The 72089-nt window shown below is 45.3% G+C and overlaps 1 long non-coding RNA gene and 1 other non-coding gene across 2 annotated transcripts; one reads left to right on the top strand and one right to left on the bottom strand.

The window, feature by feature from the left end:
* Window positions 1–30091: 30091 nt before the first annotated feature.
* On the bottom strand, window positions 30092–30229 carry LOC114809523. Its single transcript, XR_003757302.1, has one exon. It is a non-coding gene; the product is annotated as a small nucleolar RNA SNORA7 (small nucleolar RNA).
* A 15368-nt stretch (window positions 30230–45597) lies between these two features.
* LOC103165552 lies at window positions 45598–66396 on the top strand. Its single transcript, XR_484586.3, has 3 exons — window positions 45598–45869; window positions 65429–65519; window positions 66307–66396. It is a non-coding gene; the product is annotated as an uncharacterized LOC103165552 (long non-coding RNA).
* Window positions 66397–72089: the final 5693 nt, after the last annotated feature.

Raw genomic sequence — 72089 nt, 5'->3', positions numbered from 1 at the left:
CAGTCTTTTCACGCTCTGTCTTTCTAGTTCGTTTTCGGGTTTAAGTCACTTTTGAAGATAAACTGCTCTCCACAGTCTACTCTTGATTCATTAAGTTTAAGGGACCGTATTTGAGTCTGTCTACATTCATGTCTTTCTGAATTTCTTTTTTTGCTTCTGGCCCTGTTCATTTTAGCATATGTACTGTGCCCGCAGAGTGGTTGGCCTTAGGCAGAATGTTGGGGTGGGGGAGCTCAGAATAGTAATAATGTTGGTATTTGTTAAGCGCTTCCTATGTGCAGAGCACCGTTCTAAGCGCTGGGGTAGATACAGGGGAATCAGGTCGTCCCACCTGAGGCTCATAGTTAAGCCCCATTTGACAGATGAGGTACATGAGGCACAGAGAAGTGAAGTGAATTGCCCACAGTCGCACAGCTGACAAGTGGCAGAGCTGGGATTCGAACTCATGACCTCTGACTCCCAAGCCCGGGCTCTTTCCACTGAGCGACGCCGCTTTTCTAAGCAGCGTGGCCTTATGAGAAGAGCATACAGGAATGGTAGTCAGGAGACTAGAGTCTGCTGTGTGCCTCAGTTTCCTCATTTGTGAAAGGGATATTATAATAATAATGATAATAATAATGGTGTTGGTATTTGTTAAGCGCTTCCTATGTGCAGAGCACTGTTCTAAGCGCTGGGAGAGAGATAGGGTCATCAGGTCACCCCACATGAGGCCTACAGTTAATTCCCCTTTTACAGATGAGGTAACTGAGGCCCAGAGAAGTTTAAGTGACTTGTCCACAGTCACACAGCTGACAAATGGCAGAGCCGGGAGTCGAACCCATGACCTCTGACTCCCAAGACCGGGCTCTTTCCACTGAGCCACGCTGCTTCTATCAAATGAATGAATGGCTTTTAAATGGCCAAATGGATATTAAATGGCTGCCTCCCTTCCCCATAGATTCTGAGCCCTACATGATTGGGACTAGGTAGGATCTGATCAGAATGTGGAAAGAGCACGGGCTTTGGAGTCAGAGGTCATGAGTTCGAATCCCAGCTCTGCCACCTGTCAGCTGCGTGACTGTGGGCAAGTCACTTCACTTCTCGGGGCCTCAGTTCCCTCATCTGTCAAATGGGGATGAAGACTGTGAGCCCCACGGGGGCCAACCTGATTCCCCAGTGTCTACCCCAGCGCTTAGAACAGTGCTCTGCACATAGTAAGCGCTTAACAAATACCAACATCACTATTATTATTATTATTATTACCTCCAATGCTTAGCCCAAGGTTTGGCACATAGTGAGCACTTAGCAGATTTCACCGGAAGGGACTTAGTCACCAGACCAGAGTACCGATGGTGATGATGGTATCTGTTAAGTACTTACTACGTGCCAAGCACTGTACTGTACTAAACGCTGTACTACTGGGGTAGGTATAAGATGATCAGATTGGACACAGTCCCTGTCCCGTGTGGGGCTCCCAGTCTACGTGAACGTCGGTCATTAAACGATGCGGATGTTCCCAACCTCAGTGATGCCCATCCTGGATTCCGGAGTGGATTACCATTAGCCCTGACTCCTTGGTCTAAGGATCAGCGTTAAAGGAGAGGATGTGAAAGTTCTTATTTCAGAGAAGCCGTGTGGCTCAGTGGAAAGAGCCCGGGCTTCCGAGTCAGAGGTCATGGGTTCGACTCCCGGCTCTGCCACTCGGCAGCTGTGTGACTGTGGGCGAGTCACTTCACTTCTCTGGGCCTCAGTTACCTCATCTGGAAAATGGGGATTGACTGTGAGCCTCACGTGGGAGGACCTGATTGCCCTGTATCTCCCCCGGCGCTTAGAACAGTGCTCTGCACATAGTAAGCGCTTAACAAATACCAACATTGTTATGATGGAATTCAGTTACTGTAGGGAAGGGATTGTACCGTACTCTCCCCAACACTTAGTACAGTGCTCTGCACATAGTAAGCGCTTAACAGATACCAACATTATTATGATGGAATTCAATTACTGTAGGGAAGGGATTGTACCGTACTCTCCCCAACACTTAGTACAGTGCTCTGCACACGGTAAGCTTTCGGGAAATATGATTTGCTGACCGACAGTCCAGTTTGTCTGTCGTAGGGGGGTTGCATGTCCTTTCAAAGTAACATTTTGTTTTCGGCGGAACCATCCATTCATTCACTAGTATTTATTGAGCGCTTACTATGTGCAGAGCACTGTACTGAGCGCTTGGAATTTACAAATCGGCAACAGATAGAGACAATCCCTGCTCATTGATGGGCTTACAGTCTAATCGACGGGCTTACAGTCTAATCGGACCACAAATCAATCGGTTATCCCATCCAGGCTGAAATTGTCACCTGCTCAGCCAGCTCGAATGACTTTCTTTCCCATCCTTGCAGTTGCAGAAGCTTGATTCTCCCAAGGGCTCTTTCCCTTTTTTTTATGGTCTTTGTTAAGTGCGTACTACATGCCAGGCACTATACTAAGCGCTGGGGTAGATACAGGCTAATCAGGTTGGACGCACTCCACGTCCTACATGCGGCTCAGGGGCTTCATTCCCATTTTACAGATGAGATAACCGAGGCCCAGAAAAGCAAAGTGACGGTTCCCTCATCAGTAAAATGGGATGAAGACCATGAGCCCCACGTGGGACAACCTGATGACCCTGTATCTACCCCAGGGCTTAGAACAGTGCTCAGCACATAGTAAGCGCTTTAATACCGACGTTATTATTATTATTTTTATTATTTGCTCAAGATCACACAGCACCCGAGTGGCGGAACTGGGGATAGGACCGTGTCCTTCTGACTCTCAGGCCCTTGCTAATAATAATGTTGGTATTTGTTAAGCGCTTACTATGTGCAGAGCACTGTTCTAAGCGCTTGATCTATCCACTAGGCCATGCTGCTTTCCTTGAATGGCTTTCCTAGTCCTTAGGTTAAGCTTATGTTAAGCTCGAAGTAAAGGCTGTAGTCACTAAGACGTCATGAATAAAAATGAAGCAATAAATGAATAAAATGACTAAAATGAGGCAATGAATAAAAATGAAGCAATGGTCATTGCTTCACCCACCACTACCATTTCTGTGACAAAGATTGGCCAGGGGAATGTATTTTTATCATATTCGCTCATTTTGTTTGGATTTTTGTGGTACTTGTTAAATGCTTATTATGTGCCAGCCACTGTCCTAAGTGTCAGAGTGGCTACAAGCTAATCAGCGTGGCTCAGTGGAAACAGCCCGGGCTTGGGAGTCAGGGGTCATGGATTCGAACTCCGGCTCCGTCATGCATTTTTAGAAATCACTCTGTAGCCATTTGCTTTTTCGCGGTTCCCTTTCTTCCTCTGAAACCCGCAGAGCCCGGGCCTAACTTGATCAACGAAATTCCATCTCAGTGTGTGCTAGCCATGGACAGGAGGAGAACTGTCAGGTGGCATTAAACCTTCAATGAACAGGGCCACTCATGCAGTGATATCCTAACAGGGAACCGTCCCGTAATCTTTCCCTCCTGGGGAGAAGATTGCATAGGCTGTCGATTAATTTCTACCCTCTCTTTTTGCACTGGCAAGGCAAACGATTGAATTAGATGCACGAAATTTGCCATTTGCCACCACGGAGATTTACCGTCGCCTTTGTTCAGCTCTCCGCGTTCTCTCCGGCAGCTTGGATGGCCTGCTGGATTAAGTGGTGTTTGGCTAAACACGGTGAGAAGATGAGAAGCGGCAAGGCCTGGTGGAGAGAGAGCACGGGTCTGGGAGTCCGAAGGACCTGGGTTCTAATCCCGGCCCTGCCACCTGTCTGCTCCGTGATCGTGGACAAGTCGCTTCACTCTGGAAAGAGCCCGGGCTTGGGAGTCAGAGGTCATCGGTTTTAATCCCGACTCCGCCGCTTGTCAGCTGTGTGACTTTGGGCAAGTCACTTCACTTTTCTGAGCCTCAGCGACCTCATCTGTAAAATGGGGATCAATGTGAGCCCCACGTGGGACAAGCTGATCACCTTGTATCCCCCCAGCGCTTAGAACAGAGCTTTGCACATAGTAAGCGCTTAACAAATTCCATCATTATTATTATTATTCACTTCTCTGGGCCTCAGTTACCACACCTGTAAAATGGGAATTAAGACTGTGAGCCCCATGTGAGACGGGGACTGTGTTCAAACCGATTAATAATAATAATACCGTTGGTATTTGTCAAGTGCTTACTACGTGCGGTCCACTGCTCTAAGCGCTGGGGGAGATACAGGGGAATCAGATGGTCCCATGTGAGGCTCACAGTCTTCATCCCCATTTTCCATATGAGGTAAATGAGGCACAGATAAGTGACTTGCCCACAGTCACACAGCTGCCAAGTGGCAGGGCCGGGATTCGAACCCATGACCTCTGACTCCCAAGCCCGGGCCCTTTCCACTGAGCCACGCTGATCAGCTTGCATCTACTCCGGCACTTAGGACAGTGACTGGCACGTAATAAGCATTAAACAAGTACCATAAAAATCAAAACAGAATGAACAAATATGATAAAAAAAAGTAGAAAATAAAAACATCGTGGAGAGCTAAATTACATCACCTTCCCTTTGGGTCAAGAACAGAGTCACCGCCAACCGTTTCCTGCGAGCTCTTGTTTTTTCTGAGTCCTCGTCTGGGACCGGGGAGTGGATGCTAGGTGCTGAGGCAGATTTCCTTGCTGGGCGTCGTGAGGATTCAACCCTTGTCTCGGTGGAGATCCCTGAGCAGGAAGGGGGACATTCATTCAATAGTATTTTATTCATTCAATAGTATTTATTGAGCGCTTACTGTGTGCAGAGCACTGTACTAAGCGCTTGGAATGTAGCGCCTAGCTCCTGGGAACCCCATCCCAGAGGCAGAAGAGTTGGGGACTAGGGAATGTTCCTTATCACTGATAGACAAAGGCAGAAGGGGGATTCAGGGAAGAGGGTGATTAGGGGTTGACAGTCAGGCCCAACTCTCTGCACACCCATGAATGATAATAACAATAACGGCAATAACAACTGTGGGATTTTTCAAGCACTTACTTTGTGACAAACACTGGGTGGATAAGACAGAGAAACGGCGCAGCTCGGTGGAAAGAGCACGGGCTCGGGAGACAGAGGTCACGGGTTCTAATGCCGACTCTGCCGCTTGGCAGCTGTGGGCAAGTCACTTAACATCTCTGGGCCTCAGTTACCTCATCTGTACAATGGGGATGGAGACTGTGAGCCTTACGTGGGACAACCTGACGACCCTGTACCTACCCCGGCGCTTAGAACGGTGCTCTGCACATAGTAAGCGCTTAACAAATACCAACATTGTTATTATTATCGGGCAAAGTCCCCGTCTGTTACGGGGCTCACTCGTGGTCTAAGAGGGAGGGAAGTTTTTTATCCATTTTCCAGATGAGAAAAGGGAAACAGAGAAGTTGAGTGACTTGCTTAAGGTCATACAGCAGGCAAGTGGTAGAACCAGGATTAGAACCTGGGTCTCCTGACACTCCTAGGTTATTTCCACTAGGCCATGCTGCTTCTCAGGCTTAGTGTATGCACAGATCTATTTTTCTCTGGCCTGAGCAGGCTGAGCAAAAGGGGGCCATCTCAAACGCAGCACCTGGCCGAACGTCGTCCGCTGGATTGGCGCGTCTGGTTTGCGTGGTTGCATGGCGTCTGCAGGGCCTTGGCCCTCTGTCTGGGTCACGGGACCTTTGAAGAACCTGTTAATGTCCGATTCATCTGCCACCGAGATTTCCACGGTGTGTGATCTCCCGCCACCAGGGCAGAGAAGCAGTGTGGCTTAATAGTGCTTAGAACAGGGCTCTGCACACCGTATAAGTGCTTAATAATAATAATAATAATGGTGGTTTTTGTTAAGCGCTTACTACGTGCAGAGCCCTGTTCTAAGCGCTGGGGTAGGTACAGGGTCATCGGGTTGTCCCACATGAGGCTCACGGTTAATCCCCCTGTGACAGATGAGGTCACTGAGGCCCAGAGAAGTGAAGTGACTTGCCCACAGTCACACAGCCGACAAGTGGCAGAGCCGGGAGTCGAACCCGTGACCTCTGACTCCGAAGCCCAGGCTCTTTCCACTGAGCCGCGCTGCTTCCCTTCATAAATACGCTGGAATGAATGGAGGAATAGATTACAGGCTCGGGAGTCAGAAGGACCTAAATTCTAATCCCAGCTCCTCCATGTGTCTGCTATGTGACCTCGGGCAAGTCACTTCGCTTCTCCGGGCCTCAGTCACCTCAACTGGAAAATGGGGATTTAGACTGTGAGCCCGGTGTGGAACAGGGACTCTGTCCAACTCAGTGATCTTGGATCTACACCAGCATGTAGCACAGTGCCAGGCACATAGCAAGAGCTTTACAAATACAACATTTATTAGTAGAAGCAGCGTTTAGAAGCAGCGTGGCTCAGTGGAAAGAACATGGAGTCTCTTTGGGGTCAGAGGTCATGAGTTTGACTCCCAGCTCTGCCACTTGGCAGCTGTGTGACTGTGGGCAAGTCACTTAACTTCTCTGGGCCTCGTTTCCCTCATCTGTAAAATGGGGATGAAGACTGTGAGCCCCACGTGGGACAACCTGATTCCCCTGCGTCTACCCCAGCGCTTAGAACAGCGCTCTGCACAGAGTAAGTGCTTAACAAATACCAACATTATTAGTATTATTGTTATTCTATGAAACGTTGTACCCCTATTCCTGACCAAGGAATTACATTTCTGATTGACCTTATGTCCAGGAAAACTCAAACTATAGTATTGCCTCATGCTTGGACATGACCATCTGTCCCGACATTGCGTCACTATCGCGTTCTGTCTAAAAATCCATCGTCACATCTATCATCCCTACCAAAATACTGAATGAAAGCCTGTCTTGGGGAGAATCGAGTTGCATCTCACACATCATTTGTTAAAAAGGCACCCAGAGAAAGAGTTATTGGAAGGAAGAAAGCATTCCCTATAGTTGGATCAACACCAGTTGATGAAATAGAGAGCTTTCATTCTGCATTTCACTACAACCCAAGAGTCTGGAGTATGATGTTCTTTATTACAGTCATGGGTGGGTTAAAGTAGTTGGTCTCTCTTTAGTTATTTCCCACAATTGTCTTAAAATAATTCCAGGATAATTATGCTTAAAAAAATATAGGAGGTTAATTGGAAACAGTGCGGCCTGGTAGATGGAACATGATGTCTGGGTGTCAGAAGGACATGGGTTCTAATCCTGCTCTGCCACGTCCACTGTGTGACCTCTGGCAAGTCACTTAACTTCTCTACGCCTCAGTTGCTTAATCTGTAAAATGAGGATTAAGATAGTGAGCCCCAAGTGGGAAATGGACTGTGTCCAACCCGATTAGCTCGTATCTACCCCGGAGCTTAGCACTGTGCCTGGCGCATAAGAAACAGTTAGCAATTATCATAAAAAAAGAGAAGGATGCAAAAGTGAGCAGCCTTATTTTCAAGAAACAAGGGGGAGGAATTTGAAGTTGATCATGATGTGTCACCAGAGGGGGATAGGTTAATATAATCATTCATCCTATCGCTCCGGGATTACTGCATCAGCCTCCATGCTGACCTTCCAGCTTCCTGTCTCTCCCCGCTCCAGTCCAAATTTCACTCTGCTGCCCTGATCGTTTTTGTCCAAAAACGTTTAGGACGTGCCACCCCCCTTTCTCCAAAAGAATCCAGGGATTGCCCATCCACCTCCGCTTCACACAAAAACTCCTCACCATCGGCTTTAAAGCAGTCCATCACCTTGCCCCCTCCTACCTCGCCTCCCTTCTCGCCTTCTACAACCCAACCCGCACACTTCGCTACCCTAGAGCTAATCTTCTCACGGTGCCTCCATCTCACCTCTCTCACCACCGACCCTTACTTGGAACTTGTAACCTGTGTTTCAAGCTCCCCCTCTACCCCTGCCATGAGTCTGTGGCCCCTGGCCTGAAGGAACCCAATCTGTAGCAGAAAGGGAGAAGAGAAGCAGAGTGTCTCAGTGGAAAGAGCCCCGGGCCTGGGAGTCAGAGGTCATGGGTTCGGATCCCGGCTCTGTCACTTGTCGGCTGTGAGACTGTGGGCGAGTCGCTTAACTTCTCTGGGCCTCAGTTACCTCATCTGTAAAATAAGGATTAACTGCGAGCCTCATGTGGGACAAGCTGATTACCCCGTATCTCCCCCAGCGCTTAAAACAGTGCTCTGCACGTAGTAAGCGCTTAACAATTACCAACGTTATTAAGAGAAGCAAGGCCGAGCGAGTCTGAGAAACCCCAAGTCTCTCGATCCTCCCTTCCCCGGGAAGGGAATATATCTGTTATACGTTACATTGTATTCTCCCAAGGCCTCTTTCAGACCCCTTTACCACTGGAATATTTGGACTTCTAATTTGGTCTATTATGTTGTTTTATATTTTACTTTATTAACATATTTTATATTTATATTCTCTTTCTAAGAAAACTGCGGCCAGACTCTTCTCCACTTTATTTTCAGATAAAAAAATGAAATCAATAAATTGTGGTATTTGTTAAGCGCTTACGAGGTGCAAAGCACCGTTCTAAGCGCTGGGGGATACAAGGTGATCAGGTTGTCCCACGTGGGGCTCACGGTTTTAATCCCCATTTGACAGATGAGGTAACTGAGGCGCCGAGAAGTTGAGTGACTTGCCCACAGTCACACAGCTGACAGGGGGTGGAGCCGGGATTAGAACCCATGACCCGTGACTCCGAAGCCGGGGCTTTTTCCACTGAGCCACGCTGCTTCTCTTATTACTATTGCTACCACTGTGCTGATGTGAATGTTCTTGGGTAAGGCTCAGAAAAAGGACTGGCGGAACAATCAATTAATCGGTGGTATTTATTGAGCGCCTAATGAACTGTGCTGAGCATCATACTAGGTGTTTGGGAGAGAACAATACAGTATAGTAGATTCGTCCCCTGCCCACAAGGAGCTCTCTGTCTAGGAGGGGAGAGACAGACATTAAAATAAATTACTGATAGGGGATTGGGAGAGTATAATGATATATACATACGCGCTGTGGTGTCGGAGTGTTTCAGCGGTGTAGATTCAAGTGCGTAGGCATGAAGAAGAGAGGGTGGATAGGGGAAATTAGGGCTTAGTTAGAGAAGGTCTCTTGGAGGAGTTGTGATTTTTAGGCTTTAAAAGTGGAAAGAGAAGTGATCTGATATGATGGAGGACGGACACGGGCAAAGGATCGGTGGCGGGAAACGATGGATGGTGTTCGTGTGGTCTGATTCTGGAATTGCTGCCTTTTGGCTGTCCCATGTAGAAGCAGCCGTGTCTCTACCCCCTCCACATTCTTTCCTTGGGTAGCCCCTTGGATCAAGTGCATCTGAGAGGTGTATTTATAAAATTGGATGTTTGCAAAATTAAATTAAGGTTTAGCGCCTACTGGAACCAACACATATCTAAGTTTCTGTAACTGATTTCATCCATTTCTTTGGCATCACTGGATGTGCCATGGCCGGACAGGAAGGATTGCGTGTAAGGGAAGCTCATCAAAGAACTGGGACCACTTTTGGAACCTGAGCCAAAAATAATCGCATTATTCACATTAGGGACGCTGAGCAGGAACGAAAAGAAATCAAAATGAATTTCAATACGTTCGGTGACAGAGGCGATTAATATGACAAGATTATGGAAATCATCATTACCACCAAGACTCTCAGCATGGAGAAAACAATCACCAGGCTGAACAATGACAACGGGAAGCACGGTGGCTTAGTGGAAAGAGCACAGGCCAGGGGGTCAGATGACCGGGGTTCTAATCCTGACGCCACCACTCGCCTGCTGTGTGACCTTGGGCAAGTTGCTTAACTTCTCTGAGTCCCAGTTCCCTCATCTGTCAAATAGGGATTCAATACCTGTTCTCCCTCGTAGACCGTGAGCTACATGTGGGCCTCGATCATCTTTTATCTACCCCAGCGCTTAGTACAGTGCTTGGTGTATTATAAGTGCTTAACAAATACCATCATTATTATTGTTATTACTATTATTAACGTTATTATACCTGAGAATTAGAGACTGCGGAAAACACTCCTCTGGCATCAGTTTCCTCTCAGTCATAATGGTTCTGAGACTTCATTCTGTTGGGGGTTGACTGTGTTTCCTCTTTTGCATGAGAAGCAGCATGGCTCAGTGGAAATAGCATGGGCTTGGGAGGCAGAGGTCAGGGGTTCGAATCCCCGTGTGGGCAAGTCACTTAACTTCTCTGTGCCTCAGTTACCTCATCTGTAAAATGGAGATTAAGACTGTGAGCCTCACGTGGGACAACCTGATTATCCCGTATCTACCCCTCCGCTTAGAACAGTGCTCTGCACTTAGTAAACGCTTAACAAATACCAACATTATTATTTTGCAGGATATAAATAACTATAACTAAAATCACTAGCTTTCTTACTGCACGGGTATGTCTCAGCTCTATTCCCAAGTAATCTATGACTGAAAACATCTTTGTGACACTGGGCATCTTTATACTATAGACTGCTACGTGCTATAGACATCCCACAGTCTCTTTTTTGAATTGTCTGATGTGAGTATTGTTCGCTTCCTACTCCCAGGAAATTACAACAGAAGAAAAACATGATACAGAAATGCTGATTTTGTTCAGAAATCTGAGAAGTGAGAGTTCATCTCAAGGTGCAATAAATGAATCAAGAACCTATTCAAACTAACCATGCCTGATGGGGCTAATCAAAAGTTTTCAGGAGAAATATGTCACAACCTAGAGGTAGAGAGGATGCCTGCTTTCCTTAACCTCAAAGTCAGGGAAAATGCATCCAGTCTATAAGAGATCTGGCTTTGAACCACAAAAGGAGGTGCTATGTACAATAATCTGTTTTGTAATAGGATTAGAACCATCAAGGACTGTATGAACTGCACTTATGCACATCAACAATGGGCAAAGCTAGGCCCTTTATCTCATTTCTGAGAACTATTAGCTTAGATAAGCTGACCAGGATTCACAGCAGTAGTTGGGACCAGCAGGTAAGGGATGATGGCTGAATATGGCAGGGTGCGATTTTGAGGCTATTTTTCTAACGAAGCACCTTTTAGCATATCTCTCAAAGGGTTGCTAATACCACACGCCAGGAACACTCGTATTTACTGGTATAATTGCTTCACATTTCTGCAAAACTTTTGCATTAGTAAAACTGGGGTAGGGCCATTATCTGGGTGGTATAAAAAATAATTTTAGCGATAAGGGGATGAGAAAAAAGAGAAGACAGAGGAATGAGAATAGAGAAGATAAGGAACAGGAAGGTAAGAAGGCTTTTGAGACTGTGTGTCATTTCTGTTGCACTCTCCCAGGTGCTATGTATGACAATCAACGAATGGTATTTACTGGACATTTACTCTGGGAAGAGCACTGTACGAAGCGCTTGGGAGAATCGAATACAATAGAGCTTGTAGGCATGATCCCTGCCCTCACAGAGCTTACAGTCTAGTAGGGGAGACCAATAGGGAGGGAAAGGAACAAGAGTGTAAGAATAGACACATAAAGGTTGTGAGGGTGGGGAGTGAGTAACTATGGTGAGTATCACAATGCTTAAGGGATACAGACTCAAGTGCAGACCGGAACAGGAGGGAGGGTTAATTAAGTGGGGAAATGAGAAGTTGGTCAGGAAGATTTTTTGAAGGAGATATGATTTTGGTAGGGCTTTGAAGTTGAGGAGAGGGGTGGCGTGTGGCACACGCAGGTGGAGGGAGTTTCAGGCCAGAGGAGCAAGGGATTGGTGATGAATTAGACAAGCGTGTGCCGTAAATGGTTGGATTTAGAGGAGTGGAGTGTGTGGGTTGGATTGGAGTAGGAAATCTGCAAAGCCAAGTTGGAGGGGGAGAACTACTTGAGTGCCTTAAAGTCGATGGCAAATAGTCTCTGATGTGGGGGTGGATTCATTCATTCATTGAATCGTATTTATTGAACGCTTACTGTGTGCAGAGCACTGTACTAAGCGCTTGGAATGTACAATTCAGCAACAGATAGAGACAATCCCTGCCCAACAACGGGCTCACAGGGGCAACCACTGGAGGTTTTCAAGGAGTGGGGAAGATGTGGACAGAGCTGGTTTTTTAGAATGACCCAGGCAGCAGAGTGAAGTATGGGCTGGAGTCGGGAGAGACTAGAGGCAGAGAGGTCAGCGAGGAGGCTGATGCAGCAGTCGAGATGGCCTTGACAAGTGGGTGGACCTCTAGGACTACAGTAAATGTTCACTTAATTAATGAACTTCCATGCAACTGCTGGGTTGTGATATTCTCAGCCTTCTCCTCCTCCCTTCAGCACTTGAGTCTATCACTGCTTAAAATTATATGGTGCAAAACATGATCTTTTATTTCCTCCTCAAATGTCGGGGTGAGGCAATTACGTCAGGAAGGTAATTATGAGGGAAGATATGGTATTTCAAACTAGTCAGTCTGAAAACTCTGCTGCATCATTACCTTCCTGTGGGGATAAGATTCGACTGATTAGGCGATACCACTTAAATCTAGTTCTAGACAAACATTTTGGTTGCTTAAGAGTAAACCCAGGCTAATCATAGAAGAGAATTGGACACAGGCAATCCTCAATTTACAGCACTTTGTAAACTTCATTTATGTTTCTAAATTCATACCATGTTTCAGTTTTACAGCGCATGTTTCCACTTTACAACACTGGATTTCATTATAGTACAATCTTCATTGAGTACCTACAGTGTAATAGTACTTTACTGGAGATAAGAGATAAGCAGTGAGTCCTAATGGAAAGAGCATGGGCCTAGGGGGTCAGAGAACCTGCCTTCTAAACCCAGCTCTGCCACTTGTCAGCTGTGTGACCTTGGGCAAGTCACTTAACTTCTCAGTGCCTCAGTTACCTCATCTATAAAATGGTGATTAAGACTGTGAACCATGTGGGACATGGACTGTGTCCAAACTGATTAACTTGTTTCTACCCCAGCTTATAGTACAGGACCTGGCACATAGTAAGGGCTTCACAAATGCCTTTTTTTTTAAAAAAAAAAGATAAATTGTTCAGGTCAACCCTCTCCTGTGACTCTATTGTGCCCAGGTAACCCCTACCCCTCTTTGTTCTCTCCTAGCCACTTCCCTGCTCTCTCTCTCTGCCCCTACCCTCTCTTCCCCCTGCCCCAGGCCCCTTTTAAACAATTTCCCCTCTCTTCCATCCAAATTTTTTCATTATTCCTCAGTAGTCCTAGAGTCCACCTCCCCATGATTCCAAATGCACCCCCTCCATCCTGGGGGTTCCCCTACTGTCTCCTCTCTTTCCCCCCACCTCACACCGCTGTTTTGTTTTTATCACGTGTACTTGTTTAACAGCAGCCAATCCCTACCCGGTGGTCCCGACCATTGGACGACGATAAGGATAATAATGATAACTGTGGTATTTGTTCAGCGTTTACTATCTGCCAGGCACGATATTAAGCACTGAGGTGGATACAAGCAAATCGGGTTGGACGCAGTCCCTGTCCCAAGTGGGGCTCACACTCTCAATTCCCATTTTGCAGATAAGATAACCAAGGCCCAAAGAAGTAAAAGTGATTTGCCCATAGTCACACAGTGACCACGTGGTGGGATTGGGATTAGAACCCATGACCTTCTGACTCCCAGGCCCATGCTGGGTCCCCCATAGCCACTGGAACAGAAAAGGCCAAACTTTTCCTGCCTAAGCTTTCTGTTCTCGCAGCCCTAGAACCACCTCCTCTGCAGAGGACAGGCCAGGGTGTGATGTTGGCAGAGATCAGTGGGGATCTTCTTCTAGTCCTTCCTTGCTGCCTTGGCCGGTCCCGGTAGCTTTAGCTTTCCCAGGGGTGGGGCTAGGACTAGACTGGCCATGAACAAGTAACATGGCCAGGTTGGGTGATTTTGCCATTGTTGAGGGGTGGATTCAGGATGGCAAGGTGTGGAAAAGGATTTCTGAGCACAGGCAGTTGGTGGAGTATGTGGAACCTGGAGGGAAATTACAGCGCTGAGTGTTTAGTACATTGCTTTGCACATATAAGCCCTTTATAAATACCATTGATTGACTAGAGAGATTATGTAAAATAACGTGGTGAAGGAGAAATGAGCCACCATGTGTTAGGGAGGGGGTGAAAAAGAGAGAGAGGCTGAGGGCCAGACAGGAATTATTGATTCAAATGGCATGTCCGTTCTATCTCTGATGAAGTAAAAGTGGGCATCTTTACCTTGGGACCTTGCTGACTCGTTATAAATAGGTTGATGCGGCAGTATTACTCATCTATAATTTTTATGGTATTTATTAAGTGCCAGGCACTGTACTAAGTGCTGGGGTAGGTACAAGATAAACAGTCTGTACACAGTCCATATTCCACATGGGGCTCACAGTCTTATCCTCCAGTTTACAGATGAGGTAACAGAGGCAAAGAGAAGTTGAGTGATTTGCCCAAGGTCACATAGAAGGCAAGTGGTGGAGCGGGGATTAGAATCCAGGTCCATATGACTCCCTGGCCAGTGCTCTACCCAATAGGCCACGCTGACTGACTGCACAGCCAAGGGTAATTTGGGTCAAAATAGAGCATCCACGTCGTTCAGGCAGCAGTCCCCCATTTATGCCTTTGAGAAAATTGATTCCAGTTTATAATATTTCAACCGAAGTTACAGTGTTCAGGAACCGGTTGGGTCATGTTCGAGGACCGCCTATATCAGACCAGATCCGCTCCATTTATGTTGCAATGAAGAACAATGTATTCAAGCATATCATTCAGTTGGGGGCAGTGTTGAATACAGGCCAGACATGATAGACTAGCATTAAGTTAGATCGTTTAACTTCTTTTTTCGAACAACTCCTTAGAATCTAAGATCACTGAAAAAGTTTTGAACAGCTGCATGCTGCTAAGAGGGGATTTTCAGAGAAAAGACAGTCGTTTCCAACTGGCAACTTTCTAATATTAAGCGTTATCTTGAAAAATCGCTTTCTTTTCTTGTTCTTGTTGATACTTTCCAATCAGCCTGAAGGGGACTTATAATTGTTCCAATTGCACATGATGATTGCTGCCTATGGTAGCAATCACTAACATCACCTGCAGTCGGATGAGCAATTTATTATCAAGGATTTAATTGCTGTAAACTTGGGAGAAAGGGGGTTTCTTATAAGGTTTCCAGGTTTTCCTGGATTGGTTCTTCATTGATGTGACTTGTTTAACTAAGCCTTAAATTAAAACTGTAGCAATAGGATGATATTGTGATTTTAAAGACAACAGGAATGTTTGCACTTCAGGCAAGGCTATATTAAAGTTTTGTTGATCTTGGGGCTGAGTATAGATTGGAAGGGCTTTCTTTTCCACACGCCAATCCAGCTTACAAGCAATAACTGGGAAATGGCAAAAAAAACTGAAGACGTTAAGAGCTAGCCAATCTTTTCTAGGTCCCATTGTTCTCTCCCCAGCGAACCTCTGAATATTAGACTTCTGGGTTAAAACTCTCAACTCTATAAACCCAAATTCAGCCAAGGTCTGCAGACAACACACTGCTCTCCCTCCTTTGCTGGTTGCCTTCCTCTCTCCCTCTTTTTGCCCTAGTGTTCTTCCTCAACTCTCGCAGTTCCTTCTGTTTCCTACCCTTGAATATGTGTGATGGCACAGGAATTAATAATCCATTTATGTCTATAAGTGTGTACCTGTGAACTTGTAGCTATGGATGATTTTCCTTGGGGGGGAGTCTCCCAGGATAAGAAGGATGCATTTTCTGTGTCTCATCCTGAATTATTCTGTAAGTGAATATTTTTCTGTCTGCCCTGTGCATATATACATACACACACACACACATATATATATGTATATGTATACATGCATATATATATATATATACATACACACACACACATATACATATGTTTATGTTTCTGTGGATTTGAGGATGTTTGTGAATACACGTTTGTATGTGAATGTCTGTGTGTCTCCCAAAAGGATGTCTGTTGTGTCTCTGTACCAATATGTATTTGTTTGTGTGTATGAAAGAGCCGCCTCTCACTTGGGGAGCCAATAGGATAACCCAGAAGGTTGTGGAAAATGGCCAAATTGAAAAGGAAAGAAAATCTCTTCACTGCTTCCTCTGGGAAGGGAAAAGGGGTCTGGTTATCCCCCTAAGAGTGAGGAAAGTGGGCTACAGCTGAACGGTGCCTGGGCAGAGGGCTTGCCCGCCTGCAGGGGCTCAAGTCAGAGGATCAGCGTGGTATAGTGCAGAGAGCACGGGCCTGGGAGTCAGAGGACTTGGGTTTTAAACCCGGCTCTACCAATTGCTTGCTGTGTGAACTTGGGCAAATCACTCTGTGCCTCAGTGTCCTCATCTGTAAACTGGAGATTAATTTCCACTCCCTCCTACTTAGACTGTGAGCCTCATGTGGGGAAAGGACTGTGTCTGAACTGATTAACTTGTACCTAAGTGCCGGCACTTAGAGCAATGTTTGACACATCGTGAACACTGAACAAAAACCATAAAAAAAGAGTCAGTTGCCTTCTGGCCCAATGATGTAATAGACCCTGATTTGCGATATTAACCAGTCTTTATGCTAATTATCCCATTATACTTATTCTATACCTCAGCCTGAACTAGGGTGACCAGATGTCCAGTTTTATACTGGACTACCCAGGTGGTTTCTTATGGCATTTGGGAAGTTCTTACAGGTACTATATGAAACACTGGGGTAGATACAAGATAATCATGTTGGACACAGTTCCTGTCCCACAAAAGGCTCACCGTCTTTTTTACGGTATTAGTTAAGCACTTATTATGTGCCAGGCACTGTACTAAGCACTGGGATAGATACAAGCTAATCAGGTTGGACACAGTCCGTGTCCTACGTGGGGCTCACAGTCTTAATCCCCATTTTACAGATGAGGTAACAGAGAAGTTAAATGACTTGCCCAAGTACACACAGCAGACAGGTAAGCTCCTTGTGGTCGGCAAACCTGTCTACCAGCTCTGTTATATTGTATTCTCCTGAGTATTTAGTACAGTGTTCTGCACACAGTAAGTGCTCGAAAAATACGATTGATTGAAGTTGCAACAATTCTCTCCCTGTCCCAGCCTGCTTATGCCACCAAACAGCTTCATGTCCAGAATGTTTATTTTTAGATTCTAGCTTCCTTTTGCCTCGGCCCCTGCCTCGGCTCCAGAGGACCTGGGAGGAGAACGCAAAGGCTGTGGAGCAAGTAGGTCAGTGTGATCTAGTGGAAAGAGCCCAGTCCTGAGAGTCAGAGAACATGGGTTCTAATCCTGGCTCCCCTTCTTGCCTGCTGTGTGACCTTGGACAAGTCGCTTCACTTCTGTGTGCCTCAGTTCCCTCAACTGTAAAATGGGGATAAAGACTTGGAGCCTTATGTGGGAGTGGGACTGTGTCCAACCCGATTATCATTATGTACTCCGGTGCTTGGCACATAGTACTTAAGAGATACCACGGTTATTATTTTCAAGTAGGACTGGATGAGGGGGTGTCGGGCATACTGGGGGAAATTGGCACATAGGACCAAACTAAGTTACCCTCTGTGCACAGCATAATGTGATGTCAGTACCTATATCAACCTGGCTGCTATTCACAAAGAGCAGGGTAAGTGGCCATCCTGATGTGGAGTAAAATAAGAAGAAAATGTCCCTTAATCTGTAGACTATGAAAGAGTAGCAACTTTTTCATAAACGACGATAAACGTAAAGAAATAATAACGGGAAAGCAGCATTCCAAATTAATCAATCGATCATCTAGTTTGTGCAGAGCACTATACTAAGAGCTTGAGATCGTACATTAGGCCAGTAGGCAAAATTCCTGCCCTCGAGGAACTTGGGGAAGCAGCGTGGCTCAGTGGAAAGAGCAAGGGCTTTGGAGTCAGGGCTCATGAGTTCGAATCCCAGCTCTGCCACTTGGCTGTGTGACTATGGGCAAGTCACTTAACTTCTCTGTGCCTCAGTTCCCTCATCTGTAAAATGGGGATTAAGACTGTGAGCCCCACGTGGGACAACCCGATTCCCCTATGTCTACCCCAGCGCTTAGAACAGTGCTCGGCACATAGTAAGCGCTTAACAAATACCAACATTATTATTATTATGATTATTAGAATCTAGCAGGAGAGAGAAATATTAAAATAAACTGTAGGTAGGAGGAAGCAATGGAGTATAAAGATAGGTACATAAATGTTGTGGGTAATAATAATGTTGGTATTTGTTAAGCACTTACTCTGTGCAGAGCACTGTTCTAAGCGCTGGGGTAGGTACAGGTAATCAGGTTGTCCTACATGAAGGCACAGTCTTAATCCCCATTTTACAGATGAGGTAACTGAGGCACAGAGAAGTTAAGTGACTTGCCCACAATCACACAGCGGACAAGTGGCAGAGCCGGGATTCGAACCCCTGACCTCTGACTCCCAAGCCCGGGCTCTTTCCACAGAGCCACACTGCTTCTCACATCCAGTCAATCAACAGTATTTATTGATCATTTACTCTGTGCAGGGGACTGTTTTAAGCACCTGGGAGCATATAGGAGTTAGTAGATACACTATCTGACCTCCAGGAGTTTAAAACCAAACAGGTAAGCTCCTTGTGGGTTGGAAATGTGTCAACTGACTCTGCTATGTTGTACTCTCCCAAGTGTTTAGTACAGTGCTCGGTGCTCCATAAATACAGTTGATTGATTGAAACAGAAAAAAAGTGCTTCAGTGACTGGGAAAATCTACTAGAGGGATGCTCATTTTGGATGGAAATGGCATCTTCTATCATAGGAAATTAGCTTTCATTCATTCATTCAATAGTATTTATTGAGCGCTTACTATGTGCAGAGCACTGTACTAAGCGCTTGGGATGAACAAGTCGGCAACAGATAGAGACAGTCCCTGCCGTTTGACGGGCTTACAGTCTAATCGGGGGAGACGGACAGACGAGAACAATGGCACTAAACAGCGTCAAGGGGAAGAACATCTCGTAAAAACAATGGCAACTAAATAGAATCAAGGCGATGTACAATTCATTAACAAAATAAATAGGGTAACGAAAATATATACAGTTGAGCGGACGGGTACGGTGCTGTGGGGATGGGAAGGGAGAGGTGGAGGAGCAGAGGGAAGAGGGGAAAATGAGGCTTTAGCTGCGGAGAGGTAAAGGGGGGATGGCAGAGGGAGTAGAGGGGGAAGAGGAGCTCAGTCTGGGAAGGCCTCTTGGAGGAGGTGATTTTTAAGTAAGGTTTTGAAGAGGGAAAGAGAATCAGTTTGGCGGAGGTGAGGAGGGAGGGCGTTCCAGGACCGCGGGAGGACGTGACCCAGGGGTCGACGGCGGGATGGGCGAGACCGAGGGACGGCGAGGAGGTGGGCGGCGGAGGAGCGGAGCGTGCGGGGTGGGCGGTAGAAAGAGAGAAGGGAGGAGAGGTAGGAAGGGGCAAGGTGATGGAGAGCCTCGAAGCCTAGAGTGAGGAGTTTTTGTTTGGAGCGGAGGTCGATAGGCAACCACTGGAGTTGTTTAAGAAGGGGAGTGACATGCCCAGATCGTTTCTGCGGGAAGATGAGCCGGGCGGCAGAGTGAAGAATAGACCGGAGCGGGGCGAGAGAGGAGGAAGGGAGGTCAGAGAGAAGGCTGACACAGTAGTCTAGCCGGGATATAACGAGAGCCCGTAATAGTAAGGTAGCCATTTGGGTGGAGAGGAAAGGGCGGATCTTGGCGATATTGTAGAGGTGAAACCGGCAGGTCTCGGTAACGGATAGGTTGTGTGGGGTGAACGAGAGGGACGAGTCAAGGATGACACCGAGATTGCGGGCCTGCGGGACGGGAAGGATGGTCGTGCCATCCACGGTGATGGAGAAGTCTGGGAGCGGACCGGGCTTGGGAGGGAAGATGAGGAGCTCAGTCTCGCTCATGTTGAGTTTTAGGTGGCGGGCCGACATCCAGGTGGAGACGTCCCGGAGGCGGGAGGAGATGCGAGCCTGAAGGGAGGGGGAGAGGACGGGGCGGAGATGTAGATCTGCGTGTCATCTGCGTAGAGATGGTAGTCAAAGCCGTGAGAGCGGATGAGTTCACCGAGGGAGTGAGTGTAAATGGAGAACAGAAGAGGGCCAAGAACTGACCCTCGAGGAACTCCAACAGTTAAAGGATGGGAGGGGGAGGAGGCTCCAGCGTAGGAGACCGAGAATGATCGGCCAGAGAGGTAAGAGGAGAACCGGGAGAGGACAGAGTCCGTGAAGCCAAGGTGAGATAAGGTATGGAGGAGGAGGGGATGGTCGACAGTGTCAAAGGCAGCAGAGAGGTCAAGGAGGATCAGAATGGAGTAGCTCTAATTTAATAACGAAAAGGAGAGCACTTTTTAGTGGTATTTGTTAAGCACTTACTATGTGTCAAGCACTGTTGTAAACATGTGGTTAGATGCAAGTTTGGACAGAGTCCTTGTCTCACAGGGCATTCACGGTCTAAGGAAGAGGGAGAACACTATTAAATTCCCATTTTACAGATGAGGAAATTGAGGTACTGAGAAGCTAAGTGACCTACCCAAGGTCACTCGGGCAGTACTTGGTAGAGTTAGGATCAGAACCCCGGCACTCTGACTTCCGGGCTGTGCTTTTCCCACCAGGCCACACTGCTTCTCACTTCAAAATCTTTAGCCCCAGATTTGGCTACTGACCCTGGTTTAGGTATGGCTGAGAATGGTTTATTTAGGCGTGCCCCAAGGAAATGGAGAAGTCATACTTTCAAGGTCTACCATATAGCTGGTTGAAAATATTCAATAAAACCTTTCTAGAACCCAAAAGCAGTTTGAAAGATTTTTGCTGTGGGAAATCTGTTGAATTCAACTAAGGGCTTGAAACCATGCTTCTCTGTCTATCTGCCTAATCTTTCCAGTTACAGGTATATGCTACAATAATCCGGGAGCCAAGGCTGTCTTTCTACCAGAGATACAATAGAATATTTCTACCCGATGCAACTTTTTTTCCATTTTTCTTTTCTTTCTAGGATCTTTTTCATCTACTATTTCTATAGTATTCTTATCAAAAGCATTAAAATGTATCCCTGAGAGTACATTTTCTTCTGCAGGAGAGGATTAGGTCACAGAACATTTCTGCCATTATAAACCTGCACCCGAGATAGATTTCTAGCAAACTTCTCTACTGTGTGAGAAGTGAGAATAATAATGATGGTATTTGTTAAGCACTTACTATATACCAAGCACCGTACTCAGCACTGGGGTGGATACAAGCAAATTGAGTTGGACACAGTCTTATCCCCGTTATACAGATGAAGCAACTGAGGCACAGAGAAGTGAACCCACTTGCTCAAGGTCACACAGTAGACCTGGGGGGGCTGTTTCATGGCAAGAGCTGTTGTTGGCAGTGGGGCTGGGAAAGGTGAGAGGGCAAGAAGGGAAGGGGAAAGGAGAAGGGACAAAAGGGGAGAGTAGGAGGGAAGAAAAAGGAGAAAGGAGAAATGGCAGAGGTGGAGAAGTAAGGGATTCAGGAGGGAGGGCAATATGAGACGCAACGTGACTTAGTAGATAGAGCACGGGCTCTGGAGTTAGAAGGACCTGAGTTCTAATCCTGGTTTGGTCACCTGTCTGCTGGATGAGCTTGGGCAAGTCACTTGGGCAGTGCAGGGATTAGAATATGTAATCTCTGCCTTGAAATTGCAGATGATAATAATAATAAGGCTGGCATCTGTTAAGAATTTTCTATGTCCCAGACACTGTAGTGACTGCTGGGGTGGAACAAGCAAATCAAGTTGGACCCAGTCACTGTCCCATGTAGGGCCTACAGTCTCAATCCCCGTTTTACAGATGAAGTAACTGAGGCCCAGAAAAGTGAAGTGACTTGCCCAGAGTCACACAGCAGGCAAGTGGAAGAGCAGGGTTTAGAACCCATGACCTTTTGACTCCCAGGCCCGTGCTCTATACACTCTGCCATAAAGATACTGAAATACGTTACAGATGGGGAGGAAGAAGGCAAAAGGAACATGTGCATGAGTTAGTGCTTAAGTAACTGGAGGCTGTTAATAGACAAGTGCGTAGTTGGTATAGAAATGCTCCAGAGATAGTTTGGGGCTATAACTTTGGAGGAGGAGAGAAATCAATTGGGAAAGACTTATTGGGGGAGATGATTTCCGAAGGACTTTAACTATGGGGAGAGATGGGATGTGAAGGGGAAAGGAGCTTGTGCCTGAAGGTTTCTATTTGGCCAACGTTATAGTTTTCAAGGACTTCAGAGGGAAGGGGGAGGAACTGGCATTCTAGGAGGGGGTTAAAGGACTGGAAATAATTTGTGGGGGGCAATGGGGCGTGGGAGTCGATGAAGGAGAAGTAAAGTTGCTGAGTAGAGAAGAGTTTGAGCGAATAAGTGGCGGGTGTTGGACAAAGTCTGTCTCCCTTTCTCATCTTTGACATTCGCGTTGCTGCTGGGGCACAGTGTGCATCAAGTAAGTAGGCAAGGCATGAGCAAGTGCTCAATAATGATGTGGGATGTGAGGGGGAATCAGCCAAGAAGGGCAGTCATTGTTCCAAAGAGTATTCAGTACTACAACTTAGTGAAGACAACCCTGCCTCTCTGCCCAATTTCTTTGCTTGGCTTCCTTTCCATTTGTATTGTACTCTCCCGAGGCCATGGTACAGTGCTCTGTCCGCAGTAAGCGCTCGATAAATACGATTGACTGAGTGATGGACAGTTCCTGTGGCTCAGAAATGGTGCTCGCATTTGCATATTTCCGGGAAGAGGACCCAAAGAACGGAGAAATGGAGAAGCTACATGGCTTAGTGGAGTTCTTCCCCTTGACGCTGTTTAGTGCCATTGTTCTCGTCTGTCCGTCTCCCCCGATTAGACCGTAAGCCCGTCAAAGGGCAGGGACTGTCTCTATCTGTTGCCGACTTGTTCATCCCAAGCGCTTAGTACAGTGCTCTGCACATAGTAAGCGCTCAATAAATACTATTGAATGAATGAATGAATCCAACACAGGCCTGGGAGTCAGAAGGACCTGGGTTCTAATCCTGGCTCCACCATATGTCTGCTGTGTGACTTTGAGTAAGTCACTTAACTTCTCCGGGCCTCAGTTACTTCATCTGTAAAATGGGGATTAAGACTGTGAGCCCCGTGTGGGACAGGGAATGTGTCCAGCCTGATTAACTTGTATCTGCCACAGCACTTAAAACAGTGTTTGGCACATAGTACTTAACAAGTACCATAATAAGAAGAAGAAGAAGTGGAAGGAAGCATGGGTTCCCCCAGAGCTTTGTTTTGGGTTAGGAAGGATATCCTCCAAATGTTTCTGTGATGTCATTATGTTTCACTGCATGTTAGTGAAACACCTGTGACATCACGGGCACCCGTTAAGTCCGATATAATAATAATAATGTTGGTATTTGTTAAGCGCTTACTATGTGCAGAGCACTGTTCTAAGCCCTGGGGTAGACACAGGGTAATCAGGTTGTTCCACGTGGGGCTCACAGTCTTCATCCCCATTTTACAGATGAGGTAACTGAGGCCCAGAGAAGTGAAGTGACTTGCCCACAGTCACACAGCTGACAAGCGGCAGAGCCGGGATTCAAACCCATGACCTCTGACCCCAAAGCCCGTGCCCTTTCCACTGAGCCATGCTCCTGTAGCTGGATAGATAGGTGTCTAATCCCTGGGATTCTCAACCTTGTCCTGTGAGGGGCTATCCAATGTGCTGCCTCTCCTCTACCTCTTACTTCCTCTCTCTGTCTTTCTCTGCAGCTACATCTGTCCCATTCCTGAAACTCTCACCCTTCCGGTGCAAACAAGCCCAAGTGTCTTAGTAACCAAAGTACTACTTCCCGGTGGGTTTTGAGCACTCTAGCTGAACCTTTCATTTCCTCCTTGGAACCAAAATCCCCTGGCTGCAATTAAAGTCCGTTTTCTCTTGTTCTGCCCTCGGTGAAGAGCAGCTGATCATCCTCCTCCATGTAATGATCCTTCAAATGCATAAAGTTCACCGTGAAGTCATTGCTTGGCTAGCTTTACTCCAAGCTGAATCATCTCAACCCTCGATCTCTCCTTGCAGGAGTCGTTACTCAATTCACTAGTCACATTCTCCTCTAGTCTCAAGCCCTAAACCAGGGCCCACCTTCTCTTGTAAAAGAAGTCCACCAGGTCCATAAAGAGGGAGTCCAGAGGTCGGGGCCTTATCCATTAAGCTTCAGTTCATCCCAAGTGCTGTTTCCCTTTTTCTGTTTCTACCTTATTTTTCCTCAGCCAGTAACTTCAGAGGGGGAGGAGATAGCAAAGAGAGACACCTGCCAAGACTCCTCTTTTAATGCTTTACAGAGTGAAAATTTAGGATCGAGGATGGTTGAAAATAGTTCTGAGCGGACTATTACTTAACAACTCCGAAATAGCGTGGCCTAGTGGATGAAGCCTGGGCCTGAGAGTCAGAAGGACCTGGGTTCTAATCCTGGCTCCGCCACTTGTCTGTGTGACCTTGCACAAGTCAGTTAACTTCTCTGTGCCTCAGTTATCTCATCTGTAAAAAGGGGAATTAGACTGTGAGCCCCATATGGAACATGGACTTTGTCTAACTTGATTAACTTGTACCTACTCCAGCATTTAGTACAGTGCCTGGCACATAGTAAGTCCTTAACAGATATTATTGTTATTATCCAAGGTATTATTGTGATTATTAACAAATACCCTTAGAAATAACTGTCAGGGCTGCTTTTATCTTCATTGGCTTTTACAGTGAGTCACACAGATATTTTCCCCCCAAACCTTGTAAAACAAGAGAGGACTCATTCACCCTTTGCTCATTTTAGTCTTTCAACAGGAGGGAAAAAAAGCATTACTTGAAAACACACTGTTAAAATTAATCCCTGCAAGAAGCCAAAGGCAAGGTTACTGTTTTATTTTGGTACAATGCTCACCCATAATCTGAAAGGAAACCCAGAGATCCAGGAACAAAAGGCTAATAATTGAAAAATCGGACAGAAGCTTCTTTGACTAGTCTTTTCTCAATCTGAAGATGGTTCAAAACCGTGTCAAAATCTCATTTCTAATAATTCCACACATTGAGATAAAAGAGTTATCAAAAGCATCTTGTTAGAATCTAAATTAACTTTCCAGTTATTATTTCTCGAGTTGCTCCAGTATCACATCGAGAATCCATAATATGAAGTGGGGAATGGCAGAATCATATGTTGCCTCTGAAATGGAATGTCTGGGTGAGTCTGACAGTTTTTTGAGAACTTTTTAAGTTTCAAAGGACAAAGGAATTCAGAATCAGAGCAGATTTAATAACTCCAACTTACCCTTTTTCTTTGCTTTTCATCAATATAAGATACATTGAGGAAATTGAGAATATGAAATCAGTCAAATTTGCTTCTTACAAAACATTCAGACTTGTCTTTCAGTTTGAACATAGGAAATGCCATTCTTGGTCAGATCAGTAGTCTATATAGCCATTAAGTCAATTCTGCTAAAATGGCACATGTGTTCATTATGTATTTTGGATAAAGCATTCTTGAAGAAATGGGGAAAATTCTTCCCACAGTACATGTCTGTCTTGATGGATCAGCCATTAGTTGGCACAGTAGCTTTGGTATCAGAGGAAACAGATGCATGCTTGAGCATGGAGTTGGTCACGGTGTGAGTATCAAGAGTGGAATTTTCCCAAAACATAAGTTTCTTCAAGGACATAATTATCAAGTTATTGTAGAACTGACTGCATTTTGACTTCAATGATAGCAATGCCATAAACTATCAGAACCCAGATCTTCCCCATTTTCAAAGCTAACCTCCCCCAATATGCCTTTTCCAATTAATTCCCAGCTTCCCCGTAATACCAGCCTCTCAGCCATCTCTGGCACTTAAATACTTCCTTATACTGTAATTCCCACATTGATCCTTACAGTGACGCACTCATAGTTAAATTTCTGTCAGTGGTGACTTCTCTGACTATAAAAGCCTACTTAGTATGTGTGTGTAGTACAGATATGAACTTTGATATGTATAATAGATAAGCATTTTTTTTTCTTTTTGACTGGTTCCCTCATTAGAATGCGCAAGCTCTTTTGGGTAAGGAATATGGTATTTATTAAGAATTGACTATGTATTAAACACTGTTCTAAGTACTCCAGCAGATACAATATAATCAAACTGAGCACAGTTCTTGCCCACCAAGGGGCTCTACCCCATGTTCTGGGGGTACTGAGGGTCAGAAAAGTGACTTGTCAAGGTCATAAAAAATCAGACAGAAACTACTTTGAGTAGTCTTTTCCCAATCTGAAGATGGCTCAAAACCGTGTCAAAATCTCATTTCTAATAATTCCACACATTGAGATAAAAGAGTTACCAAAAGCATCTTGTTAGAATCTAAATTAACTCTCCAGTTATTATTTGTCGAGTTGCTCCGGTATCACATCAAGAATCCATAATATGAAGCGGGGAATGACAGAATCATATGTTTCCTCTGAAACGAGTGGCAAGCTAGTGGCAAGGCCAGAACTCTTGACTTCCAGCCCCATCCTCTTTCCACTGGGCCACCTGACCTCCCGTGCTTTTTTTGTCCTTCCCAAGTACTTACTGGAGTGAATTGATTCCAATGGGTGCTCAATTATTTCTATTACAATTATTACTCCTCATGCTCATCCTCTAGGGACCATCTAATATCTCTGTTACTTTTCTCCACTAACAATACTTCAAAAATTGTTGCAATTTAGCACTACTGAGATTGAGGATGAATAGATTAGAATTGTCCAGACAGGCTGTTTTTGCCAGAAGAGTTTGTCTTTTTACAGGCCACCTGATTTGCCCGTAGACACCTACCTAAAGGATAGTTGTTGCTTGAGGACTGCTGCCCGTTAATGACTCTCAGAGCTGCAGTAGGGTGGGAAGCGAGAAGGCCGAAATGCAGTTTGTCCTTTTGGTGGACATAGAGGGGTCAGGATTCCTGGGGTTGCCGTAGGAGTGAAAAATACTAGGCCATGGCTCCAGGGTGGTAAATCTTATTTACACAGTTCTGCCCCTACTAATGAGAAGATGACATTCACGTTAGGTTTGCCCTCCACATATTTGGGGGGACAAATCATTTTTCCTCCTCAGAAATTCTATTTAAAAATGTGCTTGTTCCATGCAGACACCGCCTATGTTTCAATTAACTTCCACTCCGGCCTGTTCTCTCGTCACTTATGTCTTTGAGGGCTCTTCCTAATGGATAATAAAATCAATCCAAATGTGAGATGAGAATCTAATAAGACAGATCAAATCGGAGCCCATTGGAACACACTTGACACCACCCGAGTTTCACATTTTTCTCTAATAATTATCCAAAATTAGTGTAATGTAAGGCTCCTTCTTTAATTGCTTGCAGCCAGATACCTCCCCCTTGAGTAGCAATCGCATCAAATTAATGAGCCTAAATCTGTCCCCAGCTTTGGGGAAGAAGTGGCTCTCTTAAGTCTGAGCAGATGATGGAGTTTCCTTTTGAAGACAACAGACGGGTCTTGATCCAGTCATGATGATTTTGGGACCAAAAATCAGCACGGAGGAACTGATTATAGTGCTATTGTTTTGGCCAGCATTCATTCAGTCATTTATTGAATGATTACTGTGTGCAGAGCACTGTACTAAGCACGAAGCAGAGTACAACGTAATAAACAGACAAATTCTATGCCTACAATGAGCGTACAGTCTAGAGGAGTAAACAGATGGACGTTAATATAAATTTTTAAATTACAGATAAATGATTATAGTTCCACTCTCTTTTCCCTGCCATTCCTGTTTCTACCGGAGCAGTGATTGCAACAAGCAAGAAGGAGGAATGGGATGGAATACAGTGGATAATGTATGTAGCATTTTAAATGAAACATTTAAGAGAAGCAGCATGGTCTACTGGGTAGAGCACGGGCCTGGAAGTCAGAAGGCGCTGCCACTTATCTTCTGTGTGACCTTGGGCAAGTGACAACTTCTTCCTGCCTGTTACCTCATCTGTAAAATGGGGATTAAGACCGTGAGCCCCATGTAGGACAGAGGCTGTGTCCAACTCAGTGATCTTGTCTCTCAGTTCAGTGCCTGGTACATAGTGAACGCTTAACAAATACTATTAAAAAAAAAATTTAAGGCCAAAATGTCCACAATAAAGTGCTGACAGTGTTTTCACTTGTAAAATGGGATTCAATACTAATGATGATGGTATTGGTTACCAGCTTATTATGTGTCCAACACTACCTGTTCTCTCTTTTGCCGAGATTTTACCCAATGATTAACACAGTGCTTGGCACATCGGAAGAACTTAACAAATACCGTGACTATTTTGATTTCTATGTCTGACTTGAAGTCCAGAGAAAAACAAATTAACTGTTCTATCTTCTTTTTCTATAGGAGCGTTTCATTTATGTTCACCTGCCTTGAGACTGGCTGCTTGCCCATTCTTCACATAGTACCAGCACTTCATAGCAGATTAAAAAGGACAGACTATGATTTCACTTAAGTGATTTCTGTGGAGTCTGGGGGTTGGAGAGGGCAGGAGCTGGACAGAAACTAAGGTTTGTGAATGTACCGTTCCAATTAGAAAGATTAGGTTCAACTGATGTTAGCCCTTTAAATTAATGTTAATAGTCTTTTAATTTAAAGTGAATCATTTTAATTTAATGTTAAGCATTTCAACTAATGTTAATCGGAGATTATTAAGAAATAGGTCGATTGCGACCTTTCTGAGTTTTCATTCGGTACTGAATGGAAACAGTGGGCTGGACTGAATGACCTCTCCAATTCCTTTCTGAGCTTTAAGGTTTGTGATCCGCCTGTCATCATTTCAGGAAGCTCTATATCATTTTCACGAGACATAGCATAGTGACTTTTCTCTAATTTGTAATTAATATAATGAACAACAGTGTTTTTCAAAGTTTGGTACTTTCACTCACTTTCCCTGATCACATTTGAGTTCTTCTGCCAACTCAGGCTTGTTAGAACTTGACAATGATTGATTGATTGTCATGCCAGGGTACAGAATAAACCTCTTGTGTCTGGGCAGGTGTGTACAGTTTCTGGCTGGGTGAGTGCTACCGCTTGAGTTTTCTTCAGTTGGGATTTCACAAAAATCTCAACCCTTGCATTTAGGAGAGCTGGAGAGAATAAAAAAGATTATTTTAAAATGTCCCCACAGTGGCCGCCCAAACCGTCTTTCTATCAAGAAATAAAACACAGCTAAAAGAATAAAGTTGGCAGAAAAGCCATAAGCTTTTCCTTGGGCACGTCTGTGGAATGATCTAGGGGCAGAATTCAGCTCTTAATCATGTTAGATGAGCACATTTATTTTGTGAAATGGTTTTCATACAGCATGCAATTCAGTGGCTTTATGGCGTTAACCAGACCCTTTAGGGTATTAGAGTGTACAGTTGCATTTCATTAATTTTCCAAACTTAGAAAGGTCTTGTCAAACTTATTCTCCTCGTGAACATGAAATGATCCTCCTCTAAATGAGAAAATTCTGAAGTTTGGCATTTTTATGCTTTGAAACTGTGAGCCATTGTTCTTGTAAAATGTGTTTTTAAATTTGACACCTAGTGCTGGTTACTGATGTTGAAATTTTCCAGACCCTTCTTTTGGGAAAGATCAAAGCTTGGGCCCTACAACAAACTTATCAAGGGGTGAGGGGATTTCTGGTTCTTCCTCTTCCTGCATACCATATACAGTCATTTGGAGCAGTGATTTTCCAGTACCCATGTTTGAGTAGGATGCCCTAAAGAGCAGCCATCTCTGGGAGCACCAGACTGGATACCTTGAAACCATTTCTCAGAATCCTCTGGGAAGTTTAGTTTTCTGCAAACTACCTTCACACATTCCACAGGGATAGTGAGTGAGTCTTCATAGAGCACAGTATGCATTTTGAAAAAAATTCAGATTCCACTTAATGGTGCAAACCTTTGCAGGCTCATTTTCAACAGGAGGAAAGATGCTTTGGAACTGGGGTTTCGATTGTCTTCTCTTGTTTTATGCTGTGGAGTTGTTTCTGACCCATAGTGACTCCATGGACACCTCTCCCAGAACGCCCCACTCTCCATCTGCAATCGTTCCGGTAGTGTATCCGTAGAATTTTCATGGTAAAAATATGCAAGTGTTTTACCATTGCTTTCTTCCACGCGGTAAATGTGAATCTCCGCCCTCAACTCTCTCCCACGCCGCTGCTGTCCAGCACAGGTGAGTTTTGACTTGTAGCAGATTGCTTTCCACTCACTAGCCACTGCCCAAGCTAGGAATGGAATTGGTATGCATCTGCTTGACTCTCCCTCCCATAACTGAGACTGGTAGAGTACTGGAAACTCTCCAGGTGTGATCCTGAGAGGGGCGGTGTTTGGATTAGCCACGCTGAAATCCATTTTGTTGAGTTTCTGACAGAGCAGATTTTGCCCATTGAGATGGTATCATTGGCCATGGCTCCTGATTGTCCTTGAAACTACCTAATTCACATACACACATACACACACACACACACACACAATAATAGTAATAATAATTGTGATATCTGTTAAGCATTTACTGTGTGACAGGCACCTTACTAAGAACTGTAGTGGATGCAAGCAAATTGGGTTGGACACAGTCTCAATCCCTATTTTACAGATGAGGTAACTTGAGGCACAGACGAGCAAAGTGACTGGCCCAGAGTCTCAGAGCAGACAAGTGGTGGAGCCGGGATTAGAACGCATGACCTTCTGACTCCCAGGCGTGTGCTCTCTTCACCACGTCATGCTGTTTCTCTAAGGATACACACACACGCACCTTCTAAGGATTTGTAATTTAGAGGTTCGGTCTCTGAAGCAGGCACCAAGAGGTGATGAAGAAAGTATTTTAGGACGACTGTTTCATTAAAGAAAGTAACTCTCGCTCAAATGCTGCTGCTCCGGACCGGGTGAAAAAAGCAAGAGTTGCAGCAAATGCACTCGTACAGCAAAACTACCACAGCCTCGCCTTCTGCCTAATCTTCCTCAATCCAAGGAGTCAATCAAACATCATGAACCCCACCCTCTCCCAGAGCAGTCTAGAGACTGTCTCGAACATCCCATCCTCCTCGGCCGATAGGGCATTGGAGGTTGAGAAAGACGAGGCATTTCGGTCTATTAGGTGGGTGGGCCATCTCAGGATTATGGAGAAGGCTCTGAACAAATGCTTAATAAATACCATGAATTTATTGACTGATTGAAGAAACTCTTAGCTCGATACAAATATTGGATAGATGTGGAGCTCTTTAAGGGTAGGGATACTACAGTGATTTGCAATTTTTTGGTACTTTCTAGTACAATAGAAGCACCTAAGACAAGTAGTGTGGTGGACGGGCTCCATAAGAAGTCTAACAAAGGTGGCAAAGACCACAGTGGCTTCTGAAGTGACTACCCTGGCAACCGCCGGCCGGTCAAAGGAACTGCGGCGCAGCATCAGCACTAAACTCTGGTCACGAATGAGCCTACAAGTACCATTATTGCTGTGCATTTAGCAGTGTGCTGCACCTCTATTCACCTATTGTTTATTGAATTCACTGCCTCAGTGGAAATATGACTGGCACGATATAGACCACTAGTACTGTAAATTATTCCTTCATGCAGGTTCTCTGACCCAAAGTCTTTAGGACTAGGCCAAGGCTCATCCTTTGTTTATGGCGGGAGATACATCACAGTTATTTGCACACAGGAGACGATCAATAAATACATTAATTTACCTCTTCTGCTACTAGCTTGGTTCTAAACGTTAGGTTTGTTCTTTGCAGAATTCTGCCCAAACCTGATTTTTCTCCTGAAATAATCATGTCCAAATCTAGGCCTGTCTCAGGCTTACTTGACCACTGGCTGATCTTTCATCTCGCTTGTCTGAATAATTCACTCTTTTAGGGGGCTTTCCTTCTGTTTGGCTTCTTGATTTATCCTTGGTCCTGCAGTGAGCTCTCCAGTAAGCCGTAGCTGAACAAGAAGTCAATGGTTCACCCTGGGATTTTAGAGCAGATTGGCAAAGGAGTTTGTTTCTGAAGATCCCTGTTTGTTCAGCTGGTCCCATGTTACTGCTATAGCCCTGGGCAGCTAGCGGTTTTTGCCAGAGTAGCATTTTAGAACTCAGCCAAGGAAAAGAGGTCTTGGCTCATGACCCTAATGCCTTGGCATCGTGTTAGGAAAAGCCCAGAGGGCAAGGCAACCCTGCATGAGGGATTCTTGGGTAATGGATCCCCGGGTAAATGTTTCTCAGTAACCAATCCTACGCAAAAGAGTCCCAGCATCAAAGATCCCGGAGACTGGCTGTCTGCTTAAGGCTTCTCTGGTCCAGAAATTAAGTACAGCCACCAGGTTCAGTGGACAGATGCCAGTAATTCCATTTGATGACTTCTTGAAGTGAGCAAATGACCAGGAGAGATAAATGGCTGGTTACCTTCTAGAAGAGATAAGATTAGCTGGCACTGTCTGGTGTTATTTCTCAGACCCCAGCTAGTAATCTGTATACCCCCAAGGTGGCTCTCTGATCTAAATGTTGAAGGCATTACTCATCTGTCATATTCAGGATATTTAATTAGGCTTTGAAGACCATCTGTCACACTGATCTCTTTTTCTTTCCATGGGTCTCACTAAGGAAGTGAAGATAGAAAATGAATACACACGAAATTCACTGGGAACAGATTGACATTCACTAGGGATTACTTCTGTGGCTCCATCTGTCCCGTTCCATCTCTCCTAAAGCAGGACTCATAGATAGTTTTGGTGTCCACGGGACTATTTGTCTGACTCTAACTGCCTTTCTCCCGAGACTCCTAGAGGGGTGGGAAGAGCCCTGACTTCCTTACACCTAGCTAATGGTTTTTCTCATTTTAAGCATTCAAGATGTAAATCGGCCCTTTTAGACTGTGAGCCCGTTGTTGGGCAGGGATTGTCTCTATCTGTTGCTGAATTGTACATTCCAAGCGCTTAGTACGGTGCTTTGCACACAGTAAGCGCTCAATAAATACGATTGAATGAATGAATGAAAAGGGAAAGGGAGGAGATGGGTGTTGAAATCGTTTTTAGGTGCCAACATCCTCTTACATATAGATTTCCATGGTATTTTCACCACATCAGTTCCAGTTCAGTTTCAGAATCCGGTTTGTAAGGATCCTGCACATTGATCCAACACATCTCCCTTTCTTCAAAGCCCCAAGAAGCAAAACATGTCAGACAGCATGAAATGCAACCTCAGGCATAAACTGTCAATTCACACATCTTCCCAAATACTTAGATATCACTGCTAACATCTTGAAAATGAACCAATCAGCCTTATTCTCTAACTGTCATACAATTATAAGAGGAACTGCCATGTACAAGCAAGGTGAGGTGAGACTACCTCGACAGGGCCATGAGGAGATGCTCTCGGACTTTAGTTGTCCCCATCTTTAAGGAGGAAGTGAACCCTGGAGTTCCTCGATCAGAGCCCGGCTCCTCGGACTCTTCCGTACCCCGCGGCTGATCTTTACGCAGTCTTTGGTTGAAACTCCACTGAAGCAGTGGGTCTGTTAGTCAGCTGGATCACTCTCCTCACCTTCAAAATCTTATTAAAAGCATATCTCCTCCAAAAGGCCTTCCTCAATTAAGTCCTCTTTTCCTCTTCTGCATTGCCCTTTAATCACCTCTCCCTCAGCTCCACAGCATTTATGTACATACCTATTTATTTATAATAATGTCTGTCTTCCCTTCTAGACTATAAGTTCACTGTAAACAGGGAATGTGTCCACCAACTCCATTTATACTGTACTCTCCCAGGCGCTTAGTATAGTGCCCTGCACACAGTAAGTGTTCAGTAAATAGGACAGATTGAGTGATAGTCTCAGGGGATTCATTGGAAGCCCAAATGCCAGAGGTGCCAACTTTGTACTTGGAGCAAGGGGCAGGCGTTGGACAAAGGACCAGATAAAGCTTGGTGCTTATGCTCCATCGGTAACTCCATCTCCTCACACTAAGCAGCGTGGCTTAGTGGAAAGAGCCCGGGCTTGGGAGTCAGAGGTCATGGGTTCGAATGCCGGCTCTGCCGCCTGTCAGCTGTGTGTCTGTGGGCAAGTCACTTCGCTTCTCTGTGCCTCAGTTACCTCATCTGTAAAATGGGGGTGAAGACTGTGAGCCTCATGTGGGGCAACCTGATTACCCTGTATCTACCCCAGCGCTTAGAACAGTGCTCTTCACATAGTAAGCGCTTAACAAATACCAACATTATTATCTCCTGGTAGGTCCCTGGCTCTCAAATATAAAATAGCACAGTCAAGGCAAAATGGAAATTTTTCTCATCCTACCACTGCCAAGGTACCAGAGGTACGCAGGGCCTAAGGCATCCACTCCTTGGGGAAGATGGTGGCTCTCGCCTCCACAACTTCCAGGTCACGGGACTACCCACCTTCCTCTCTTATGCTAGAACTCCAGCCTCCCCAGTGCCTTCCTCTCCCTTGCTCCTTTGTATTAAATAGATGCCAGGGCCAGGGAAGGATGGTGGAAATGCTGAAGAGTCAGAACAACCCATGTACTGCAAAACGAAAATCTCACCAACGGAGTTGCAGCTTGCAAAGTTATAACTTCTTTGACGAGAAGGGGATTCCGGGCAACTTTGGGTTTTTTTTAATTCTTCCAATTAAATACTTAGGTTTACGATCTGTCTCTTCTGGGTCCTCCTCCAGTTGATTCCCCAAGACCAGATCTGATTATTGGGCAAATCTGCAGGTTTTTCTTTCTTAGTCTCCTATGCCAATAACATCCCTCCTCGATTGGTTTTACCAGGTCAGATTTGAGGGACTTGAAGAACCATTTTCCAGCCAACCGTTTTCCAGGAGGTAAGGGGATGTTCTCTGTTCATAGCTTCTCCCTTTCTCTCACCCTGTCTTCGGCCGGGATCTTGTCGGCAGAACCTGGCAACTACAGAACGGCCAAACCTGGGAAATTTAACTATAGAGCAGTTACTGTTGTTATTATGATTATTATTGTGTAATTCTTTAACAAATACCATGAAAAAGAAGTGCTTACTATGTGTCAAGAACTGTACTAAGTGCCGGGGGATATATAAGTTAATCAGGTTGGACACAGGTCTCACAGTCTAAATAGGAGAGAGAGCAGATATTTAGTCTAAATTTTACAGTTAAGGCACAAATAATTTAGGTGCCTTTCCCAGGGTCAGGCAGCAAGCAATTGGCAGAGCCAGGAGTAGAACTCAGGTTCTTTGACACCCGGGCCCGTGATCTTTCTATTAGACCAGGCTGCTTCTCCGGGTAGGTAGCAGTGGGTGCATGGGGAGCCCATCACGTTGTATCAGGCAATATCCACATATCATTTTTTAATGGTATTTGTTAAGTGCTTACTAAGTGCCAGGCACTGTACTAAGTGCTGGGGAAGAGTCAAGCTAATCAGGTTGGACATTGTCCATATCCCACATGGGGCTCACAGTCTTAATCCCCATTTTACAGATGAGGTAACTGAGGCCCAGAGAAGTGAAGTAACTTGCCCAAGGTCACACAGCAGACAATGGGAGGAGCTGGGATTAGAACCCAGGTCCTTCTGACTGCCAGGCCTGCATTCTATCCACCAGGCCACGCTGCTTCTTATTTAAGTGGAAATGAACCCATGCCCTCTAAATCCAGAAGGAGGATGCAGTAATTCATGAACCAGCATCTTTCCTGGGAAATATTCTTAGTGGGGCCTGGGAAATGAGGGTGCAACCGGTCTTAGACAAAATAAGGAAATATGGGCATCATCTTGAGTGAACAAAGTCCACTTTTTTATCATCTGTAAATTACATTCTATGATGACAGCGAAGCAAAAGAGCCTCAGTATATCGGGTAGAAGAATGGTGAGATTAGATGAATATAGATCCTTATGTTCCTAGTTCATTCACACGCTCTGACAGATTGCCTGCCTGGCACTCTCTACCCCAGTTTAGCAGCGTTACCTGGACTTTTTTCCCCTGAACCCACAACCCTCTATATACCATAATGATAATAATAATAGCGTTGGTATTTGTTAAGCGCTTACTATGTGCGGAGCACCGTTCCAAGCGCTGGGGTAGATACAGGGTCATCAGGTTGTCCCACGTGAGGCTCACAGTTAATCCCCATTTTACAGATGAGGCAACTGAGGCCCAGAGAAGTGAAGTGACTTGCCCACAGTCACACAGCTGGCAAGTGGCAGAACCGGGGATTAGAACTCATGACCTCTGACTCCCAAACCTGTGCTCTTTCTACTGGGCCACGCTGCTTCTCTATGCCACCGCTCCTTTTAGAAAATGTACAGTCAAGGAAAAGAGACTCACTTTCAGTTTAAAATATTGGACCCAAGTGGAAACCGGTGAACAAGGGAACAGGAAGTAGTCATTTGTCCTCTCCCAAGCGCTTAGTACAGTGCTGTGCACACAGTAAGACCTCAGTAAATACGATTGAATGAATACACAATGCAACCCCGATGCCTTAGTTGGGCTTCCCCTAAGAAAAGGAGATGTTATCTTCCACCAGAATGCCCCCAAGCCGCTGTGTCTGGACAGCAGAATTCCTTTCCCTGCCTGTCCGCAGGGTCAGATTGGCAAGAAACTTGCTTCCTAAAAGGATCATGAGAAAGGATAGTAGGAGGAATTCCCCCTTGCTCTTGTTGGGCTGTTCCTGGGGAAAGGGAAGAGGCACGGAGTGCAGACCTGACTGAGCAAAGAGCTTCTGGGAGAAATTCTTAATCAGACATCTCATTTTCTGGAACATTGTTCTGCCACTCAGACCACCTACTCCATCCTATTCTTGAATTAATTCCTCTATGTGCGTAAATTTATTTATCTCCTGGGAATGCACACCAATAACAAATTATAATCATTATGAACAGGTAGTAATTTTTGTGATTGGGAAGCCATGGTTTCATGGGTCATGCTGCTATCTCAACAGGACTTTTGAATACAAGATTATAGCACAGAGTGGTTGTGTGGGGGTTTCTTTCATACTCAATTAATAAGGGAAAACAGAGCACAGCGACATTTTAAAACTAAATACATTTTTAAGCCATTTAATTTTATCAAGCGGATTTTCTCTCTGGGGAATTTTTGGCAAATGGTGTGTCTCAGTTGCTCTGTTCCCCTATCAAAGAACAGCTTATTCCAGGTCAGAGGCCACTGAGATGATCCTATCAAGTGAATCTTTAAATCACAGGGCATGGTGACTGAAGAGGGATTTGAAAGTGGAGATGGAAGATCAGGGCTTAAAGTCCTCTGGATTTGGCCTTTAGCTCCTGCCGTGGCTCCTACCGCTTCCTGCCAGCCCAGTTCTGGTTGCTTTAAAACACATTTGAAGGGTCTACAGCAGTTTTAGAATTAGGGATGCCCCCCCCCCCCCCCCCCCCCCGACTCTGCCCCAGTGTGATCGCCTAGACTGTAAGTTTGATGTGGCCAGGGAATGTGTCTGTTTTTTGTTATAATGGACTCTCCCAAGCTCTTGGGACAGTGCTGGGCACACAGTGAACTCTCAATAAATATAATTGATAGGCCGACTGTTACCACTCTTCTGCCTATGCCAAGGTCTTGGGAGAGAGTGGAAGGTGCCTCCAAAACAAGGCCCATTTGGGGGGAGGTGAGAAGTGCAGGGACGCTTGTTGAAGCAAGGTGTGGACAAGAGTAGAAATCCATACCTTCAAACAAGATGCAGCGTGTCCTAGTGTAAAGACCACGGGCCTGGGAGTCAGGACCTGGCTTCTAATCCCAGCTCCGCTACTCATCGGCAAGTAACTGCATTTCTCTGGGCCTCAGTTACCTCATCTGTAAAATGGGGATTGAGACGGTGAACCCCACATGGCACAGGGAGTACACGTGGCACTCTGTATCCACCCCAACGCTCAGTACAGTGCCTGGCACATAGGAAGCTCTTAACAAATACTACAATTATCATTATTATTATCAATCATACTTATTGAGTGCTTACTGTGTGCAGAGCACTTGGCGGAGTCCAATACAATAGAGTTGGTAGACATGTTCCCTAACTACAGCAAGCTTACAGTCTAAAGGGGGAGAACAGTCTCCTCTCCATCCAAACTGCCAGCAAGCTGGTCCAAGCATTTGTCATATCGCAACCTGACCTCTTTGCTGACCTCCCTGCCTCCACCCTCTTCCCTCTCCAGTCCATACTTCACTCTGTGCCCCGGATCATTTTTCTAAAGCATTATTTTGCACATGTCCCCCCTTCACCTCAGAAAGCCTCCTTTGTTTAAAATTCCTCCCCGCACCAAGCAGAAACTCATTTGGCATTAGTAGCTCCCCAGGTGACAAGGTACCTAGAGAAGGGTCACCGCCCCCTAATCGCCACCCTGTCCTCCCCGAGATATTTGGGTTTCATTGCCGCTGCGGGCTGAGTTCTGGCCAATGAGACTTGCCAATGGAATGGATTCCTAAGGCCGAGGAGGAAAGGTCTGACCTTAATTAATTAAATTTGGTATTTGTTAAGCACTCGATATGTGCCAGGCATTGTACTAAGTGCTGAGGTGGATAGAAGCGAATTGGGTTGGACCCAGTCCCTGTCCCGTGTGGGACTCACAGTTTCAATCCCCATTTTGCAGATGAGTTAATGGAGGCCCAGAGGAGTGAAATGACTTGACCAAGATCATGCAGCAGTCAAGAGCCGGAGCAGGGATTAGAACCCATGACCTTCTGACTCCCAGGCTTGTGCTCTATCTACTATACCATGCTGCTTCTTTCCAGGAATAGTGCCCCGGGAACTGCTGCGAGGGGATGACTGTCCTCTAGAGGCCCATACACGAGTCCACCTGGGTTCTAATTCCTGCTCTACCAGTTATCTGCTGCGTGACCTTGGGCAAGTGGATTAACTTCTCTGGGCCTCAGTTATCTCATCTGTAAAATGGGGAGTACCGTGTGGGATGAGGACTATGTCTAAACTGATTAACTTGTAATAATGTTGGTATGTGTTAAGCGCTTACTGCGTGCAGAGCACTGTTCTAAGCGCTGGGGGAGATACAGGGGAATGAGGTTGTCTCACGTGAGGCTCGCAGTCTTCACCCCCATTTTACAGATGAGGGAACTGAGGGCCAGAGAAGTGACTTGCTCACAGTCACACAGCTGACAAGGGGCAGCGTGGGGATTCGAACCCATGACCTCTGACTCCCAAGCCCGGGCTCTTTCCACTGAGCCACATATCTACCTCCATATTTAGCACAGTGACTGGCACATAGTAAGAGCTTAACGAATACTATTAAAAAATACCAACAACAACCCACTTCCTCCCCCCACCGCCTCCTCTAATCTGCACGACACCGGCCAATAAGGGAGGCGTTTTGCCTTGGCCTTGTTCTTCGGCTCCTCCACCAAAGTGCGGCCAGTAAGCGGGAGAAAGGGTGCCCGGCCTAATCTTTCTCAGCAGGGCTCCTACCAGTTTCGGTGGGAGCAGCTTAATGTTCCTGGCTAAAATGAAGTCATTTCTTATGAGAATTTCGACGATCGTTGCTCGCCCCATTAACATGGATATTTAAGACTTGGCTTAACTAGTCAGGGTAAGCAAGTTCATTAAGCCCCTGCTGGGTGCGAAGCACTGTACTGAGTGCTTTAGTCATAATCCCTGGCTCTCAAGTGTCTCGCTCTCTAAGAGTAAGGAGGAGGGCCTGGCTGCGATACATAAAAGAGAGGGGAAGTGGCAAAAAGTAGAAAAATAACATCAAAAGGACTAGTGCACGAATGAGTATCACGAGAGCTGCAGGATACTATGGCTAAAGGAGCTGGTATCATGGCATTTGTTAAGCGCTTATTTTGTGCCGGGAACTGTACTAAATGCTTGGGTAGATGCCAGATAATCAGGATGGACACAGTTCCTATCCCACATAGGGCTCACAGCCTTAATCTCCATTTTACAGAGGAGGTACCTGAGCCACAGAGAACTTAAGTGACTTACCCAAGGTCACCCAGCACCGGGGTCGATACGAGCTAAACAGATTGGAGACAGTCTGTGTCCCACATGGAGCTCACGGTTTTAACCCTTGTTTGACAAATGAGGTAACTGAGGCTCAGAGAAGTTAAGCGACTTGGCTCAGGTCAGAGGTGGAATTAGAACCCAGGTCTTCTGTCTCCCAGGCCCGTGCTCTTTCCGCTAGGCCAGGCTGCTTCCTCCCAAACAGAGGAAGAGTTCGGCTATCATAGCAGCCCCAGCCCCAACATTCCCAACTCCAGAGGTCTAAAAGTTCAGAAGACCTTGGGCATCTACTTCGACCTCACTCGGCCAGGGTGGAGAGAAAAGTAGAGGCCCTGATGTTGAGGGGGAATGGTGGCTTTTGGTGTCTTCTGGATATGTGGGACTCATATTATTGCTACTGCCACCTACTTATTTGATTCTCCTCCTTGGTACGTTTAGCATAGAGGTGGGGCAGAAGCGATATGGCCTAGAGGAAAAATCATGGAAATAAAAGGGGATCTTATTTGACCTCTACCCCTAGTCTACTCTGTGACCTTGGTCGTTATTTTACTTCTCTGTGCCTCTGTTTTCTAATTAATGTATTGGGGATTAAATACCTTTTCTCCCTCCCATTTGTGGTGAACTTTGGTCCCAAGTGCAAAATTCGTTCATTCATTCATTCAGTAGTATTTATTGAGCGCTTACTATGTGCAGAGCACTGTACCGAGCGCTTGGAATGTACAAGTCGGTAACAGATAGAGACGGTCCCTGCCCTCTGACGGGCTTGCGGTCTAATCGGGGGAGACGGACAGACAAGAACTATAGCGATAAATGTAATTATGGTATCTGTTAAGTGCTTACTATATATTTAGCACTGTTCTAAGTGTCGGAAAAGATACAAGTTAATCAGGTCAGACACAGTCCCTGTCCCTCATAGGGCTCACGGTCTAAGCAGCCCACCCTGTCGATCCACACTGTGGAGCACATGGTTTGAGCAAGGGCCTGGGACTCAGAAGGACCTGGGTTCTGATTCCACCTCTGACCTGAGCCAAGTCACTTAACTTCTCTGAGCCTCAGTTACCTCATTTGTAAAACAAGGATTAAAACCGTGAGCTCCATGTGGAACACGGACTGTGTCCAATCTGTTTACCTCGTATGAACCCCAGTGCTTAGTACGGTGCCTGGCACCTGGTAAGCACTTTAGAAATACCATAAATTCCAATGATTATTTTGCCATCCTGCTTTCTTGGGCTGAGCCACTTGCCGGAGCCTGTCCCTTCTAAGGTCTCTCCCCAGTGACTGAGCCCAGCTCACTGGACCACCACTGCTTCCTAACCAGTTCCCACCATGGTTGAAGCTTTTGAGCAAGTATCTGATCACTGGCTGACTGAAGCAGTGGAGTCCCAGAGCCAGCGTTGGGTGTGGGGAGGGGTGGGATTGGCCGATGGCTGCGGCTTTCCACCCACCCCTGCATCTGTCCTTGCTGCTCCACTGCCCAGCAACAGCCCTGGGGCAAAGGTCAAGGCCAAGCTCTGCTTTCCACAGTAATTTGACCCGTTTATGGCCAGTGACTGCTTCGGAGATTCCAATTCTCTGAGAGAAAGAGGCATCTCCCAAGTACCCTCGTACCTAGGCCTTTAAAGACAAGCAAAAGCACAGGAGTGTTGTGAAAAACAAGGAGGGTCATGACCCCCAACAACCTCACCCACAGCAATTCTGCCAGTGTGACAGACAACATGGACTCCTCCTCTGGGAGAGGGAGGGATCAAATTAGAGCAGTGAGAGCAATCAGAGGGGCAATAATGTAATGTTCTGGGAGCTTTTAGACTACAAGCTTGTTATAATAATCATACTAAAAATTGTGGTATTTGTTAAGTGCTTACTATATGCCAGGCACTATTCTAAGCGTTGGGCTGGAAACAGGTTAATTAGATTGGACACAGTCCCTGTCCCAACAGTCTTAATCTCCATTTTACAGTTGAGGTAACTGAAGCATAGAGAAGTTGAAAGACTTGCCTGAAGTCACACAGCAGACAAGTGACAGAGCCAGGACTTCGAACCCAACTCCCTCTGACTTCCAGACCCATGCTCTATCTATCCTCTTGGCCATGCTGATCAGGGAGCATGTCTGCTAATTCTGTTATGTTGTACTCTCTCAAGCATTAGCACAGTGCTCTGTCCTTAACAAGCACTCAATCATTACACCTCATTGATTCTATTGACCAAGAAGCCTGCAGTCACCCGTTTCTCATTCAGGGAGATGGAGCTTCTCTCTTAGGCTGCAGAGGGCCAACACAGTCTGTCTTGGATCATGGTTCACCATGGAGCTGGGAGTCATGGGCTTTCCATCCAAAACCCGGGGATAGAGTCTGATGATCTCTAAGGGTGAGTGATTTCCGGGATAACCTCCACTCTTTCCATTGTTCCCCAGAGTTGGAAGCAGTGTCTGTTTGAAGTGACATTACTTAAAGAGGTCTCATCAAGAGGCTTGGTCTTGAGAAGCAGCGTGGCTCAGTGGAAAGAGCCCGGGCTTGGGAGACAGAGGTCAGGGGTTTGAATCCCAGTTCTGCCACTTGTCAGCTGTGTGACTGTGGGCAAGTCACTTCACTTCTCTGGGCCTCAGTTACCTCATCTGTAAAATGGGGATTAACTGTGAGCCCCACGTGGGACAACCTGATTACCCTGTATCTACCGCAGCGCTTAGAACAGTGCTCTGCACATAGTAAGCACTTAACAGATCCCAACATTATTATTATTTCCCTTGAAAATCCCTTATTCTATTTTCCTAAAGAAAAGATAGTATCAGAGATACTAGGGAGGCAGATTATCATATGGAAAGAACTGAGGAGTGGGAGACAGGAAACCTGGCTTCAAATTCCAGATCTGTCACTGGCCTTCTTTGTCTCTCTTTTTAATAGTGTCTATTAAGTACTTACTATGTGCCAGGCATTGTTCTAAGTGCTGGGGTAGATACAAGATAATCAGGTTAAACACACTACTGGTTCCACGTGATAACTGTGGGGCATAGACAATAGTCCCACATAGAGCTCACAGTCTTAATCCCCATTTTACAGATTAAGTAATTGAGGCACAGAGAAGTTAAGTGATTTACCCAAGTTCACACAGCAGGTAAGTGGTGAAGCTGGGATTAGAACCCAGATCCTCTGATTCCGAGCCCCATGCTCTTTCCACTAGGCCATGCTGCTTCTCTTGTATGTCACTTAACCTTTCTGCGTCCAAGTTTCCTCTTCTGTAAAAGGAGAGTAAGGTAGATTGTGAGCTCCGTGTGGGACAGGTATTGTGTCTAATCTCATAACCTTGTATCTACCCCAGCACGTAGTTCAGTACTTGGCACGTAGTTGTTGTGGGCAGGGATCGTGTCTACCAACTCTGTTGTACTCTCCCAAGCACTTAGTATAGTGCTCTGCACACAGTATGTGCTCAAGAAATATGATTGATTGATAGTGCTTGATAAATCCCATCATCATTGAGAAAAAACAGCTGTCACCATCCCATTCTAGCTGTTGTGGTTCAGCTGTCCTGTTCAGGTTTGGGGCAAAAGATCCAGGCAACAGATGCCCAATTTGAAATGTAGGAATGTTTGACTGGAAATGGTTTAGTGTTTAAAAGAAAATGAAGTTATGGCCAAATGTATTCTTGACGCCCACGGATACTATATTTTTCATTAGGTTTATTCATGATTTTATCATTGAAGGAGAAATTACTTTAAACACTGACTCTTTCAGCAAACAAATGGTCTAATTTGGGCTTCACAAGATGACAGGTTTTGTTTATCAAGATTTAGCATTGTTACATAATTCTTATCATCTATTTAGCAACCCTAAGACAGCCCGCCTAGCTTTCCAGCTTTGAAGTTTTTCACAGAACTGTTTTCTCTCCCTCCTTCCTAGTTGCAGGTTCTAATTCTGTGTTCCAGTTAATTAGCACAGGCTATAATTTCTGATGACCTTTCTGTGTTAAGCCACACAAAATTTATGTTGATTGCTCCAGGTAACTGTTTGTTTTCCTAGGTGGTTTTCAGCAGCTGGAATAAATAGGAAACTCATTAGACAAGAAAAACATGTCATTTGCCTTTTTGGCCAGATTTCATGTACTGAAAATTACTTAACATAGGAGGTGAACCTCAGGATAAAAAATCATTATATGTTTGAAATTTACGGTTTGAGCATTAGGTGATAGGGCGTTAAAATTAATATTTGCCTTTTAGAGACCCGAAATATTTGATCAGAAGAAAGGTGATCAGAGGAAGTTTGATCAGAGGAAGACTGATATAAAGCACACATGTTCTGTAACCAAATTTCAAGCTGAAGATTGCAGTTCAGTTCCCTCTGGTCCTGAAGAATAGGACTGTGGCATTTTTTAAGCACTTACAATGAGCCAAACACTGTACTAAGTGCTGGGTAGATACAAGATAATCAGGTGGGACACAGTCCCTGCCCCACCTAGGACTCACATTCTAACTAGAAGGGAGAACAGGTATTGAATCCCCATTTTAAAGATGAGAAAACTGAGACACAGAGAAGTTAGGAATTGCCTAAGGACACACAACAGGAGCCAGGATTAGAATGCAGGTCTTCTGTCTCCCAGAAGAGTGCTCTTTCCTCTAAGAAGCAATCAGTCCTTGCTGGACTGGGAGACTAGTCTAAGGTGGCTGGTTTAATGACTGGGGAGGCTTCTAAACTGGGAAAATGGCTGCAGTACTGTCATATGCAGTTTGACATAATGGCATCACAACATAATGGCCTCACACTTCAGACCCCCAGCTTCAAACTGAAATGTGCTCCTTTGATTTATTGAGTTTTTGAAATTTTTTTTTCTGTTTATGGTGATGGATTTCAACACTAGGGTCTTAGACTGTGATTAATTGCTGCTTTTAGTTCACAGTGACTTTATCTTTTGGACTGAGATCTTTTTTCTAATTCATTCACTTTTGGGAGGGTCAAAATATCAAAATATTAATGAGTAAAATTCTGGACAGGATTAGCTTGATTGTCATTGTGAGTGAATTCTTCCGACCAGTAATCAGGACCCTGATTGTAGTAGTGAAAAAATACTTTTTCATGTCAAAGACCTTTTCATGGTCTATAAAATTGGAAACCTCCAACTGATGGGAGATATCTTGGAATCTCTTGTAGAGATTCCCTGGTACATCCAGTGAGTACTTAGCCAGATGTTCGTCTCTTCCCAGTTTTTGTCATGAAGGAATTGTTGCGATCCATCCAGAAACCAGCACGTCTGGACTCAAAGACATCACTTTGCTCTACGTGATCAAGTTGGGGCAGTGACTAAGAAGTCAACTGTTACTATGGACCCCACTTCTCCAAATGTGCTGATGGGACCACAGATGTAATTATTATCTCCCGGTCAGTAAGTCTCACACAAAAGTAAGTGTGAGAAAAGGGCAAGGGCAGGGCAACAGGGAGACTCCTGATTGAGTGAATCACACTTTGGGGGCAGGAAGGCAGAATGGGGGATGGCTGTATCAAAGAAGGGCAAGAGTCTCCTGACCATATTTGGAGAAAAATGAGGAGGGGCAAAAAGGGAGTAGGGAAGAGGATGGAACGGGGTGGGGAGCTAATGTGACAGTCCAGGGAGGCATAAACCAAAAAGTAACAGGAGTATTGCTCTCTTAACCCTTTGACATCATGCAGATAGAAGAAAGCCCTCCAGAGAGTCAGAATCGACAGTGTCGCTTTCAACTCATGACCTACTAGTACCTGCATGATACGGGCCCATAATGGTTTCAGTGATATTTATTATAGATATCTTCTCTCCTATCTGGCTCAGTGATCTCGAAGAACTGGTAGGATGGGGCAAGAGAAAACAGCCCTGGCTGATCCCACGGAGTCTATTAAGCAAGGAGATGGAATTGTTACCCTTGGCCACCACTCTGATATTGCCCAGAGATACCTGGATGCCCGCCAGTCCTGGATCTTCATTTCTCAGACATCACTTGCAGTTACTACGGAGAAGTCATCCAATCCCCGGCCAACCTCACATCATAGTCTCTGAGCCTCATCGTCACCAACGTTATTGAAATGGATTCTCTCGTTTGCATGGCCTGGTAAGTAGCAGTGAATCGTTTTACAAATGAAATCTGTGCTAACAACAATTTTTCATCAATCGAAAAGGTGATGTGCAATATTTATCATCGTCCCCGTGGAAGCTGAGAAGATTATTGCGATACCGTTTGGAGATGTATATGTTTGTGGTTTCAAGAGGCAGCAGGGAAGGGCAAGAGTTTTATTCCATGTTCCTATTTTTCTTCCCTCTGAGGGACTAACGGATTTAATCAACTACAAAACCATGAGGGGTTTAATAGATTTGACAACTGAGGATGACTTGGCATACATTTAGTTAGCGCCTGTGCCAAAAGGAGCATCACATTTCAAAAATCAATCAAGCACATTTACTGGGCACTTATGATGTATACTAAGCACTTGGGAGAGTATTATAGAATAAATGGATATGATTTTTACCCCCAAGGAGGTAATGAATGAATTACAGATAGGGGAAAGCAACCTAATATAAATACATGTACATATGTGCGGTGATGGGGAGGGTAAAGAGTAAGTATCGAAGTGCTTAGAGTGTGAGGCCTCAAGTGCAAAGGTGACAAAACAGTGGGGGAAATAGACTAGAGAGGAAAATCATATGCTGTGAGGGCTATGTAGGGTTGGACTCCCTCCGTGGGAGGAAGGCCGCAGGAAAACGATGGCAGTACAGGATCTGGACATCTAAATGACCCTCCAACCCAGAAGAGGCCTGATGATGGTGGTTATAGGAGTAGATGACTGACTTACCCAACCCTTCTCGATCTCTTCTCCGTCCTCCCTGAGATTACTAACCCATCCAAACCCCAACCTGAGAATGACACCTTGTCTCCCAAAGCAGGATTCTGAGATTTAATTGGGAAAAGTGAGAGACTTTGCAAAGTTGAGATGCCCAGACTGCTCTGCTGAGAGAGACGAATTTGGGGTTTCGCTTGTCTAGTCAGAGTCTCTCTGATGGAATCTGAATTCTCACACGGTCACGGTTTCAGAGTCCCCCAGGGGTTTGTTTCTCGCTGTGACACCTTTAATGATTTCACCACAGCTCAGGCTTTTCATTTGCTACCAAAGAGTGGTTTCTTCTATTTCCTAGCTTGAAATTCATGAGCTGGCATGAAGATCGACTCTGCCCCAGACAGGTTGGTTTGTATTCTCTGAAGGCAGCTCCAAAATGAATTCGACTCTGCCCAAAGCACAGGAGTTTCAAAGGGGTCTAACTAGTGAAGTGACCTCTTTCGACTCTCCTATGATTTTTCCTGCTCCCAGATTCAATCCGAGAGGTTAGGGTGCTTTGAGAAGAAAGAAATCTATATCAGGGAGTTCTCTTTCTTCTGGCCCTTTCAGTTTGGGATTACTTTAAGGCACTTTTAGAGGGTAAAAGTTTGCCATGTGGCTTCCAGCACAGAGTTTCTCTTTTAAAAGCTTGTCTTCCCATCCACCTGTCCCCGAACACCTCTCCCTCATCCAGCTACGTGGGCTCCCGTGCTCAAGCTCTTTCTGCGGCTGCCAAACCTTGCAACCTATCTAGCTTCACCTGCCTGCCTCAGGCACAGGTTTCGCCTTTCCCTTCTTCCTCCTCCTCCTCCTTCTTCTTTCCCACTCCTCCTGGCTTTGCCACACTGACTTTGCTCAGAGGAGCTTTCAGCAGTCAACCTGCTCAGTGCGCGCCTGCTAAGGCTGTGTCACAGACCCTTTGCTCCAGTTCCTAGCGGGCATGCTGATCTCACGGAGTCAAGTTGGCAAGGGATGGGACTGGCATCATCTCCCCCGGTCAAGTTGCCCTTAGGTCTGGCCCAGATCACCTGTGCCATACTGATTCGATGGTACCCCAGCTGGCATACCAACTGCCTCAGAGGTTAAGTCTCGTGGCAAAATGTCTAAATGGCTGCTGGGGATGTCCACCTTACAGAAGAAAAAAAATTCCACACCTGCAGCAGAAAAGTCAAATTTCCTTTCCCTAAGAATATAGTCTACTCTTTTTACTCACTGACTCTCAGGGCTGGAAGAGGAATGATAAATACATGTCATGCAATTTAGAATATCGCCAAATGTTAAATTTCAATATTGAGTTTGAGAGGAAACGACACCATACTTAACGTAGGTCTGTTGCTGAAAACTGACATATTTACCCTTAGCTTTTCCGATTCCTTGTTAGCTATGAAGAAAAGCGTGAGAGTCAAGCAATGTATATTTGGAATGATTTTCATCATAGTACAATTTATCAGAGTGATGAATTTTTCTTTAATTTTACCCATGGGGCTGCCTCGGTCCCTTAATAACTCCGCTGAAGGAGTACTTTTTTATTTTTATTTTTACTTAAGGTGTTCCACATTCATTTGAGATACAAAATGCAACACAGATGTGTCTACCAATGCTATTATATTGTACTCTCTCAAGTACTCAGTACAGTGTTCTGCACAGATTAAGTACTCAATAAATATGATTGATCGATGGGTTTCAATCTCATCTGGGGTCCTTTTCTATCGCCCTGTCATTTTTCCAAGATGCCACAAGCTTAAATGCTGTACTTGCTTATCTTTATGCAGATGGCATGACATTCTTTTTTATAAATGACATTAGCTCTGCCAACAGACTTGGTTTCTTATCAAAACTATTTTTGTTTAGATGTATTTTTTTGAACCCCACTGCCTACAGTTGCTAAGGAGACCGATTCTTTGCAGCTTGGAACTCTCCATTGGATGTTGGGACCCGCAGAGACACTCTTTGTCACGGGCGCGTTGTTCGGAAATACTGAACCTCGTTGATAATAGATTTCTGCTTGATGCAATAGTACAGAAAGGGATGTCCCATATTTTGTCCTGGTCTCCCCAGAGCCCTGACCTCCTTCTCCTTGGGATCCAAATCTACTAGTCCCAGTGCATCCTGACCAAACATTACTTTCCTGGTTCAGGTAAAGAACATCCCTTCTCCCCCCGAACCACCCTCCCCTTCATATTTTCAAAGGGAAAATAATCCCTCAGCATCAGAGTAGTGATGACTGGTGGGCATAGTCCAGAAGGCTGAAGAATCACTGGAGTCTTTAAGATCAGGATGTTTTGTCATCCTCCTAGAGGGGCTTAGTGAAGCCTGCCTGAGGTATGAGATAGTTCTGGGATCCCCTGAGTCCTCTGGAATACCTCTTTTGCCTCTCTTGCAAATTTTCACCCCAACCCAGTGGCATAACAGAGACAGAGAAACTAAGGCAGCTTCCTTGGGCATGGAAAGGAGTGCAAAGCTCCAGTAATAGTGATCTTGTCTTGTCTTATGCCGTCGAGTCGCTTCCGAACCATAGCGACAACACAGACACATCTCTCCCAGAACTCCCCGTTCTCCTTCTGCAGTCGTTCTGGTAGTGGATCCGTAGAGTTTTCTTGGTAAAAATACGGAAGCGGTTTACCATTGCCGTTGTCCGCGCAGTAAATTCGAGTCTCTGCCCTCGACTCTCTCCTATGCTGCTGTTGCCCAGCGTGGGTGAGTTTTGACTTGTAGCAGATGGCCTTTCACTCCCTAACCGCTGCCCAAGCTAGGAATGGAATGTGTAGGCCTCTGCTTTACTCTCCCTTCCGTGGTCGAGACTGGTAGGTGCGACCCTGAGAGGGGAGTAATAATGATAGTACACTGTAAACTAGTGGTGGGCAGGTAATGTGCCTGTTAATTGTTACATTAAACACTCCCAAGTGCTTAATACAGTGCTTTGTACACAATAAGCACTCAATTAACACGACTGAATGAATGAGTGAATAATAATTATGCTATTTGCAAAGCGCTTACTATATTTCAAGCACTGTTCTAAAACCTGAGGGAGATAGCAATTAATCAGGACAGATGCAGCCCTTCTCCCAAGTGGGGCTCACACTCTAAGTAGGAGAGAGAACAGGTACTGGATCCCAATTTTACAGATGTGGAAACTGAAGTACAAAGAAGTGAACTGACTTGCTCAAGCAGACAAGTGGCATTGCCGGGATTAGAGCCCATGTCCTCTGACTCCCAAGCCCATGGAAGGAGTCATGCCACTCCTCAATGCTCAACAGATTGTGTTTATTTTGTAGGGATTCTGCCTGCTGTCCCAGCCCTACATGTCTGCCCTTCCTGCAATTTTTTTAGCATGAACTGCAGCCCCAACTAGGGGTAGTACCTATGGAATGGTTTCTGTTATTACTACAAATAATATTTTCCTCAAACAACTGAGGCCCCAGGACAGTCACCCTGACTAGCCCAGTGATCCCTGAAGGAGAAAAGTCCCAGCTCACCCCACTTTCCTCAAGGATGAAATTTCTCACTGTCAGCTCCCCGGAGAATTCCAAGGACTCAAATCCGCGAAACCCCAAGAACATAAATCTCAATTCCTAATGCTTAAACTTCAGCTGAACATGTCCCCAATCTAGTACCGGCTCTTGTCATTAAAAAATGAATCTCTTTCCAGGGGAGGAGGAATAAATGGAAACAACTTCTTCCTCTACCACTCAAATGCAAATATTTCTTTCTGAGATTCAAAGATTTCCATAGAGTCTTCTAGGATAGTTTTTCATCTCAAAAATGCACTGGGAAATTTTCCAGTAGAGAGATGGTGGACAGTGAAAAAAACCAAACACTCAGGAAAGTAGGAGTGAAAAAGAAAGTTATCTCCCTCCCTCTTAGACTGTGAATCTAATGTGGGACAGGGATTGTGTCCAACCTGATTATCTTGTATCTACACCAGCTCTAAGTACAGTACTTGGCACAGAGCAAGCACTTAACAAATACCACCATTACTATTGTCGTCAACAAAGTTTGATTCTGGGAAATGGATAAATTCTCGTATTGTGTGACTGAGTTCTGGGGATCATAACCTAGGCAGAAGTTGTGTGGGTGAATCCTAAGCTAGTGTTGATCAGCGTTTAGTTTGGAGCATTCAGGAAGTGGATTTTAAAATGCATGAGGCTAGAGAAAGAAAAATAAAAGAAAATCAGTAGTCTACATTCTATTCCCTTCAATCTTTGAATAGTTTTGAACAGCTTTAAGGAAGATTTTATAGGGAGCCGGGAAACCTGGTTCACTGTAGGCAGTTGGTGAATATGAATTGTGGTGATGTGCAGCACCCTTTAAAGTAAGTCATGCCGTAAGTACAGAACATGTAGCTTACCTCAAAGAAATCAAAACAAACATAGCCTACACAGTGGGTTCTTTCGACTTCCCCAAAGCCTCTATTAGGAAACAAATACTGGACACCACCAGCAGCAGGCAGGAACCTTAATCGTTCTTGCTGATCTCTAGATGATAAGCATTGCTGCTGGAGTCATCTGTCCGTACGATCCTCCCTTCCTTCCCCACCCCAACAGCTTCACAGAAACTACGAGGTTGAGATGCATCAGCTTCCCTCTCCCCCACCCCATGCCCCTAGGCATCGATCCCTCCCCTTGCCCTCCTTCCCTTGACTAGCTACATAAATTCTGCCAGTGAACTAATTCCATGCTTGGCACATAGTGAGCTTGACAAAAGCCGTTATTTGTTAAAAAGCTGTTTTAATCCAGCATGACATGAACTGTATTTCTACCAAGAGAGTCTTCAGTCAGTCTCTATGCAGATTGCGGTAGTGCTTGGGAGAGTACGGTTGAGGTGGTAGACACAATTCCTGCCTTCTGAGACCTTACAGGGTAGTGGGAAAGAGGCTTTGAAATAAATTTCCAAACAGGGAGAAGCAGCGGAGTTTAAAGGTGTGTATATAGGTGCTAGCAGGGATTGCGGGGTGAGTACCTAAGTCTTTAGGAAACACGGGCAGTGCTGAAATGGCAGTAGGGGGAAAGTAGCGTGGGGAGATGAGAGCTTATCCAGGGAAGGCCTCCTGGAGGAGATGTGATTTCAGAAGGACTCTGAAGATGGAGAGAATAGTGCTGTGCTGAATGTGAAGGGGAAGGGAGTTCCGGAAAGGAGGAAGGGTGTGAGGAAGAGGTCGATAATGAGAGCCGGTCGACGACCGGCTACTGTTAGTAGGTTGGCTTGAGAGGAGTGACACTTTTGAGCTGGGGTGTAGTGGGAGAGGAGCAAGAGGGCAGAAGGTGGGCAGAAGAGGCCAAGAAATTCAGGAAGTTTGGGAAGTTCTGCTTGATCCAGAAAGGAATAGGCAACCGTTGGAGGGTTTTGAGGAGCAGAGAGACACTTGAGAAGTGATTGATGAGGAACTTGCAAAGTCTTGTCGGAAGTATTAGAAAGGCATGCTGAGCTCTCAGAGAGTAATATGAAATTAAATGCACACTGTACTACCTTGGCCCAAGAAGAGTAAGCATAATGAATGCACGGTATAATACAATGGATGGGTGCTTCATTATACAGTGCACTGACAGAGTTTTGAATTTCCGGTTGGTCAGGTACCTCAAGGATTTCATAGCTTGACTGCTCATCTTTTATGAATTGGCCTATGAGAATTTGTTTTAAATATTTTCTGCAACAGGTCTTGACAAAAGTCTGTGTCATTATCCCCATGGTGTTTGAGTCAAAGTCACTTGGATTACACCGATATTAGACAAGAACAAGATGCTTGAATTCACCTCTATGTATAGATCCCAGTCAGTTTCATTTATTGGGCGCTTACTGGGTACAGAGCACTGTATTAAGTGCTTGGGAGAGTACAATATAGCAATACACGGACACATTCCCCTCCCGCAAAGCGCTTACCATCTAAAGGGACCATTCGGGGCTACGTCCCTTGATAGTATAGAAGCTCACAATGTCAAAAGCCAGCAAAAAAGAGGGGAGTCAGTTTGAGCAGACAGTGCAGGATCAACTGAAGCAACCTCCTAGACCACAGAGAGTGGGGTCGTGATAGGTGGAAGTCCCTGAGGAGAGGTGGTTGAGAATGTGAGTGGATCCCTCTACTCTCTAGCAGAGGGCAGTGGCGGAATTACGCAGGTTTAGCTGTGTCGTCTGCACTGGAATAACCAGAGCAATCTAATCAGGAGCCCCAGCATCACCCACCTAGATGGAAAGATTTTGGTGGATCTCAGACCAGTTGGGTGTTGCACTAAGAAGGCAGGGGGGGGCATATGAAACAGAGCTACCCCCTACCCCCAGAGAGATGGAAGGAAGGCTGTGACTGATTTCGAGTAATAATAACTGTGGTGTTTATTAAGTATTTACTATGCACCAAGTACTACACCGAGAACCAGAGTACATACAATCAAACCAGACAACTTCCCTGTTCCGCTAGAAGATCACAGTCTAAGGGGGAGGGAGATTGGAGATTTAATCTCTGTTTTACAGATGGAGGAACTATGGCACCGAGAAGTCAAATGGCTTTCCCAAAGTTCCATGTCAGACAAGTGGCAGAGCCGGGATTAGAACCCAAGTCTCCCTGACTCCCAGCATTGAGCTCCTTCCATTAGACCATGGTGTTTTTTAAACTCATTTTTATCGACCACAATTACACTGTGAGGGATTGGATATTTCAATGATTATTTTAGCATTTAATTTGTTAAACAAGTTGCCCCCAGCAACCACGGTTCAGAATAGTCATGCTTAATATTCTGCATGCCATTTCGGCTAGCACAGTAGCCATGGTTTTCCATTACCACACATCACACTCTCCGACATCTCAAGCCAACCAGTCTCTCATTCACTACCCTTAGAACTCAAACCACAATGTGCTTTCTACTGGCTCATCACCAAGTAACTCAGAAGTGTTGAGGTGAAATATAAACAGCATAAAACTCTATATTTTAAAGGGAAGCAAAAATTATCTTCGCACACTGCATTCCTTATTATTTTTATTTCCTTTATTGCGGTTTAGGATGTCTGCCTTGGCACACACCTTTCTGAATTTCAACCCTGGTGACCAAAGTCATAAAATCCTTAACTCCATTCTCAGAATTTCTCAGTTTTTCCAATAGCTAGCTCTTGAAGGAATCTTGCTCCCACTGTTGGAGAGAGAAAGCTGCTCTGCCCTGTAGAAATATCTAACTCGATTTTCTAGTGATCTTGCTCTCTGTTCATCCCACACTACGTTGGTTCTCTTTCAAAGGTGACACTTTAATTGAGAGACTTCTCATCTAATTCAATAAAAACTTAATCATGTTCCAGTTTGAAATGTTACCAGTAGGTTATTAGCAGTAAAAGCCTCCCCCACTAAAGCCTTCTGTTTGTTTCAAATGGAATGATTAATTTTACTTTAATTTTCAGTTGAGAAACTATTGCAGAAGATATGGTTTGGTTAGGAAGAGTAGGGGCTTTCTTGAACCACATACTGTTCTTTAAAGAGAGAATCACTGTGGCCTAGTGGATAGAGCACAGGCCTGGGAGTCAGAAGGACCTGGGTTCTAATCCCAAATTTATCACTTGCTTGCTGTGTGACCTTGGGCAAGTTACTTAACTTCTCTGTGCCTCTGTTTTCTTAAACTAGGTTTTGGCGATTAAACTCCTTTTCTTCCTCCCATTAGACTTTGTGCCCCATTAGTATTATTAGTGGTGAATTGTGAGTTCAAATACGAAATCAATAAATTATGGTATCTGTTAAGTGCTTACTTATTATTTATTTAGCACCGTTTTAAGTGCTGGGATAGATATGAGTTAATCAGGTCATACACAGTCCCTGTCCCTCATAGGGCTCGTAGCCTAAGTAGCCCTTCCTGTCAATCCACATTGTGGAACACATGGTTAGAGCACAGTCCTGGGATTTAGAATGACCTGAGTTCTAATTTCAGCTCCAACCTGGGGGGATTCACTTCACTTCTCTGTGCCTGAGTTGCCTCATCTATAAAATGAGAATTTAAACAGTGAGCTTCAAGTGGGAAATGGACTGTGTCCAACTTGATTTGCTTTTACCCACTCCAGTGCTTAGTACAGTGCCTAGCGATAGTAATTTCTTAACAAATACCACCATTATTATGATCGTTTAATAATAACATGATGATGATAATAATGAAACATGACAATAATAACAATAAAAACCAGTGCTTTTATACCTCATCTCTGCACCCACCCCAAAACTGCTCTCAGCCTGTAGGCATCTCTCATTGGATGAAAGATGAGACAAACAAGGGATCATATCTGCTAAGTCACCAAGAGCCATAGGACCCATATCTCCCACCCCAGGAGTTTCTGGTGTGGAATAATCCTCATCCTTTTCTAACTTCTAACATTCCGGAGGAAATTCCTGGCTAAGATGGTGCCAGTGTGGATTTTGCCTTATGACATTTCTTTTGAGTCCAAGGTTGAACATCTCCCTCCATGAGTAATAGCTTACAGTCATTTGCTTACAGTACAGTGCTCTGCACATAGTAAGCGCTCAATAAATACTATTGAATGAATGAATTCATTTGCCTGCTGTTGGACTTTCGGCAACTCACTTAACTTTTCTGTGTGACAGTTTCCTCAGACAATGGGGATTAAATACAAGTTTGCCCTCTGGCCTGGAACTTCCTACCCCTTCATATTTGACAGACCACCACTCTCCCCACCTTCAAAGTCCTCCTAAAATTAAATCTCTTCCAAGAGCCCTCTCATTGGTGAGCTCTCATTTCTCTTATCTTCTCTCTCTTCCGCATCACCTATGCATTTGGATCCGTACTCCTTAAGTACTTGATATTCACCCCACTCTCAGTCCCACGGTACTTGTGCTCATATCTTTACACTGCCATTTCCCTTTTCCGTAATTTTTTTTTTTAATATCTGTCTCCCCCTCTAGCTTATAAACTCCTTAGGGACAGGGATCTTATCTACCAACTCTATTTTACTGAACTCTCCCAAGAGCCTAGAATAGTGCTCTGCACACATTGAATGCTCAGTAAATATCACTGATTAATCGTTCTCCCTCCCACTTAGATTCTGAACCCCGAGTGGGACAGGCACTGTCTCCTCGCTGATTGTACTGTATATACCCCAGCCATTAGTTCAGTGTTTGGTACATAAGCTCACTGTGGACAGGGAATGTGTCTACCAACTCTGTCATAATGGACTCTCCAGTGCTTAGTGCATTGTTCTGCACACAGTAAGAACTCAATAATTGTGACTGATTGATAGTGAGTGCTTGAAAACACCATTTTATTATTACTACTAATAATGATATTGTTATATTGTTAATGTTTGACAGTATAAGGACAGTACAGATCTCCATGGTTTTAAAATAATAATAATGATATAATAATCATAGTTATTATGTTAGCATTTGTTAAATGCTGGGGTAGATACAAGTTAATCAGGAAGGGGGACAGTCCCTGTACCACGTGGGGCTCACAGTTTAAGTAGGAGGGAGACTAGACAAATTGAATCCCCATTTTACAGACGAAAAAACTTCCCCACAAAGAAGTTAAGTGATTTGCCCAAGGTCACACCGCTTTCAACTGGCTGAGCTGGGATTAGAACTCAGGTCCTCTGACTCCCAGCCCTTGTCCTTGCCTCTAGATCATGCTGCTCTTCTCCCCTTTTTACTAGGCGTTTTCCCAACGTAACAGAATTCTTCCAGTGATGGCATTGAAAGCCAAGGTGTAATATGGGCGGAGGGAAGAGGGGAAATAAAAACCCATGCTCTCCCCAAAGCCTGAGGAAGATCATCCAGAATGCTGTAGGGAGGCGGACACGTGTCCGTCCAGATAAATGGCTTCCCTGGCAGTGTGTTAAAGTGAGAAAACCTCTGGCTGTAACTCAAGGTCCTAGGCCAATCAGACTTCCAAGCCTCTCCCTCCTTTTCTTCATGAGATTTCAAATTATCAGCCTCACTCCTACAACTCAGGAAAGTAAATGGAATGTCACATCAATCTTCATCACAATGCAGGGACTCACAGTTTAATGGAGAAGGATTACTCATTAAAACCACATGCTCTCTCTTCTCCTCCCTCCCCCAGCCCCACCCCTTCCAAAATAAGACTGACATGCCCTCTGGGTGAACTTGTGGCAGAGACTCATGAACTCACCCATAGGAAAGGAGTGTGCATGTACACACACACACACGCACGCGCACGCGCGCTCCGGTGCGCTCAGCTGACTTGGACATGGGCCGCAGCCCCAGCTGAGGTCAGCCTCAAGGTCAGGATAGAGGAGAGAAGGCATACAGGGAAAGCAGTGGTGGGAGAGAAACCGTGGTAAAAAGCAGAGGATCTGATATCTTACGAGCGGGACTAGGACTATTTCAGATCTCTGTAAGATGGAAAAGCCAGATTTGGGCTGGAGTAGCTCAGACATCTGGGTGCCTAATTTTGTTTGGTCACCTGAACTTCTCTGAATTAGCCTTAATTCTGAAGACTCGGCTTTGATCAGCCTCTCATTCAGCTAATCGTCACCTGGCAGAGATCTGCGGAGGAGAGAGAGCAGGAAATCAACTGAACTCTAAACATGCTAGTGGTATGTGTGACCTTGGACCGGTCACAGCTTCTTTATGTCTCATTTTCTTCATCTGTAAAATTGGAGATGAGATACCTGTTCTCCTTCCCTCATAGATGGGGAGCTTCATGTGGGACAGGGACAGTGTCTGGTCTGCTTTTATCTGTGTGTATTGTATCTACTAGGTTAGTAATAATAATAACGATAATGTTGGTATTTGTTAAGCGCTTACTATGTGCCGAGCACTATTCTGCGCTTAGAACAGTGCTCGGCACCCAGTAAGCGCTTAACAAATACCAACATTTTATTCTAAGCGCTGGGGTAAATACAGTGTCATCAGGTTGTCCCACTTGAGGCTCACGGTCTTAATCCCCATTTTACAGATGAGGTAACCGAGGCACCGAGAAGTCCAAGTGACTTGCCCAAAGTCACACAGATGACAGGTGGCAGAGCCAGGATTAGAACCCACAGCCTCTGACTCCCAAGCCCCTGCTCTTTCCCCTGAGCCATGCTGCTGCTTATTACCATGCTGGATACATAGTCACTGCTTACCTAAAACTACCATCATTATCATTATTATTAGTGGTAACACTAACAACAATAATAATAATGATATATGTTAAGCACTTACTATGTGCCAAGCACTGCTCCAACAGTTGTTATAATACTAGTGGAGGTGGTGATAGCAGTAACAAGTGATCAGTTTGAGGGGACAGAGAACACTTGACTGCTTCTGAGACCAGTTGACCCGCATTTTATGATATATGTTAAGCCCTTAATAATAATGTTGGTATTTGTTAAGTGCTTACTCGGTGCAGAGCACTGTTCTAAGCACTGGGGTAGATACAGGATCATCAGGTTGTCCCACGTGAGGCTCACAGTTAATCCCCATTTTACAGAGGAGGGAACTGAGGCACAGAGAAGTTAAATGACTTGCCCACAGTCACCCAGCTGACAAGCGGCAGATCCGGGAATCGAACCCATGACCTCTGGCTCCCAAGCCCGGCCTCTTTCGACTGAGCCACGCTGCTTCTCTAATATAAACCAACTACTGCTGGAGGAGGTCCAAGATAATCAGGTTGGATACAAACCCTGTCCCTCATGGGGTTCACCATCTAAATGGGAAGGAGAAGAGGTATTGAATTCTCCTACCCCCTAGCGATGTCTCATAACTCCGGGATTTTGAGGTTAATTTCACACGCATCCCTCTCCGATTCAACCCCTTCTTTAAAATAAAAAAGGGAGCCTAAGTAGAAGATTTCTTGACCATACTTTCCCTCTAAATATCAGGGTGCTTTTCCGGCATTTTATGGTCGTGTGTGAATGTGCTGTCTGCAACTGGGGGTGCAAAGTAGTTGACAGATTTGAAAGACGGCTAAATCTGAGCAGAAAAAGAAACAGGTCGGAACATCTGAAGAAAGGTAGAGGCATCAGAGGAATTCTCCCCGTTAATAGACCACCCCCTGGCAGTGGATTTTTCCGTTAGGAAATGTTAGTCCTGTCTGTCTGGGTGCAGGCTAAAACATCTCAATTAGAGGAAGAAAATTCCAAGACTGACCACAAAACGTCAAGCACATCAGCCCATCGGTGAGCAGTGTGATCAGTTTACATGCAAGTTTTCATCCTCCTACAACTTGTTGACTCACTTTGCAGTCTCTCCAGAACCTCCGCTGAAGCCGCCTTCTGCATCCCAGGCCCCAGTCCAAAACACTCTTCGATAAAACAGGAAAAAAAAAAAGGAATTCTAGATTCCTCAGCTGACTCCAGGGCCAGGAGGAGAGCGGCTGACAGGAAACAAGTGTGAAGGTCTTTAAATTTCCCTCACACCCTCAGAGGACCCTGATCGCTAGTATAAATGGTTTGGAATAGGGAGATGCGAGTCCACTGGAAGAGGGAAAGCAATAGCTCGGGTCGACAACTACACGGTTGCTCGGAGTCGGAGATTAAGATGTTAAAAGTAAAGTGGCTATCGGAAAGGGCACGTCTCCCGCTCCTGAAGTTACAACTAGACATTTGTCAAGAAACCATTATGGGCCGAGTCTTAAATCAGCATAGAGCTCCTGTACTCCTGAGTAAAACTGACAAAGAGAAGAAAAAAGCCGTCTCTGGAAACTCCCCTGCCATTGCCACAGCCTATTCATATTCGGAATGAAGGGACTTTCTGGGAACCAGGTGGGTGGGTTGAAAAATGGTGAACCTGAGATCAGGGCCTATAGCAGCGGCGTCCCACAGTAGCCAGGGCTTGGACTTTTACTTCCAGGACTGCCTTATCCTTTGAGACAGGAATAGCACTGCTCACCATCCATCGTGATGTCCCTCATCCTTTCAATTGATGATGCTGCCTCGTTTTTGTTTTGTTCTGTTTCGCTTTGCTGTCTCCCCCATTCATTCATTCATTCATTCATATTTATTGAGCGCTTACTGTGCGCAGAGCGCAGTACTAGGCGCTTGGAAGGTCCAATTCAGCAACAGATAGAGACAATCCCTACCCAACAACGGGATCGCAGTCTAGAAGGGGGAGACAGACAACAAAACAAGTAGAAAGGCATCAATACCAATAGCAATATCAATATCTAGTAATATTTTAAAACGTATCAACATTCCATTTTGCAGTAATCCAAGCACCTGATGGTTAACTGAGAGATGGGTGGTGGTGTTATTAATAATATAATTAATCCCTACCACCACGTCACTTTGGGGGCTTTTCTGCTGAGCCCGTCACTGGGCAGGAATTATCTCTTATCTTTTGCCGAATTGTACGTTCCGAGCATTTAGTGCGGTGCTCTGCACATAGTGAGCGCTCAATAAATACTATTGAATGAAGGAATTGCCCACCACCCAGGAATTGGGGGGGGCCTCACCCTGAACGTGGCAGCTGCTAAGGTTGGGCATGTGCCAGAAGTCATCAGTGGAGCAGTGTGACTTTGGGCAAGTCGCTTAACTTCTCGGTGCCTCAGTTCCCTCATCTGTAAAATGGGGATTAAGACTGTGAGCCCCACTGGGACAACCTGATTCCCCTGTGTCTTCCCCAGCGTTTAGAACAGTGCTCGGCACATAGTAAGCGCTTAACGAATATCAACATTATTATTATTATTATTAGCCGTGACTGTCGTGGCACTGTCATCAACTTTTTTGGGGGGGTATGGTATTTAAGCTTTTACTATGTATAGGCACTGTACTAAGCAGTGGGGTAGATACAAGCTAATCAGGTTGGACGTTGTCCGTGTCCCACATGGGGTTCACAGTATTTATCCCCGTTTTACAGATGAGGGCATCGAGGCACAGAGAAGTTAAGTGACTTGGCCAAGGTCACGCAGCAGACAGGTTCAGCCGCAGCAGCAGCAGCATGTTTTGGGTACCCACTGATTCCAAAGTTCTGTACCAAGCGCTTAGAAGAGTACAGCAGAAGCAAGATGCATGGTTACTGCCCTTCCAACGTTTGCAAGCTTCCCAGGAGTGATGTTTTAGCAAAATCCACAGGCCCTTCTTTACCAAATCCTTGTCCTCGGTGACCTTTCTTTCCCTTGGGTTAGAGCATTCCCCAAACAGTGAATGGTGGGTGCTCAGTGGAGGTTTCTCTACAGTAGTTGTGGTTTCTTTTGTGAAAGGCCTAGAGGAAGGAGGAGAAACATGGCCCAGTGAATAGATCACGGGCCTGGGAGTCAAAAGGGCCTGGATTCTATTTGGGCTCCACCACTTGTCTGCTGTGTGTCCTTGGGTGAATCGCTTAACGTTTCTGTGCCTCAGCTACCTCATCTGTAAAGTGGGGATTAAGACTGTGGTATGTGGACTGTGACCAACCTGATTAACATGTCCCAGAGCTTAGTACAGTGCCTGGCACTTCAGAAAAGCCATAAAAATAAAAAGATAAAAGGAGGGAGACAAAACAGTAGAAATGGATTTTTTGTTCTCCCTCAGTGAGATGGGCCAGGAAACAACGCTGGGAGAGCCGTTTAGACCCATAGATAAACAGCTCGTTGTGGGCAGAGAATGTGTCCATTTATTGTTATATTGCACTCTCCCAAGCACTTACTACAGTGCTCTGCACACAATAAATACGATTGCCTGACGATTGACTGAAATAATAATGTCGGTACTTGTTAAGCGCTTACTATGTGCAGAGCACTGTTCTAACTGGGGTAGATACAGGGGAATCAGGTTGTCCCACGTGGGGCTCCCAGTTTTTATTCCCCATTTTTACAGATGAGGTGACTGAGGCACAGAGAAGTTAAGTGACTAGCCCAAGCTCACACACCTGACAAGTGGTGGAGCCGGGATTAGAACCCATGACCTCTGACTCTCAAGCCCGAGCTCTTTCCACTGAGCCACGCTGAGTTGGCCTATGATCCCACCGGATGGAAACAGGTGGCCCCGATCTCCTCTGAAGTAGTGATGACGTGTAAAGCCATTGACGTGTTTCTTGAAGTGTAAATAAGATCGTATGTCAGCTTCACTGAATGTTACGGGAGAGTCCTAGTCACGTTAATTCCCTAGTCACATTAATTAAGTCCTGGAAACACTCTCTTGCCAGCTGAGTCTATATCTTATAGACTGCCTTGATCAAGAGGCCTTGCTATTGTCTGTCATGACTACTTTGACTTTGAGGAGTCCTATGTACTCCTCACACATAGGGGAAGTGTGGCTCAGTGGAAAGAGCCTGGGCTTCGGAGTCAGAGGTCATGGGTTCGACTCCCGGCTCTGCCACTCGTCAGCTGTGTGACTGTGGGCAAGTCACTTAACTTCTCTGGGCCTCAGTTACCTCATCTGTAAAATGGGGATTAACCGTGAGCCTCATGTGGGACAACCCGATTAACCCTGTACCTACCCCAGCGTTTAGAACAGTGCTCTGCACATAGTAAGCGCTTAACAAATACCAACATTATTATGTACCGGGGTTGAGGTGGCCATCGTTGACTTTCTGGGAGACATGACTAAGGGGCAGTGCAGTGTTTAGGGAAGGACACAGGTGCAATAATAATAATTATTATAGCATTTAAATGCTTTCTATGTGCCAGGCACTATACTAAGCTTTAGGGTGGTTACAAACAAATCGAGTTGGACACAGTCCCTGTCCCGCAAAGCCCTCACAGTCTTGATCCCCATTTTACAGGTGAGGTAAATGAGGCACAGAGAAGTAAAGTGACTTGCCCACGACCACACAGCGAACAAGTGACAGAGCCAGGGTTAGAACCCATGACCTCCTGATTCCCAGGCCCTTCCCATTACGCTATGCTGTGGATGTCCCAACTCCTCTCTAGATGCAGCCCCTCTACCGGAGCAACTGGTCCTGTCCCCTCTCACCTCCTAAAATTCCTTGTTCCTGTTCTTTTCCCTTCCCTGACCGCTAATTATCGACTGCTGCCTTCAAAAATGGTTGACAGCCCCATTCTAAAAAAGCCCTGTCTCGAACCCATGACCTCCTCTGGGTTTCTCCCCATCTGCTTGCTCCCAATTTATCTAAACTCCTAGAACTTCCCCAACTCTCTTCTCAACCACAGTAGTCAGGATTTCAACCTCTTCACTCCACCAAGACTGCTGAGGTCACCAATAATTTTTTTATAGCTTTAGACCGAAGTACTATACTATGTCCTGATTCTCTTCAATCTCTCAGTTGCCTTTGACACTGAAGACCACTCCCTTCCCTTTGAAAACCTATCTGTTCTCAGTTTTGCTGACACGGTACTATCCTCGTTCTCGTCATTCCTCTCTGACTGCTCCTTTTCAGTTTCATTCATTGGATCCTTTTGCTCCTCTCATCCTCTTACTGTGGGTTTCCTACAAGATTCTGTTCTTGGTCCCCTTACTCTTCTCACTCAATACCCTCTCTCTCAGGGAACTCATCCAATCAGGTGGCTTCAGCTGCTATCTCTACAGGGACAATTTTCGAATCTATTTCTCCAGGCTGACTCTTCATCTGACTTCTAATCTCCTCTTGCCTCCAAGATTTCTAGACTTTGGATGGCCTGCCAGCACCTCAAACTCAATATGCCAGGAACACATCTACTCATCCTCCCCCCGGAGCTGCTCCTGCTCCTAACTTTCCCATCTCAGTCAATAATACTGTCATTTTCTCTGTCCAGAAGTCCATAACCTCAGAATCATCCTCAAGGTCTCACACCTCCCTCCACAATTCTGACAGACCAAAACTCTCCCTACATTTAGAACTGTGCTAACATTCTACTGCCTCCAACAAACCTTCTCTAGTAAATTCCTAGAACCCTCAGCTGTTTAAGCCCATCTGCGACCCTTAGCACTTAGGTTCTTACTAATATCCATAATAACAATAATAATGTTGGTCTTCGTTAAGCGCTTACTATGTGCAGAGCACTGTTCTAAGCCCTGGGGTAGATACAGGGGAATCAGGTTGTCCCCCGTGAGGCTCACAGTTAATCCCCATTTTACAGATGAGGGAACTGAGGCCCAGAGAAGTCAAGGGACTTACCCACAGTCACGCAGCTGCCGAGTGGCAGAGCCGGGAGTCGAATCCGTGACCTCTGGCTCCCAAGCCCAGGCTCTTTCCACTGAGCCACACTGCTTCTCTGGCTCAGCACTGGCTCATCCATCCTCAGCACTGTTTTAATATAGTATATGTTAAGCGCTGACTCTGTGTCAAGCACTGTTCTAAGCACTGGAGTGATCCAAACTAATCGGGTCACAGCCCGTGTCCCACGTGGAGCTTACGGTTTAAGTAGGAGGGAGTAGGAATTAATCCCCGTTTTACAGATGGGATAACTGATGCTCAGAGAAGTTAAGTGACTTGCCCGAGGTCATACAGCAGGCGGGAGGCAGAACCGGAATTAGAACCCAGGTGCTCTGACTTCCAGGCCCTTGTTCTTTCCACTAGGCCACATAGCTTTTCTAGACACTTTTGGACATCTGCTTAATCAATTCAAATTCAATTATTTATTTTGGACTACTCTGTAAATATTTTTTGTCGGTCTCTCACGTTATAGTGCAAGCTCCTTGTGATGAGTCTTTTCTTTGTCTTGTGCTTCCCAAGCACTTAGTACAGTGCACTGCCCTCAGGAAGCAGTTACACCCCCTGGGATCACCTGCTTCATCCAGGATAGCCTCTTGCAGCTCCCAGAAAAGGAAAAGTGAAAAGTATCACAGAACCACAAGCAGAGGAAGGTGTGAGCTAGTGGGAAGTTAAGAAAGTCACAGGTGGGAATGCGTTTTGGCTCCTTGACAATAGGACAAGGTCAAAAAAGTAAGCCATCTCTCCACATTCTGGAATGGGCTGGACTTGGCTTTGAGTTTTATGCAAAATGTGCGTGTGAGCCTCACGTATTAATGCAGCAAGGATTTTAATCTTTATAGTGTCCTTCACAATCTACCTACACCAACTCACCCACTGTCGGCACCCCTCTAGCAGATACAACAGGCTAAAACGCACAAAGTGTATTTTATACTTTTGCTTCCTTTTTCACAATGAATTCCACAGCATCCACGTAGAGGGAAATTAGAAGGTTGAAAAATATACGGCATCAGTCGGGTGAAATATGACGCCTTCCAACTATCTGTGGAAAACAACCCAGAGTTACGTATGAACTAGATTCGGGAGTAGATGATATGATATTAGGAAAACTGTGGGAGACCAAAACTGGTACCCTACTTTTTCCAGCTTGTAATGGACCACATCTTTTATTTCTATGATATACTAACTTAATCAGGCTGCACGTGACTACTCATTACTCACTCAGTTGGGGAAACAAGAGAAAACATTTTAGAAGGAATCACGGAGCTTCTAGAAAGTGATTCAGGCTTCTAGGGCCAGAGGACCTGGGTTCTCATCTCCCATTGTACTAAAGGCTTAAAAATGTTGTTATTATTATAGTTATCATCATTATTATACACAATGAGCACAAGTGATTTAGAGTTCTAACTAGAAGTGTTTTTCAGCTTCAATGAAGAATTTCTCCAATTTACCTTCTTTTCTTCCAAAAGTGCTTGAAGGAAGCTAACTCCTTCTGAACATCTCTGTGCACCTAAGTGCTCCCAACCCTCTCCCTTAGGATCTTCAATTATTTTTAAATATTCATCCTCTCTCTTGAAAATGGATGTAAAACTTCTTAATCCCCCAATTTTAGGAGGTCGTGGAGAGACGGTGGCTTGTTCTTCATCTGCTTCATCTTGCAGTGATGCACTCGGTTGTTTAAGTTTACTTTGGTCGTTATCGGACAGAGATTCCTCCGAATGTGATGCAGCTTACTCATAAGGACCTGTCATCCATTTTTAAAATAAATTGCTACCCCGAATCTACAATTTCTTCATTTTGTCTTTTCAGGGGTCTCTTCTATGTCTTGAAAATCAGACACCCAGTTGGCCGAGTCTTCTCCAGGGTCCAGTCAATTCACTGTTTAATCTTAGCGCAGATGGTGAGGAATTTACTTACCTCTTGTTTCCATTCCTGGAGTAGTTAAATCATTGAGAGGCTGTAATCTAGGACTAAGCCTCAGATGGACCCTGTAGCAACCCCAGGTTTTATGTGTCACAGGGAGGTTGTAGTCTGGGATAAGGTATTAAGTATAATCAGCTCTATCCCTGGTGCGTATGTAGACTGGAGACGTTGTAACCTGAGATAGGCTGGTATCATTTTCAGCAATGGCACTAACAGATTTCTCTGTTACACAGAAACATCTTAGTTTTAACAAATGCATAAGGATCCTCTGCTGCCCATCACTATAAAATGGACCATTTACAAACATAAACCTGATTCAGACCTCTAAGTTCCTCCGAATTAATCGATCAATCAATTGTATTTATCAAGTGCTTATGGTACAAAGCACTGTATTAAGCACTTGGGAGAGTATAATATAGCAGAGGTGGTAGGCACCGTCCCTGCCTACAGTGAACTTAGGCTCCCTGCTTTTATTCATTCATTCAATCATATTTATTAAGCATTTACTTAATAAACACACCAAGACTGTTTGACCTTCTGGCTCTGGGAAAAGCAAAGAGCTTTTTGAAACTCTAGCACCTGCCTAATACCCACTAATGAAAAAACCCAATTGATTGGGGATAACCCTGCAAATGAGCTCACCCTGAGTTTTTGAACAGAAAGTGCAGGACAATCACATTAATAATTTATAGCCATGGGGAATTGTCAGCCCAGGCTTTTTTAAGGAGCATTTTTGAATCACCGGTGATTGCTATCTTCAACAGCATTGAGAAGAACTGGAGCCTGGAACCTGAAGAAATGGAAGAGGTAATGTGGCTAAAGGCTAGGATCTGGTCGGCTGGTCCGGCAGCTCAGCAGGAGGTGAGTTTTCTTTATCGAGAAAGGCTCTGGTTTTCTCTATATATTCAGAAATACTTCGACAGGCACTGAGAAACGCTTAATTTCGTTTTCGGTTTCCTGTTGGTGCTGGGGCAAGCCAGTGTTTTCTCTATTGGTGGAGTCTCATTTCCTGGAGCTGCAATTTTCAATCTTCTATGTTACATGTTGCAAGAGAAACACAAAAATGTCTGCTTTTCCCACCATGATTTCAGGAAATGGAATGATTCAAGACAGCTGTCATTTACAATGGGACAGGAAAACATATGGGAAACATATGGTGAAGGAATGTATTTATTGGCTGATACAGTGTTCCAGAATCATCTTTCCATTCTTCAGGGTCATTATTTGGGCCTCTTCTTTCTCCTTTACCTCTATCACATTGCCCATCGTTTCTCGGCTCGGTAAGATCTCCAGGAAATGGAAAGAAATGAAGAATTCATCTGTTCTTCCCAAGTTTCCTTTGTAACTATGAAACAACAAAAGGAGTTATGTTGACTAAAGATCAACAAGATTAATAATGAAAAAGGCAGAAACTTATGTGTGATAGTGAGAGGAAATAATCTCAAAATATTTGAGGTTCTTTGAAAAGAAGTGATGTGGCTTAGCGAAAAGTGCACGGGCCTGAGAGTCAGAAGGCCTGGGTTCTGATCCTGTCTTCATCCCGTATCTGCTGCGTTGACTTGGCGAAGTGGCTTAACTTCTCTGTACTTCAGTTTCCTCATCTGTAAAGCAGGATTTAGATAATTAATAATGTTGGTGTTTGTTAAGTGCTTACTATGTGCAGAGCACTGTTCTAAGCGCTGGGGTATACAAGGTAATCAGGTTGTCCCACATGAGGCTCACAATCTTCACCCCCATTTTACAGATGAGGTAACTGAGGCACAGAGAAGTTACGTGACCTGCCCACTTTTCCAAGTGCTTGGGAGAGTATAATACTACAGAATTAACAGACATGTTCCCCGCCCATAATGAACTTACAGTATAAAGGGGGAGACATGTCTCAACACCTCTAGAAGACTGGTCAAGGCTCCTGGTTTTTATCTTTCTTTTATGTTTTTTGTTCAGCGCTTATTAAGCGTCAGACACTGTTCTAAGCACCGGGGTATCTACAAGTTAATTTGGTCAGCATGGGGCTCACAGTCTAAAGATCTGGCTCAAATAAAGGACTCAAGACTATCGTTCTATCACTGCACAGGTCTCTCTCTCTCATGATGCTTCAGGATTTTACTCCAATGGAAAGACCACTAGTGTCCACTTGTTAGAAGGTAAAAGTTGCTTGGTCAATTATATCTCATGCTTGGAGGTTTGTGGTACCTTTTGGTCACTGTCATTCCCAGAGAGAGGCCTTGGTCTATTTTCTGTGTTCTCTCTAGTGTTTGCCTCATAATCTCAAACTGTTTGTATTCCCTAGCCTTCTTGGTCCATCCAGCCTAGATTGCATCCTTGTATTCTCAGTGAATCAGTCAATTATTTTACAGCCGGCATTTCTCAGGACTTTAACCTTTTACCCTGACTTTCATCAAGCCTCCTTGCCCGTCTCTTTACCAAGCAGGTACTGTGCCACCCCAGCACGGTTATGTGTCAGGAACATTACTGAGTGCTAGGGTAGATGCCACTTAATCAATTTAGACATGGTCCCTGTCCCATACAGGGCTCCACGGTCTTAATAAATAAATAAATGTGGTATTTATCAGACGCTTACTAGGTGCAAAGCACCGTTCTAAGCGCTGGGGGGGGGGGGAGTACAAGGCAATCAGGTTGTCCCACGTGGGGTTCACAGTTTTTAATCCCCATTTTCCGGATGAGGTAACTGAGGCACAGAGAAGTTAAGTGACTTGTCCAAAGTCAAACAGCAGGCAAGGGGCAGAGCCGGGATTAGTACCCATGCCCTTCTGACTCCCAGGCTCATGCTCAATCCACTATGCCATGCTGCTTCCCCTGCATCTTTATTCTTAGCCCAGCTCAGTCACTTACCTATTTTACAGTTTTCTCATCTGTAAAAGGGGGATTAAATCCTATTTCCTCCTACTTAAACTGTGAGCCCTGTGTGGGACAGGTTTTGGGAACAACCTAATTACCCTGTCTTTACCCAGCTCTTAATACAATGTTTTGCACATAGTTGGTGCTTAAAATATAACAATAATGATGATGATAATAAGAATAATGCCCGTTCTCCTTCCTAGAGTGTGTGCCCTATATGGGACAGGGACTGTGAACAGTCTAATTATCCTACATAATAAAGTTGGTATTTGCTAAGCGCTTACTATGTGCAGAGCACTGTTCTAAGCGCTGGGGTAGATACAGAGTAATCAGGTTGTCCCACGTGAGGCTCACAGTCTTCATCCCCATTTTACAGATGAGGTGACTGAGGCACAGAGAAGTTAAGTGACTTGCCCACAGTCACACAGCCGACAAGTGGCAGAGCTGGGATTCGAACCCATGAACCTATATTTACCTATATTTACCCCAGTGCTTAGTACAGTGCTTTGCACATAGTAATTGCTTAAAATATAATAATAACGTTCACGATAATAATAATGATTTCTGTTCTCCCTCCTATTTTGACTGTGAGTCCCTTATGGGACAAGGCCTATGATTTCCCAGAGCATCTTTCATCCATCCCAGTGTTTATTTCAGTACTCGGTTCAAAGTAAGCACATAAATATCACGGTTATTATTATTACTGATAGTCTAGTGATCAGATTAGTAATTTTTCCCCCACACAACCCTCCTTCACAGTTCTCTCCTGCATCCATTCAGAGTCTCCTTTTCCTTGCTGCAGGATTTTTGTGTGTGTGTGTGGGTGTGTGTGTGTTCTATGTGATCAAACTGGTTTAGAGAGACATTAGCTAGAGTGCTACCGCTTGGTTGATTCCAGAGAGTTTCCCAGCAGCGCTCCCGGAATTAGCCGGAACAAGCAGTGAGATTACAGACAGGAAAACAGCCAGGGATGGAGTAGCCAGGGTTGGGCTACCACGGGCCCCCTATTTGGCAAGTTAATGACAGCTGGGAAGCCTGCACCCTGCCGTGGTGGCCCATTAGCGGACCCCATCTGGTAACAATTTGGAAATGATGATAATAGTGGTATTTGTTAAGCGCTTACTATGTGCAAAGCACTGTTTTAAGCGCTGGGGGATACAAGGTGATCAGGTTGTCCCATGTGGGGCTCCCAGTCTTAATCCCCATTTTACAGATGAGGTAACTGAGGTACAGAGAAGTGAAGTGACTCGCCCAAAGTCACGCAGCTGGCAAGTGGCGGAGCCGGCATTAGAACCCATGACCTCTGACTCCCAAGCCCGGGCTCTTTGCGCTGAGCTATGCTGCTTCTGGAAAAACACTGATTGGATAGATTTGAACGTCTCTCTGGAGGATGGCCAAGCAGAAGGTAGAGCGAGTGCTACTTTTGGAACTCTTACTGGTGTTGGAGTACTTGATTTTATCCACGCTGAAAGGGACAGTGGGGATCAGGACAAGGGCAGCCAACCCTGAGTAGGATTGGATTTAGGTTCATCTGTGGGACGAGTTGGGATGGGTTTGGTTTGGTTAGGAGGGACTCGCCGTGAACAGCAGCATGGCCTAACGGATAGTGCACGGGCCTGGGAGTCAGAAGGCCATGGGTTCTAACCCCGGCTCCGCCACTTGTCCGCTGTGTGACCTCGGGCAAGTCACTTCACCGGGCCTCAGTTCCCTCATCTGTCAAATGGGGATTGAGACTGTGAGCCCCATGTGGGATGGGGACTGTGTTCAACCTGATATGCTTGTCTCCACCCCAGCGCTCAGTACAGTGCCTGGCACATAACAAGTGCTTAATAAATCCCATCATTATTATTATTACTATTGATAGAAGTCAGCATTGCAGACTTGCATAGGACCAAGGGACTGGGGTTGGAGCTGAGTATGCCCGTAACTACTACTGGGGTGACTACTGGGGTAGAGAAGCAGCATGGCTCAGTGGAAAGAGCCGGGCTCGGGAGTCAGAGGCAATGGGTTCGAGTCCCGACTCTGCCACTTGTCAGCTGTGTGACTGTGGGCAAGTCACTTCACTTCTCTGTGCCTCAGTTACCTCACCTGCAAAAATGGGGATTAAGACCGTGAACCTCACGTGGGACAACCTGATTACCCTGTATCTACCGCAGCGCTTAGAACCGTGCTCTGCGCATAGTAAGCGCTTAACAAATCCCAACGTTATTATTATCAACCCTTTACTCTCCCATGGGTTACCCCAGCTCGACCCCATAGCGGTCAAAGGAGGGAAGCAAGGAGCCGGAAACTCTATAGAGGAGGAAGGAGGCTGCCATTCTTTCTGGAAGGCTGAAATGTTGAGCTGTCATCTGCATTTTGCGGTCAATCCAGTGGAATTTATTGGGTGCTTACTGTGCGCATTTGTTAAGCACTTACTCTGTGTCAGGTGCTGCTCTAAGCTCTGGTGTAGCCACAAAGTGATCAAGTTGGACACAGTCCCTATCTCACATGGGCTCACAGTCTGAATTCCCATTTTATAGATAAGGTAACTGAGGCCCAGACAATTTAAGTGACTTGCCTAAGGTCCCAGAGCAGACAAGTGGCGGAGCTAGGATTAGAATCAAGGTCTTTCGACTGTTAGGCTCGTGCTCTACCCACTAGGCCATGTTGTTTTTCCATACTTAAGTGCTTAAAGGAGACCCATCCAAGTTTGCTGCTCCCACCCAGGGTTTTCACTGGAGAGGCCCTAACTGTAATCTCACTCTACAGCAGCGGTCCCAGTTACTGAACTATTTGCTAAACCCACCCACCCCCATCCCCCGAACCCGAGATGGGACACAGATAGATGAGCAGCTGAAAGCATTTCTGTGGTTGCAAGGAGTATTCAATAGTATTTATTGAGCGCTTACTATGTGCAGAGCACTGTACTAAGCGCTTGGAATGAACAAGTCGGCAACGGATAGAGACGGTCCCTGCCGTTTGACGGGCTTAGTTCTCCTCAGCTATCTATCAAAGGAGTCAGAGGTCAGGGGTTCTAATCCCAGCTCCTCCACCTGTCAGCTGTGTGACTTTGGGCAAGTCACTCGACTTCTCGGTGCCTCGGTTCCTCATCTGTAAAATGGGGATTAAGACTGGGACAACAAGATTACCCTGTATCTACCCCAGCGCTTAGAACCGTGCTCGGCACATAGTAAGCGCGTAACAAAAACACCAACGTTATCATTATTATTTTTATCTAAGGGCAAATCCATCCAAACCTTTACCCAGGCATCAGCCAATTTGGGTTGAAATTCCTGTCCCTGGTTTTATAGAAGTGCCCAAACAATCTGAGACCCTTGAAACCGGTGGGAAAAGGAGGAGATGAACAGATTCATTCAATATTCAGTAGCATTTATTGAGCGCTTACTATGTGCAGAGCACTGTACTAAGCGCTTGGAATGAACAAGTCGGCAACAGATAGAGACGGTCCCTGCCGTTTGACGGGTTTACAGTCTAATGGGGGGAGACGGACAGATGAGAACGATGGCAATAAATAGAGTCGAGGGGAAGAACATCTCGTAAAAACAATGGCGATGTACATTTCATTAACAAAATAAACAGGGTAATGAAAATATATGCAGTCGAGCGGATGAGTACAGTGCCGAGGGGATGGGAAGGAAGAAGGGGAGGAGCAGAGGGAAAGGGCGGAAAAGAGAGTTTAGCTGCG

The sequence above is a fragment of the Ornithorhynchus anatinus genome, chromosome 2 (assembly GCF_004115215.2).
Source record: "Ornithorhynchus anatinus isolate Pmale09 chromosome 2, mOrnAna1.pri.v4, whole genome shotgun sequence".
NCBI classification, from domain to species: Eukaryota; Metazoa; Chordata; class Mammalia; order Monotremata; family Ornithorhynchidae; genus Ornithorhynchus; species Ornithorhynchus anatinus.
The sequence above is the reverse complement of the archived record's forward strand: the minus strand, read 5'-3'. Positions and strand labels throughout refer to the sequence as shown.